A 72,089-nucleotide genomic window follows, 5' to 3' on the forward strand; every position below is an offset into this window, starting at 1 on the left:
ATTTGACAAGTGAATCTCAACATTTCACAACAAATAGTCATATACACGTAATTAGAACTTGACCGTCAGCGGAGTGACTCTAGATGGGAGATATGACTACTGAATGTCAAAGTACCTGCCCAAAAGATGGGAGTATGTGGACACCTCAATCTACGTCTCAACCACCCCTGAATCTGAAAACATGAAGTTGAAAACGTGAGTATAAACTCAGTGAGTGAACATAGGAAGGGAGCAAGCAATTACAAGGAATGATTTAGAAATCATGATGCACTTAAGTTCAAAAACAGTGCAACCTAGTTCAAGTTCTTATTAAAATCCTTCCATCAACCCTGGGTTATTAAGTCATTTCATAATGAAGGAACCATAGTTAGCAAGAAATTAGAAAGAGAGGAAATTTCAAGCAATCATCCAAGCAAGGCAGTATAAACAGAATGTTCTTGTTGCAATAAAATCAATTCACATGTAAATGGGAAATTTTCAAGATTTATCATGCCATATAATCACATATTATAATCATAATCTTTCTTTGCATATACATATGCTTAAGCATATATCAATTAATATACCACCACACCTCATCCAGCTCATGGACATCATCACCGGCATGTACACTGCCCACTCTGCACATGCACGGTTGTAATTATCACGACAGCATCATTATCGGCATGTGCACAAGCCACTCCGCGCATGCACGGTTGCATTTGTCACACAATGTACCATTTATGACATAGTATATATATATATCATTATACAGAAGCATATGAATTCATCACACTATCCATTTCATAACATAAAAACATTTCATAAAGGCTTGTTCCTGTGTAAGTTTTTGAAGAAAAACCAATAAAACGTTTTAGAGGATTCAATCAAACATAAACGTTTATATCCCAAGACATTTTAATGCAAGTTCACTCACCTGGCAATAATGAGATTTTAAGTCGCTATTTGTTCGGAGGTGTCTCTAACTATTTTCACTAGTCGGTCGCTCGTTATTTACTCCGGCATGTCACCACAGTTCTCTAACTTTATCTTTGCACTTCCTAGCAATGATACGAACTCAATATATTTAATTACATACGTATACGGGTAGCACTTCAATCAATTAATCCTTACTCAAATTTATATTTTCATCCTATCATGAAACCATCTTCAATTAACTCACATCTTAATACATTTTTACCAAAATTACTTACATTCATTGCTTACGAAATTCCTTAGATTATATCACCGGCAACTTATTTATGATGTCAAATGCCTACTTCAACCTTTCTAAATAATTTTCGCCCAAATCCATCTTATATTTCCACACATAATCCACATATATGGCAGCTATAATTATTCTCACTTTCACTCGATTATTTCCTAGTTTACACGCATCGTTATCTATCTAACTTTCAATACTTTGTTTCTTAATCCTCCATCCACAATATTCCTTTTTTATTTCTTTCAAACAACATGTCATACAATCTTAACAATTTTCAACTAGCTTAGGCAAATAAATCCTTTCAACAACCATAATTCTTCACAATATTCAACTAACCGTAGATTTTAAAATGTAATGTTAAGCTTACCATTTTCCTTTTCCACTTTGAGTCCTTCATGTACCCATGGGTTTATTGGCTTACATGTTACCAATTTTTCTCCAATCAAGCCAATCTTTGCTGCCACAAGACATTTCTCTAAGTCACTAACTCATTTTCAAAGACTACTCAAGCCAAAAACAAGAATTCTTACTGATCCTTGCTTGAATCACCAAAACCAAGCTTTTTCTTCCTTTCTCTTTTTTTTCTTTCTTCTCCTCCTAGGGTTTTGGTGTGTTGGAAATTAGGGTTAAAGGCTGTAAATTTAATGCTCAAGAAGTTTGGAAAAGAAAGGAAAAGAAAACATGGAAAGGAAAGTGAAAAAAACTTGATTTTATGGTAGATAAAGAGAAAATGGCATGGAAGCTTCAAGAATGGCATGGAGCATGAATGAAGAAGAAGAAAACTCTGCTGGGGGAAAGGATAAGGTTGGTCATGGCCTAAAAAAATAAGAGTAAAAGCTTTTTTTGGAAGCTTTGACCAAACTTCACATAAAATTACCGTTTTGCCCTTTTTTGTTTCCTTCCATTTTAATTTAGTCCTTCCAACACTCATTTAACTCCAATTTCCTTCTATTACCTTCTCCTACACATGCACAAACAAAGTATGAAGTTTGTACTGCAACGCGGTGCCCCATAATATTTAAAATATTTATTTGCCCATGCTATATTTACTTAATAAAGACACGCGGCTCCATTAACGTCATTTTTCTCCAAAAATCCTCTCATTCTTCTTCTCCCCCACTTAGATTGACGATATACTCCTTCTTCATTGAAAATTTTGAAACTAACTAAAATATTAATATTTTAATATTATTTTATTCTAAAAATTTCTTCTGGTCTCCTCTTGTCACCTTGGTACCCAAAATACCTTATTATGACTCAATTGACTTCCGAATCACTTTTTATCTTGCAAATTCTTCTTCAATAAAAATATCATTATTTTATTATTATTTCCTCGTGTGCGGAATATTTTAGCCTAAACTATTCCTTTCATCTTTCATCATTTATAAACATTATAATTAACCTCAATTAGCATCCAATAAACTTTATTAGTCACCACATCAAAGTATTGGGTATTACACTAAGGGGGAGCACACACTTAGGGGGAGAAATCCCCATATTGTGCAGAACTGAAAAAGAATAAAAAGACACTATGCTGTTAATCAAGGAATGTTTTGTCATCATCAAAAAGGGGGAGATTGTTGGCTCCATTAGTTTTTGATGATAATAAAATATTCTCATTCATTTGTGTCTAATATTTTTACTTGAGTGTGTACGACAAGAATTATGTGCTAATGATAAATAAATTATTCCATGGGGCATATAAAAAAGGTATATGAATAAGAAGCCACAACTAATTAACAAAATAGAAGCTCCTTAGTTGAATAATGAAGGATTACTCAGCTAAAATTCAAATCAGAAGTTGGTGGGCTCAAGAGTATTGAGAAACATAAAAGACTTAATCGACCAATAAGCAGGTTAGTCGACTAAGAAGCTACTGCTAGAAATATGGACTTTAAGACAGAACCGACTTAGTCGACCAAGAAGTAAGTTAGTCGACTAAGCGCTCACTGCCAGAAACTGGAAACAAAAAACAAAGACATCTTAGTCGATAAAAACATAAGTTAGTCGACTAAGAACGTTTTGCTAGAAAATTTGAATTGTGCACTAGAAGATAGATTGATGGCCAGAATTGCAACAAAACTGTTTCCAATGGTCAAAAACTGTCTAACTCAGTTCAGAGCTGATTTTCCAAGTAGAAAAGGAACTTCCAACGACTATAAATGCAATTAAGGCTTCCAAGAACAAGAGAGAGCTCAAAAACCAAAAAATACTTCTTGCTTATTTACTGCATTTAACTTTTATCTTTGTAATTGTGGTCTGCACTTCTCTTGGTACCACTTAGATCAACCTTGTGATCATAGGTACACTCTTATCACTTTTCTCCTTGTATTCTTAGAGTGAGCGGGTCACTCTAAGGGATTGATTCAAGCTAGGATTGCTTGATTGAGCATAGGTTCTAACTTAGCCTTGAAAAGTTAGGTGTTAGGTTTTAGTTGATCTCGGTAAAAACTATTGTTAAAGGTTTTGGCTAAGCCTAGTAAAAGCTATTGTAAAAGCTTGGTGAAAGCTTGTGAATTTCACCGTTCTTAGTGGATTGATTGGAAAATCCTTGGTTGAACAATCAAGGTAGTGGATGTAGGTCTTTGACCAAACCACTCTAAGTTCTGGTGTGTTGTCTACTCTATTTTTGTTTTTTTTTTCATTCTTTCTTTTATCTTGCATTTGTTTCCACTTAGAACCAATTTTTGAAAGAGCCAAATTGTGTTATTCACACCCCCTCTAGCACATTTACTTGGGACCAACACGGTCATCAAACTAGTGTGGATAAGAGATATTGTATGTTTATTTATAGATGTTATAATGTGCATGTTTGGAATGATGAATGCCATAAGATTGTGTACATGATGTAAATTCCATATACCATATGAGGTGATTAAGTATGCATGATGAATGCCATGAGATTTTGTTTATGATATATATTCCATGTACTACATGAGATGATTGAGAAAGCATGATGAATGTGAGACCTTGTCAAGCTTGATTAAAAGACGGTATTATACCGAGTGGTACAACTAAGTTAAATCAAGCCTTGAACTAGTTCAAATAGAAATTCTAAGAGGAATTTGAAAATTTTAAAACCCACAGAATGGCTTAGAATAGTGATTCGGAGTTCAAGGTCCAGTTTGGAGACCATCAGGAAAATTGACGGATTTGGGACAAAACGATCATTTTACCATTTGATGATAAAATGGAGATTTTTAGCCAAGATTTGATCACATTTGACCAAGAATAATTATATGAAATATAATTATGATTATTGGAGTATAAAATGATGTTTAGCAGTGAAAAATTGTGATTCTCGGTATTTTTGGAGCACAAGGGCAAAATAGTAATTTTGCCATTAAAGGACTAAACGAGAATTTTTATAAAACGATTTTTGCCCCATTTGGTTAATATTGATCAATATTAGTGTTATTTGAGGTTGAAAAGTAGAAATAATGTGATTCCGGTACATTTCGAAGTATAGGGGCAAAATCGTAATTTTTCCACCTCGGGGGCAAATCGGTAAATTTTTTGCTCCAGCACTTGTCAAGACCAAGGGATTTTAATTGTGGTAGGATTGGATAAATACCAAAATATTTGTGGCAGAAATTAAGAAGAAAATGTCAAAAAGTTAAAAAAATTAGGCCAATAAGCATGTGGCACGTGGCATGCTTGATTATTTTATTATTTTCTATAGAAATCAGCCCATTAAATCCCCAATTCTCTCACCATATTCGGCCTAGGCAACCAGAAACAAGAACAAAGGAGGAACAAAGGGAAAAACAAGAAAACCTAGGTGGAAATTCAAAGAAAAAGTGAAGAAATCAAGGAAACAAGCTAGGTAAGTTAGAATTTCTTTAATTCTCCTTGATACCTAGCTTACCCATGCTTTTGTTCTTGATTTTCATGCTTGAATATTGAGTTATCATGATGAATTCAATTCTGAAAAAAATGGGTATGGAAGAGGAATTGTTGTTGGAATAATTTGATTTTAGACTATGTTAGTGTTTAGAGATAGTTAAGCATGGTTATGAACAAAAACACAAAAGAAATATTCAATTTCTCTAGGGTTCCTTGTTAGTCGAACCATGAGGGCTGAATATCAATGGGGGATTGTTTTTATTTCAAGGAAAATGGCTTGAAAAATGATGAATTAAGGTGAAACGGTTATGTAGAAAAAAAAATTCGATGCTAGTGCACCGAATGACTAAATTTTTCTATAAGGAATTGTGAGGGTTCTAATGTTGAATTTGGATTTATTTAAATGGTATGTGGTAAATTAAGGTATTAGAGGAGAAATGGATTAATTTGGAGGTGATTTAGACACAATCGCCAATTAATCGGGTGATCGATCGAATTTAATCGATACCGCGATTAAGCGGTAATCAGACGTATTTTTGCATTTATATATCAAGCATTATAATTTAAATTAGTTTATATCAATTTAGGGACAATATGGTAAATTCTTCGATTTTGTTATTTGTCAAGGTAGTGAGACGTCCAAAAAAGGCAAAGGAATTGTGCCGGAGGACTATTAGTCCGAGTGCACCCGGAATTCGGATTTTTGACACTTGTGAGTGGATTGCCTTCAAAACTTGTTTTGGGAAATATAATGAAATTGCCACCCATTTGAATGAATTACCAAGCTTTTCATGAAAACAAGTGCCTTGGGAACAAGCTTTTGAAAAATGGTTTTATGTTGTAATATGTGATTGCTATGGATTCATGCGCTATTGTAGTATGATGATATATATATATGTGTGTTGTGCATGATGAATGATATTGTATATAATTATTGTAACTGTGTGTGTGCACGATGTGGGGAATGTACATGCCGGTGATGATGGTGGCGTGAGAGATAGATGATAATAGTGCCCGTGTGCACGATGTGGGGGGATGTACACGATGGCACTGATTGTGCACGATGTGGGGGATGCACATGATGGTGCCGGCTATGTGCACGATGTGGGGGGATGTACATGAGCCGGGAGTGATTATGATGATATTGATGTTTGTCTATGTAATTATGCATATCTCGATTTATGAAATGAAAACTCATGAATGTGATATATGGTTGACATATATGTGAAATTTGACACATTGTCTTTGAGAATTTTCATGAGTTGTATGTTGATTTTGTTAGTTTAGCAGGATGGTTTTTTGTTGAGTGAGGAAAATGTTTCTCTTGTTGCTCTGTTTTTGCTGCAGCGAAAGTCATGCTCGCTATAGCAAGAAACTCTTGGGTTTGAGGACCTTTCACTAGAACTGGTTCTCGCTGCAGCGAGAAACTCTCTAGTTTGAGGACCTTTCACTAGAACTGGTTCTCGCTGTAGCGAAAAACTTTCTGTTTCTGGGTAACAATTTCGCTGCAGCGAAAAACTTTCTGTTTTGTCTCCTATCTTGTCCAATTGCTGCCTTATTTTTCACTTCTTTGCTACCATATCTGAGCATGGACTTCCAACATTTAGGACAAAATGAGTTAAGTTTAAAATGAGGGGTTTTTAATAAGAATGGAACTAAATTGCATTATTTTGAAACAAGTGCATCATGATTTTAAATTCTCCCTTGTTGTTGTTGCTTGTTCCCTTCCTTTTTCACTCACTAGGTTTATACTCACCATTTTCAAATTCATGTTTTCAGATCACGAGGCAGTCGGTAACTAGGACGAGGTGTCCTTGTAGACCTGTGTCCATCTTTTGGTAGGTGTCTCGGCATTTGGTAGCTGTATATTCATTCGAGTCACTCCGCTAGAAGTTGAGTGTTATTTTGTTTTGTATAGACGAACTTAATGTAAATTATTGGAATACATGTTGTAGACATTGTATGTAAATTTTTAAGGAGTAATGCCAGTACGAGTTGGCAATGTATATCACTATTTTGATTCAAAGTTATGAAATATGACTTAGTGATATTAGATGGAATTATAAGTAAGATAAATAATAAGCTTGCTTGGGTTTAGTGGATTACGTCCATTGGACCCTTGCGCCGATCATGGCTTAGAATTTGGGTCGTGACAATGAATGCCATGAGATTATGTGTATGATGTATTTTCCATATAGCTTATAAGATGAATAAGCATGCATGTGATGGACTTTCCACATAATTCTATGAGTATGAGAACTCGATGAGTGTGATTGATTCAATTCTCACGGGATGTAAGTTACGACTTCACTCCTATGATGCATGATAAATGTCCAAGGTGCAATGGGACTGTACATTACTGGCCCAAGGTTGATGGGGGACATACCATTACATTGTATGATTTATGATATTTGAATAAGGCATTTTAATGTTAATAGGATGACTATGATTGTTATGCATTTATGAAATGTTTGTATGCTGAGCTTGTTTGAGTATTGTTTATGGTGTATATATTATGTTGGCATAGGAATAAGTTTGTTGGAATGAATTGAGCATTAAAAGTAGACCTAAGAGGTAAAAGGACTTAAGGAATGGCAAGTATGCTGAATTTTACCTAGAAACTTGAGTTTTGTGTTCAAAGTATAGATACATATGGAGCATGTATCAATACATTCTAAATAGAAAATTTTAGGAGGCTTTTTGTGTGAAATGTATTTATACATTTCACTAATGTATCGATAGATTCTTGAAAGTATCAATACAATCATGAATGTATCGATAAATTCATTGTAGAAAGGTTGTTTGATTGAATTTGATAAAAATTTCAAAGATAAAAAGGCTTCTAAAGGTTATGCAAACTTGATTTCATGTAAATGCTATTTAAATGCATTCAAATACCATGTTTGATGAACATTATGATTAAATTGCTTATAAATGGCATGAGATTGTAAGTGCATGTTTACGAAATACTCTTATCCCTTGGCTTATCCCTTTCCTATATCCACTCATAGAGTCTTCGTGACTCACACGTTATTTTTCCCTAATTATTTCATTGTCGATCAATGATAACATTGTGATAGTAGCCAATGTCACACAACAAGTATTCGGTCTTCATGCTTTGGTAGGTGTCTGACAGCCACTTATGCCTAGAAGGTAGGTCATATTCCACTGAAGAGTCAGTCTTATGTTTATATATATGGTTTTTATTGTGTTTTTGGATTACAAACATATTCTGTTAATGTAATCGATGTTTGGGCACTTTACATTATGAATGTTATGTTTAAATGTAAATAATGGCTCAAGAGCCCACATGAACACTCAAGGGTGTTAAGACATGTAAAGGATATGGTGCATTGAGAATGTGGAACTCAAGTGATATGTGAATGTTGCACATACACTAATATGTTGATAAGTTCCATATATATGTAACATTGCGCATGATAGTATGCATGAGTTAAATTGTATACTTATGATGATTATGTATGTTTTCTAAATGATAACTGTTTAATTGATGAATGTTAAAGAGGCTTGCTTGGGCCTAGCAAGCTATACCCATCTAGGTTTTTATGTCGGTCATGATCCCTCTGGGAATTAGGAAGTGACAGTTTTTAAAGGTGAAGAAAATCCCCAAAGAGTTATGAAGTTCATTATGAAAAAAATGATATTTTTAAACCTTCAAACTCTACATTTCCAACTACAAGAATCGACTTTTTGAATGTAAAGAATCGGTTCTCAAAGTGTACAGAAAGCAAAATTTTTTCTTTTATTACAAGAGCAATTGATTCTTTGAAAAGAACATGTTGATTGTAGAAGATATAGAAGCCAATGAACATAGCAAGAATCAATGCCTCAAGTTGCACATGTTGATTCTAGAAAGAGGTAGAGATGGGGCTAAGGAAAATGCGCAAGTTGGGCCATCAAGAATCAATACTTGGAAGACAACATGCCGATTCTAGAAGCTTTAGAGAGAAAAGTCAGAAACTTAGAGAAAGCAAGAGATAGGGAATGGATAAGAATGGAGTGCCTAAAATCAAATTTGAATTTTCAACTTGGTGCCAAATTTTCAATAAGAATCTACACTAAGAGCACAACATGTTGATTTTGACAAAGGATAGAAAAGTGCATATTCGAAGGATGACTCAAAGAATCGACACTGATTGAAGAACATGGTGATTCTTAGGAAAAACAAAAAAGTGTAGATTTTCTAGAAATATTAAGAATGGAGACCTCAAGTAGAACATGTCTATTCTACGTACATAACAAAAATGAGATAATTGGCAGGGATTACATAAATTCTTTTTAAATTTTACTCCAACAGGCAAGAAACTTCCACGCCTATAAATACCCATTTGAGAGACATTAAAAAGAAAGGAAAAAAGGAAGAGAAAAAGAGGAAATAAGAGAAAGATAATTCCTTTTTGAGTAAAGAGTGTTGAAACTAATAAAAGGATAAAGTTTCTTCCTTCTTAAAGAGAGTGAGAAGAAAAACCACAAAGTTTATTCCTTTCTCACGTCTACAACTTTCTGAGTAGAGATATTATTTCATTAGTCTTTATTTCTTAAAAACTTCTCAATGTTTTCTGCCTAATAACTCTTCTACCTTGTTAGAGGTCAAACAACTAAAATCTTTGTAATCCACTATTGTATTTGGTTATACCTCCACAAAAAAGGTGGTATCGATTATACCTCCATTAAAAGAGGTAAAGGGGTTATGCTTTAACCTTGAAAAGGCAGAGGCTTTGTGAAAGGTTGTACTTTAAGCTTGTAAAGGTAGAAACTTTGTGAAAGGTCGTGCTTTATCCTTGAAAAGGTCGTGACTTTTTGAGGTTGTGCTTGTTCCTCTCGAAAAAGCAATGTTTGTGTGAAGGTTTTGCCTGCTCCTTCAAAAGTAGTTTATTAGTGGATTCAAACTTTTTGTACTATCAAGGGAAAAGACGTATGGTTACAAAATTGTTTAAAAAGCCATGCATCCATGGAAAACATCTTACAAGCTTTCAAACAATGCATTTTCAGCAAAGAAATCAAGAGCAAATATGCCTTGAATTCTTTACTTGAATATAAGCACAAGGCAATGAGAAAGTAATTGGAGAGAAGCATCAAAAAGCTAAGGGAACTTGTAGACACAAGACAAAAGTCCATCCTCGTGAAGCTCAAGTTGATTTGAAGGCTGAAATAGTGCAAAACTTGAAGATCATAAAGCCCTAGTCTACTACAAAGGAAGCATAGTCGACGCTATTTCAGAAAGAGCAAGAAAATCAAGTTCAAATCAACCATAGTCGCCTATAAAAAAGATATAGTTGACCTTGATAAGCCAGGGGCCAAAAGAAATCAACTTTAAAAAGCCATATTTGAATTTAAGAGAGGCATAGTCCACTATAGAAGGCTAGACTTGAAGATTACATGCTTTTTGGAAGTGAATTGACTAGAGAACATACTCGACTATGGAATCTCTAATTGAGAAAATTTGAAGAACATGGTCGACCCTTAGAGCATTGTAATCAATCATCAAGCTTTAGCAACGGCTAGATTTCATTCAAACTTGTGTCTAATGGCTCTAAATCATGCTTTAGAAATAAATAGACGTATCTGAGGCATTTTGAGGGCAGAGAAAACCTAGGATAAAGTTTCAAACCCTATAAAGACTACTTACAAGCTTATCTTTACTTTAACATATTTTTAGTCTTCCATCAAGCTTTCAAAACTGAATCCTTGTTGTATTCAAGCTGAAATTTCTTTTCTCACCACAAACAAGATTAAAATCTTAGCATCCAACCTTTGTAAAGGCATTTCCTTGCTAAAATTTTTACTTCATGGTAAAGGTTCTAGCTTAACCTTGAAAAGTTATCTTGTAAAGGTTATTGTTTCCTATCAAAAAGCAAGAATCCTTTGTGGATTGTGTGGGTTAATGCTTGATCCCGTAAAAAGCAAGAATCCCTTTGTAGATTGTAAGAATTACCACTTGATCCCGTGGAAAAGTAAGAATCTTATTGTGAATTGTGTAAGGTTATCGCTTCCTGTTACAAAGCAACTATCCTTGATAGTGGATTGAAATTCCTTGGTAGCCAAGGGAATGGATGTAGGCATCAAAAAGCCAAACCACTATAAATTGATTGTGTGTCTTTTTAGTTTTCACATTATTATTTATTGTTTATACTTGCCTTAGGAAAATAGATTCATATCAATTTATTGTTTTTCTCTTAAAAAATATTTTTCATTATCCTTTATATCTAGCATTTATTTCAAGAAAAATATTTTTTCTTGACTCATTAATTTTTATACTAGATGATTTAGTAGAAAATTCATTTTTGATATTAGAAAATATTTTGGGGTGAAAAGGTTTTAATTTTTACACTTGGATTTTCAAAGAAATTTTAATATATCAATTCACCCCATTTTGATATATTACATATTGAGACTTCTACACAAACACCCTTTTTTCATGCTAGAAAGGTTTGAAGATTCCTCAGTACCTTTCTTTCTCTTCCTTATGTCTTCCATTGTCGAGTCTTGAGGCGTTTTGGCCATTGATGTTGGTTTATAGGGTTTTGATTTAGGGATCTAAAATTTTGAAGAATTTGGATGGGTTGAGGAGTAGCTTTTCAAGCATGAATGTGACCTAATGGTTTTAGTTTTAGGTATCTTAAAGATGAACTGTTTTTAATCATGGAATTGTGAAAAAAATAAAAATAGTTTAAAATTGTGTGGCTCTAATTAGTCAAAATGTCCCCTTAAAATTTGACTAATGACACAGAACCATTTTAATCGATTAAAAGGAGTTTTAATTGATTAAAATGTTACTGACTTTAAATGCAATTTGAAACAGAACTGTTTTATCGATTAAAGTAAACTTTGATCAATTAAAACATTACTGACTTCATGCACTTCTTTCACACAGAACCATTTTAATCAATTAAAATAAACAACATTCTATAAGCAATTAAAAAGACTTGTTAATCAATTAAAATGAACAACATTTTATTCTAGAACTATTTTAATAAATGAAAATGTGATTTTAATAAGTTAAAAACTTACTCTTGGTACTTAAAACCACCTTTAATTGATCAAAACAAGAAATTAAAGCATAATGACCCGCACAATTTCATCAAAAACATATTGAAATGAGTTCAATCCAAGTTCATTCACATCAAGCATCCCTATTTCTTTTTTTATTTTATAGAATTGGTCTTTACTCAAGGTTTTGTGAAAATATCAGCCAATTGATGAAAGGTATCAACAAATTCAATTTTAACATTTCGTTTAAGCACATGATCTCTCAAAAAATGATGCCTAATCTCAATATGCTTGTTTCTAGAATGTTGAAACAAGATTCTTTGAGATGTTATGGCTTTCGTATTGTCACAAAATATAGGAACATTATGCATAGACATGCCAAGTCATTCAATTGTTGCCTAATCCATAAAATTTGTGTACAGGAACTACCTATTGAAATATATTCATCCTTAGTAGTTGAAAGAGCAACTGAATTTTGTTTCTTGCAAGACCAAGACACAAGCATGTTTCCAAGGAATTAACAAGTACCACTAGTACTCTTTCGATCTACTTTACTGCTAGCAAAATCAGCATCGGAATAGACAAGAAGATCAGAAGATGACTTTTTTTTATTACCATAAACATCAATCTTGGGTATCTAAGAAGTATCTAAAGATCCCTTTACAATGGTTAAGTGTTATTCCTTAAGACATGATTGAAATCCTGCACATAAGCACACATTAAACAAAATATCAAGCCTACTAGCTATTAAATAAAGAAGTAAACCAATCATACATCTATAGAGTATCCACATATTTTCCTTTTTCATTTATATCAAGCTTTGTTGAACAACTTATAGGTGTTCCAATTAACTTCATATTCATCATACCAAACTTTTTCAACATCTCTTTAGTGTATTTAGCTTGATTGATAAAGACCCCATCCTTACATTGCTTAATTTGTAGACAAAGGAAGAAATGTAATTCTCCCATCATACTGATTTCAAACTCACTTTGCATTTCCTTAGCAAAATTCTCACACAACTTTTCATTAGTAGCACCGAAGACTATATCATCCACATAAATTTGAACAACAAGTAAATCATTTTCATTTTTTTGAATAAAAAATGTAGTGGCTACACTCCCCCTAAAAATTCCTTTTTAATCAAAAGTTTTGAAAGCCTTTCATTTCAATCTCTAGGAGCTTGTTTCAATCCATATGAAGCTTTGTGGAAGTTCCAAACATGATCAATCTTTTCAAAATCTTCAAAACCAGGGGGGTTGTTCAACATATACTTTTTATTGCATAAAACCATTTAGAAATGCACTTTTAACATCCATTTGGAACAATTTGAAATTCATGTAACATGCATATGCAAGCAAGAGTCTAATTGCTTTTAATCAATACCTTCCTATAAATTGTAACGTCGAGCAATTAACCTTGCTTTGTTCCTTACCACATTACCCAACTTATCCATTTTCTTTCTAAATACCCACTTAATATCAATAATAAGATGGTTAGTTCACCCTGAAACTAAGGTCCAAACCTTGTTCCTTTCAAATTGGCCAAGTTCTTCTTGTATGGAAATCACCGAACTGTTGGGATGAACCTTGTAGCCAATTGGGATTGGTTAAGGCTTGATTCCAATCATGCAACAATATCATTCATGTTGAATGATTAGAGCTTTTCCTTCACCAATAAGACATAAATTATAATCAGTTATAAGTCTAACTAGATGAAGTCAATGAGATTAATATACCTTCCAAGGGAACTGAATGGGTTGTAGTTATGAGATCCTTTTGCATCAAAGTATAATCTCAAAATGTTCCTGGTCAATGTATCATTGAGATTGGACATCAATGATGCTTAGTGATTGCTATATTCTATGTTCCTTACTTTGGAAGTAAGCAATCAATCTCATAGATTGAAGTATAAAGATACATGGAATTATAATATAGGTGCTTGCCTAGGAGAGCAAGTTCACTAAACATGACCCACCATGAGAAGCGCATTTGGTAATACACTCTAGTGTCTATGCAACACTTCTCATGCATCAGTCGTGTAAATACTTCCTAGGCTTGAGACACTAGGATGTCTTATTTGTGGAGTGTTGTGCTTTAATTTCATCATTACGGGTGTTTAACCAAGGATGCCAAAATAGGATGCTTTTTGGTATAATATAAAGCATGTGAAGGTCAATGAGTGGTCAAGATAGGAATCATCACCTTAAGTGTTTTAGAGGAAATATCCTATCAGTTCTTGGTTAACATTAGCTTATTAAAGACTTTGGCCAAGTCGACATGGAGATTATGAAAAGGTTTCACAAGTCTCTATAAAGCTAATGCTATAACTGCGAGAACAAATATAAAGGTCAATAAGAGTAGACATTGTACCAAGCTTTTATCATCTCCAAGATATATGATGAGAGAATGACTTACACTGATAGACTGTACACTAAAAGGTTGTTAAAGAACCCTTTGACTTTTCTAACAATTGGATGGCCATGATGCATTACTAGATGCCAATCTTTGTCTATGGAATTGATTGAAATTTATATCAATCAATTAAGTCATTAATCAATCCCATTGCCAACATGTTAGGAACCTAATGGGTCACACACAATGATTGCATTTGAATTAAATTGAGAGAGTGCTTATTTAAGTTAGACTTAAATCATATGCTAGGTAATTAACTTCTATAAACTTAATTAAAAGAGTTTAATTAAGTTTTAGGCATAATTACAAATAGTTATAATTATAAGGCCTTGATAGCAAAATATAAAGGAAATTAATTTTAATTTTAATTTTCAAGGACTTAATTAAAAGAGCTTAATTAAGTAATGGACCCAATATTGTAATGTGTTATAATATTGAAGGCTTAATTAAAAAATTAAAGTTATTTTAACCTAACTATATAAGTAACCTTTTAACTATTTTCCTCATGAGAGTTTTTCACAATTGAAGAAAACTTAGTTTTTGCCAGAAAAAGAAAAAAAATGTTTTCTTTCTTTGCTGCCACTTCCTTTGTGTGGAAAAGAAAATTGCTTTTGAAGCAATTTTCAAGAGAGGTTTGGCTAATATTGTGGAAAAGAAGAAAAAGACAATTGTTTCCTCTTTTCTAGCGTAAAGTATAGTTAAAAACTCCCTCGTTTGTTGAAGGTTCATGTGCAATCGTGTGTAATACCATAGGAGGCCAAGCACTTGATTGGCTAGCGTTTTTGCTCTTTATGGTGTTCGCGAGATTGCTCTGGAAATGCCATTTTGATTACGAAATTACTTGGAAAGGTAACTTTCTGAATAATAATTAATTTTGTTCTTTTATGTGTTAAATATCACCAAGGTGATCCATGGGTGGAGGCATGCTTTGATTATTTAGTTTTAAAGTTTTAATTTTCTTTCCGCTGTATAGTTTGAGCATGTCATCCATAGCTGTCACGACCCAAATTCCAGGCCATGACCGGCGCATGGGCCCAATGGACATAGTCCACTAAGCCCAAGCAAGCCTACCGAATTATTCTACTCCTCATTCCATCAAATATTGCTAAGTCACGAATCATAACTTTAAATCAAAATAGTAATAGACATTTCCAACTCGTATTGGCATTACTCATTTAAAATATACATACATCTTCTACAGCATGTGTCTTAATAATTTACATCAAGTTTGTCTATACATCTAAAAAAGAAGACTTGATTTCTAGCGGAGAGACTCGGACGAATGTACAGCTACTGAATGCCGAGACACCTACCAAAAGATGTGTACAAGTCTATAAGGATACCTCGTTCTAGTTACCGGCTGCCTCGTGATCTGAAAACATGAAGTTGAAAATGGTGAGTATAAACCCAGTGAGTGAACAAGAAAGGGAACAAGCATATTGTAAGGAATACTTAATGAAATCATGATGCATTCTTTTTCAAAACAATGCAATTTGTTTCTATTCTTACTAAAAACCCCTCATCAAGCCCTTAATTGATTGATCATTTGAAAATCATGAATCCATACACAATGAACCATTTGAAGAATGAAAGCTTCAATGATACGTAAGCAAGTCAAATATGACAACGAATCTTTGCTGCAGCGGAAAGGCATTCTCGTTGCAGCGTAGCTGCAGCGAGAATGAGTTTTCGTTGCAGCAACGTTGGGATTAAGTTATTAGCTGAATGAGGGTTTCTCAACTGGCCGAGGATTTTTCACTAAACCTTCTTCCTTTAAACTTAACTCATTTAATCCTTAATGTAGGAAGTCCATGCTCTGATATGGTAGTAAAGAAGTGAAAGATAGGAGACCAAAATAGAAGGTTTTTTGCTGTAGCGAGATACTTTCTCGCTGCAGCAAAATTGTAACCCAAAAACAGAAGGTTTCTCTCTGCAGCGAAACTCTTTCTTGCTGTAGCGAAATTCAGCTGATGAAATAGAGAGTTTTTCGCTGCAGCGAGATTCTTTTTTCGCTGCAGCGAGAGGCTACGGTGACTATCTCGCTGTAGCGAGAACCAGTTCTGGTGAAGGTTCTCAAACCCGAGAGTTTCTCGCTGCAGCGAGAATGAATTTCCCTGCAGCGAAAACATAGCAACAAGAGAAAAGTTTCCCCTCACCCAACAAAAATGCCATCTTGCTAAACCAACAAAATCAACATACAGCACATGAAAATTCCCAAAGTGCAATGTATCAAATTTCTCATATATGTCAATCATATATCACATTCATAAGTTTTCATTTCATAAGTCTAGATATGCATAATTACATAGATAAACATCAACATCATCATAAACACACCCGGCTCATGTACATCCCCCCACATCGTGCACATAGCCGGCACCATCGTGTGCATCCCCCCACATTGTGCACAATCAGTGCCATCGTGTACATCCCCCCACATCGTGCATACGGGCACTATCATCATCCATCTCTTACGCCATCATAATCATTGGCATGTGCATCCCCCCACATTGTGCACAATCAGTGCCATCGTGTACATCCCCCCACATCGTGCATACGGGCACTATCATCATCCATCTCTTACGCCATCATAATCACTGGCATGTGCATCCCCCCACATCGTGCACACACACGGTTACAGTCATTATACACAATATCATTCATCATGCACAACAGACACATTTATATATCATTATAATACAATAGTGCATGAATCTATAGCGATCACATATCACTACATAAAACCATTTTGCAAAAGCTTGTTCGCAAGGCATTTGTCTTTATGAAAAACTTGATAATTCATTCAAACGGATGGCAAATACATTATATTTCCCAAAACAAGTTTTGAAGGCAGTCCACTCACCAATTGATTGTAGAGCCTTTAGATGACTCCAATTCCCCTAATTGTCCAAATGAGATTATGGGGCTTCCTTAGAACCTAGGATCACATTAACATAAGTAATAGGTTAATTTACACACTATGAACCTTAAAAGCTATCTCTTAACTAGCTTCCAATTGCCACATTAAATGGTTATCTATGTTCACTATCTTAATCACTAAAAAGTAATGAACATAGTCAACAACAAAATAGCTCATAAATCTCAATTACTAGCCATTTTCTGCAGCTAAAAATTGAGCTTAGTTAATCACTTACCCTAGGACTCCTTTGTAGTCAAATTCTCTCCTAATAGCTTCCAAATAAATGGTGTAATTCCCTCTTTCTCTCTTTAAAATGTCCAACTAATGAGAGAAAGTATGAAAACCAGATTTTTGAAGGGTTTTAAAGTGAGAGGATGAAAGAGCATAAGGGTTTATGGAAAAGTACACCAAAAGCATGAAAATTGGAGCTAGAGAGAAAAAGTTATGGAAGCTTGAAGAAAACTCCCATGGAAGAATTGAAGAAACGTGAGAGAGGAGAAGGGAAGAAGAAGATAGCTACTGGAAATTTCAAGAAGCTGCTGGAATTTCAAGATATTTATAGGCCAATTTTATCCATTCCCTTAAAATTACCAATTTGCCCCTCCACCAATTTACTGATTCTCCTCTAATATTTTATGCAATCTTTTTGCTCTTTTAACACTGGGACAATATCCATAATGGTCTAGACATGTTCGAGTTTATAAAAACTTAAAATTTTAACCTGAGGTGAAACATGACCATTTTGCCCCTATAGTGAAAATCGTTAAAATTTTGGTTTTGTTTCCATTTTACCCCTAATTTCACCATCCATTTATACCTTAGGCCTACTTAGGCCATAATATTGTTTAAAACTTACTTTGGGAGCTTATTAGAGAAAATGACGAAACTACCCTTGGCTCGTATTATTACATCTATGCTTGGTTACAAGCCTATAGAGGTTGGGGTCTCACAATAGGCAAACCCATCAGTGGTATTAGAGCTCTCCTTGGTTCGATTTTAACATATTTTTATGTCTATTGTTGTTAATGCCTTGTTGGAAAGGAATATTAGGTGTTCTGGTTTTGTTCTACATAGAGTAGTAAGTTTTAAAGTTTTACAATTTGTTATATTTATTTTGACTTCTAGATAGAATTTAATTGTAAATTTTAAAATTTATTTGTCATAATATCAATCTCATTTTAATGTCAAAATATTGTGGACTAAAAAATGCTTGAGATGCACAAATTAATTTAGTAAATAAAGATTGGATTTCAAAACATTATGGTGTGATTTAAATGGCAGAATCCCATTCTATCTAGCCATGGTATTGGTTCATTTTCAGCCATAAAAATGACGTTTGAGTGCTTCATAAAATACAGGAAAATTAAGAGATCAATACACATTAGAAATGTTCGAAGATGGGTGATTATGTGTGGCTAATGGTGGAGGTAAAACTACCAAAATGAGGTTGAAACAACAACTATTTGCACCTGTGACAATCATGGTTTTGTTTGGCTTGGCAACCAAGAAAGGCCTAAATTTGTGCAATTAGTTGCATCAATTGGCCAAGCATTTTTTGACGGAAATGTTCCATAAATTATCCAAATTGTTGCCAAGAATTTTAAGGATTTAAATCCCTAGAATTAGGCCTTCATAAAACTGAGTTAATGGAGTCAAAACCATTACTGCCTCCGCAGCAGCAAGCCACGGTTTTGAATTTTTTTGATATTAAAAAATATTTCCTAAAATCCTGGAAAATTACTATGGAATTGTTTCATAAGTTTTCTATCAATAAAAATTTAATTGGGAATTAAATTTCTGATTTTATGCAACCAAATAGCTTTAAAAGAAAAACAAAAGCGAAATTGCCTCATCAGATAAAGATCATGGTTTTGAATTTTTTTGACAGCCAAAAATGTCTCCTAAAATCTTGAAAAAAATATTATGGGATAGTTCCATGAGTATCTATTAGGATAAATTTTATTAGGAATTAAATTCCTAAGTTTTAGTAACAAAGAATTTCAAAAGGTCTCAAAAACTGATTGTGCCACCTACGGATAAAGATCACAATTTTTTAATTTTTTAAATGGCCAAATAACCTCCTAAAATCCTGAAAGTTTATTTTGGAGTATGTCCATGAGTTAGCAATCAGGATAAATTTTATGGGAATTAAATTACTAAAGATACACCACCATAATGCCACATAAGTAGGACATATGTACTACTGTCTGTAGCAAGACACTGTCTAGGTTATGTTAGTGAATTGGCTAAGGATAATTTATGGAATTATTTACATAATTATGTTGCTTTTTTGAAACATTCAATTTAAGGAATATGATTCTTAAAATTGAGGATGTCAAAGATGATGCATTAACATCCACAAATAAAGAAATGTGATTTCTAAAATTATGGAAGTTAAAATATCTTCATTAGCCGATTAAATATTTATGGAATATGTTCCACAAATATTGATAATTTATTTAATAAATTATGGAATGTGATTCCTTAATTTAAGGTTGTCAAAATTTAAATAATTTAAGACAACATTAATTTAGGAATTAGATTCCTAATAGTAATGGGCGTCTAAATATTTATGGACAAATTTTGTTTTGAATTGACTTCTTACAAGAAGATAATTCTTATTTGACATTAAATTTAAAGATTAAATTGTCTAAGATATTTTCTAATAAGATTAGGTAATAATAGACATTCAATCTTTAATTAAATGAGATTAATAATGGGTTGTGTAAAATGTTTAGGAGCACAAATTAAAATTGTTTTAATTTGTAATTTTTAATAAAAATTTATTTCTAATCCTAACAAGATTAGGAATGGATAAATTACTAATTTTGATTACTAATACTTACCATATATGAAAGAGGTTTCCATACATATAAAATCAAATGGTTACCTGAAAATTTAAAATTGGCAAAATTCAAATGTTGAAAATTGCTAATCTTAAATACCTCATATGATTAACAATTTGAATGAGACATGTCTTTAAATTTTATTCATATTGATGAATATATGTGGATGATTATGGACTTAGACTTAGATCCAATATGATTATGCTATGGTTGAATGTATATTCCTAGTATTTTTTGAAATAGGGCCTGTGTGTCCTGTCTTATCTTTTTATCTCAGTTGGTAAAATTCTTTCTTTATCTTACTCCCCTCAAATGTAACTCGAGGTTTTTGCATTCAAATGTAATTAGAATTAGAATAGATTAGTAATTGAATTTTGAAAAAATTAACAATGTAGATCCAAGGCACCAAGGAGGACAAGGAGATTACAAGCCGATTTTGAAGATTTTTATATGCAATCCTCTAGGTTTGACCAAGCTAGTTTCCTTTGATGGCGGAAGGAAATTAATATAGTTAAAGTCCATAATCATCCAAAGTAGTTTTCTTGTGATAGATTCATTTTATGTAATCTAATAAATGCTATGCAATGCAAAGTAGTATGCATGTGATAGATTTATTTTTTGCGATTTAATAAATGCTATGCATGCAATGATAAGACCTTAATAAAATCGAAGATAAAATCCTTCATTATATATTGAGTCACATGCCATGCATGACCAAGTTGCCTTCCACCATATAGCAAGATAACCTGGCTACTCTTTTAATCGGAGACTTGTTGAGCACACTTAAGGTCACACTTTTACAAAAGCATGTTTGAGCTATTTGTGGGTCTTACTCAACTAGTTTTATAAAATTCGGATGCTTGGAAACTTGATTATTATGGAAACTAGAGGCAAAGGCTAGGCGAAACATATAGATATGTTTAGGTAATGTGTTGTCTCCTAGTTGATGTAGGAGTTGTATAAAGATACAATTGGTAAGCTCAGTTACTAACCTAATCCACCTATCATGGTTTGTTGGGCACACTCAAATCATGACTAGATGGATGGGATCCTAGCCCACTAAGAGAATCCTAGTAGAGATCTCTCGAAGTGATATAGAGGGTTATCATCTTGCAGAAAATAGTGGGAGAGCTATTTAAAATTTTAAAACCTTGTTCTAAATAGTTTATGCATGATATTTACTTATTGCATTATATTATCTATTTAGGCATAATTTATATGCATGGCTAATAATTTGTCACCGCGTAGCATCTTGGATGTAAATAAACTCATTGACCAAATCTTCCTCAATTGGTTTCAGAACCTCAAGATTGTCCTGACATAAGAGAAGAAATCTTATGTCCTTAACACTTCTATTCCGTCAGTCCTTACTAATGATGCTAATGCTCAACGTAAAAAAGATGACGATGAGCAAGTAGCATGCGTGATGCTAGCCAGTATGATCCCTGAGTTCCAAAAGCAGCATGAGCACATGGATGCCCAATCCATGATTCTTCACCTTAAAGAATTGTGCGATAAATAGGGGCACACTAAGAGATATGAGATCTCTAAGGAACTATTTCAATGCAAGATGGCAAAAAGCAGTTCTGTTAGACCCCATGTGCTGAAGATGATTGTATTCATTGAGAGACTCAAACAATTAGGACTAGCGATGAAACACGAGCTAAGTATAGACTTAATTTTACAATTTTTTCCCGATAGCTTCAGTCAGTTCGTGTTGAACTTCCATATGAATCGATTGGAAGCTACTCTTCCCGAACTTCTAAATATGTTGGACATTGTAGAGAGGTCCATTAAGAAAGATAAGGGATCATTACTTCTTGTTTCTTCATCAAAGGCTCATATGAAGCAACAAAGGAAGAAAGCCCAAAAGGCAAAGAAAGTAAAATCCCAAAATGAGAAGCCACTAAAGTTGAAGGGAGGTGCCAAAACAACAATGAGAAGGATATTTTCCATCATTGTGGCAAACTTGGGCATTGGAGAAGGAATTGTAAGGAGTACTTAGCTATTGTGAGCAAGAAAAAAAAGCTTATTAAAGTTTCTAATTCAAGTACCATTGGCTAAATAATTCTACTTTATATATTAAAGGTATATGATACCTCAAAGTTGGTTCTCATATGTTTGACATATTGCAGGGATCAAAGATAAAAATGAGTAAGATCTTGGCCAAGGAGGTGACCACACGGATGCACTAACTAAAGCATTAAATGGACTAACTAAAGCATTAAATACTACATTAGATGGTTACACCTCTATTTATCTCGACATGTTGGATAATTTATTAGGATGTTTTTGAAACATTAATTATGTTATTGCCATGGGAATGGCTGGTGAAACATTTGTCTTTAGTATTTGGATGTAAAAGCTTATATGTTTCAAGTTTGGATTATTATTTGGAATAATTATGCCCATATTTAATTATCCATGCTTCATGTTTATCCTTGCAATGATATTTGATGAATTATGAATATTTTCAATTGATCAAAAGGCTGAATATTGATTCATATAAAATGGAACTTTCTTAAGAACAAAACATAGAGATGAATGTTTAAGAAAGAAAGCAACTTCATACTGCGATATGATTTAGTCCATATCTTTCCAACATATAAGCCCATTATGATATTCCAAACCAATATGATTCCATGCATACGTTGAGATGTATATATATGTGTAACATCATGAAATATTTAAAAAAGTTAAAATATTACTCTCACAAAGGATCTTGGATTTAGTGGGAGCATGATGACACTAAGAAAGGAGTTTCTTTAGTATTACATGGTTATATTGGAATCTAACTCTTAAGAGTTTGCATAGAGATGCATAATCATATTATGAGATGTATTATTCTTATGAGATGAATCTACTAAATATGCTTTTAGTATAAGTTATACACTTTGTTTTATTAAATGGATCCAAAAGGTTGGATTTAATAGAATGTACAAATGTACTTATCTCATACACATGAGGAGGTTAATAGAAGTGAATACAATTATTTAGTGATACAATTACATGAGATGCAATGTGTATACAAAGAAAGTGCCTAAATTTAAAAAGGGGAAGATGGCATAATGAAAAGTGAAAAATGCATACGATACATACAACATAGTTTAGTTGGAATGTTCCAAAGAAAGAAAGAGGATTATGTACATGTATATAATTAAAGTCATATACATCTTATTAAAAAGGGCTCTAATAGGAAAATATTTAGATTGTTAGTCCATGGAACTAATAAAGGGTTCTGAACATTGTTAATGTAACAATGGAGCCATACTAGTAGAACCTGGGTCTCATTGGATCTATATATAATAATATGACATGATGTGATGCATGGACATCATGAAGATATATAAACACGACTAACCACATTGAAGGGCATAAGTGAGTCTACATGGAGACATGATTGCTAGATGGATTGAATCCATATACGATGCGGTAGTAATTGGCTTTGTGCTAGTCGGAGATGTTAGGATGAGCCGTGTAGCCAATTGCGATTGGTTAAGGCTTGATTACAATCATGCAACAATATCATTCATGTTGAATGATTAGAGGTTTTCCTTCATTAATAAGACATCAATTATAATGAGTTATAAGTCTAATTGGATGAATTCCATGTGATTAATATGCCTTACAAAGGAATTGTAATAGGTTACAGTTATGAGATCTTTACACATCAAAGCGTAATCTTAAAATGCTCCCGGTCAATGTATCATTGAGACTAAACATCAATGATGCTTAGAGACTGATATATTCTATGTTCCTTACTTTGGAAGTAAGCAATTGATCTCATAGATTGAAGTATAGAGACACTGGGAACTAGAATATAAGTGCTTGCCTATGAGAGCAAGTTCACTGAACATGACCCGCCATGAGAAGTACATTTGGTAATGCACTCCAATGACTATGCAACACTTCTCATGTGCCAGTCATGTAAATACTCCTTAGACTTGAGACACGAGTTTGTCTTATATGTGGAGTGTTATGCCTTAATTTCATCTCTACAAGTGCCAAACTAAGGAAGCTAAAACATGATGCTTTATGGTATAGTATGAAGCATGTAAAGGCAAATGAGTGGTCAAGATAGGAATCATCACCTCAAGTGTTTTAGAGGAAATAGCCTATTAGTTCTTGGTTAAGATTAGCTAATTGAAGTCCTTGGCCAAGGCAACATGGAGATTATGAAAAGGTTTCATAAATCTCTATAAAACTAAAGTTAAAACTACAGGAATAAATATAAAGGTCAATAAGAGTAGACATTGCACCAAGCTCTTGTCATCTCTAAGAAATATGATGAGAGAATGAATTATACTGATAGACTGTACATTAAAAGTCTGTCAAAGAACCCTTTGACTCTTCTAACAATTAAGTGGCCATGATGTATTGCTAGATGGCAATCTTGCTCTATAGAATTGATTATAAATTAATTGATTAAAATTTATATTAATTAATTAAGTCATTAATCAATTCCATTGCCAACATGTTAAAAATCAAATGGTCACACACAATGATTGCATTTGAATTAAATTGGGAGAGTGATGATTTAAGTTGGACTTAAATCACATGCTAGGTAATTAACTTTTATAAACTTAATTAAAAAAGTTTAATTAAGTTTTAGGCATAATTATAAATAGTTATAATTATAAGGCCTTGATTGCAAAATATAAAGGAAATTAATTTTGATTTTAATTTCCAAAAATTTAATTAAAAGAGTTTAATTAATTAATGGGCCCAATATGATAATGTATTATATTATTGAGGGTTAATTGCAAAATTGAAGTTATTTTAACCTAACTATATAAGTCACCTTTTAACTATTTTCCTCATGAGAGTTTTTCACAATTGAAAAAAACCTAGTTTTTGTAAAAACAAAAATGTTTTCTCTCTTTTCCACCACTCCTTTTGTGTGAAAGAGAAAATTGCTTTTGAAGTAATTTCCAAGAGAGGTTCGACTAGGATTGTTAAAAAGAAGAAAAAGGCAATTGTTGTTCTCTTTGCTATCACTTAGTATAGTTAAAAACTCCTTACTTTTTTGAAGATTTGTGTGCAACTGTCTGTACTACTATTAGAGGCCAAACACTTGATTGGCAATGGTTTTTGCTCCTTCTGGTGCTCACGGAATTGCTTTGGGAAGTGCCATTATGATTACCAAATTACTTAGCAAGGTATCTTTCTGAATAATAATTAATTTTGTTCTTTTATGTGTTAAATATCACCAAGGTGATCCATGAGTGGAGGCTGTTTTGGTTGTTTAGTTCTAAAGTTTTAATTTTCTTTCCGTTGCGTATTTTAAGCATGTCATCCATAGCCAAACGCATCACTAAATCTCTTCATTTTCAGCTTCATTAAACTTTTTAGGTTTTACTTGTGATATAAATGCTACATATTCTCAAGCTTCCCTCAGTCCTTTTCTAGTTTTAACACCATCCGAAGGATCTTCAATGATACTTTCAGCTCATACTCTGTTTTTGTTTTCACTACAATCTTTTAAAATATTCTCACTACTCTTCTCTAAAGAGTGAATTTTCACTTGAAAACTAATTCACTCCCCATTTTAGTTACTTTGCTTTGAGCCCATTTCATCTAACAAATGGTATCAAAGTAGGTTCTCAAGTTTGCAAGTTTAACAACCTTTGAGAGATCCTAAGGCTAAGCTTATCGCATCAAAGATAGCATCTTCAGGTTTTATCAAGAAAAGCCAATCCATGATGAGATCATCCCTATTTAAAGTTGAGAACTATCCATTTTGAAAGATCAAGTTTGAAAATTTCATTCAATCTATGGATTTAGATTTATGCGGTAATATTGTTGAAGGACCTCATATTCCTAGTAAATTTGTGGATGATAAAAGAGTTATAAAAATAAGAGCTGGATGGGATGACAAAGACAAAAAGTTGATTTTACTAAATCAAAAAGCTGTTACTATTATCTTATGTGCTCTTAGTGAGAATGAGTTTAATAGGGTAGCAATGTGCACTTGAGCAAAAGAAATTTGGGACACATTAGAAAATTGCTATAAAAGCACAAGTCAAGTGAAAAGTCGAAGGTCAATATCTTGACTATTGATTATGAACTTTCAAAATGAAAGATGGAAATACTATAAAAGAAATGTATGTTATTAAGACTATACAAAGACTGAAAGCTTTAGGGAGAGAGCTTCCAAATGAACAATTGGTGAAGAAAGTCCTTCATTGTTTACCTAAGTCTTAAAGACCTAAGGTAACAACCATAGAAGAAGCTGATAATTATATTTCATAGAGTTATTTGGTGTCATTTTGTTCTTAAAAGCTAGCATAGTTCTTGAGTTTAGGCTAGAATTAAGTTACTTTTGGTGACTTTTCTAATTAGTTTATTTTTAGTGATTTATTTTATTTTATGCTATTTCTATGTTTATTTGCTTTATTTTAGTTATTACTTATTAGTTTTAATGTTTTTGTAGGATTCTATGGAATAAGGCTTCAATTTGGTAAAGAAAAATGTCTAAAGGCCTAAAGATTTGTTCATACATGTTGTAGTATTTCAAGCATAACTTCCACTCTAGATGTCAAAATGATGAGATTCCTAAGCCAATGGGAAGCTAAGAGATAGGGCTACAACTTTCATGAAGACCACTTTGCCCAATTTTGCTTTGAAGTTAGAGAAAATTTCATTGGAATTGATAGAGTGTAATAGACTATGCATGAAGACTTGAACTAGGCCAGCACCACAGCATCGAAGGTTAATGTCGTGACATCGAAAGCTCAACTCTAAAAATGTTAGTCTAGACGGAAAAAAGGTTATGGTTTGGTGCATGGTTTAATGGGTTTTAACACTTTTTTTAAGCCCTTATGAGAAGATAATTAGGTTAGGTTAAGATAGTAATATTTAAATAGAGTTTTAAGAGAAGTTGGACACACATCAAGAGATTTGAGAAGAAAGCATGAAAGTGGAAGATTGAAGATCAATGTTGGCAATCTTTGGTTTCTTGTTTCTTATGTTTTTTTTATTCTCATAACTTTGGATGAAAAAAAGCTTTAGATGTTTTTATTTATTATTGCAATTATGAGTAGTTAATTTCTTTTCTCTAGGATTGGATTTGAACTCATATGCAGTTTAATTTTTTTAATCTCTTTCTAATTTATTTTTAATGGAATTGGATTGTTTATTTCAATTTGTTTTTAATGCTTTTAGTTTATTAGCTACCAATTAAATTGACTTGGAAACTTAAACATTGTAAAACCCAACCCTATAAATACATGTCATGACATACATGCACTGAGTAGCATGTTATTATGCTAGGAAAGCACATAAGAAAAGACGAAACCCGATATCGTACCTAACGGTACACTTGAGTTGATTTAACCTCGAACTAGTTTAAATAGGAATTATAGGATGAAATTTAATATTTTATAGTCCATGAATGACTAAAAATGATTGTTCGGAGTTCGAGGGTTTATTTGGGGTAAAATTAGAAATTTTGATATTTAAGGGCAAAATCGTCATTTTGCCACCTAAGATAATAATTTGATCATGGAGTGAAATTTTTGACCAAGATTAACTATTTGGAGTATAATTTAATGATAGGAAGTGAAAAAGTTTAATTCTGGTGATTTTTGGAGTGTAGGGGCAAAATCGTAATTTTGCCACCCACGGACAAAATTTGAGATTTTGAGAGAATTTAGATCAAATTTGACAAATTGGAGAATGGTATGAGTATAAGGGGTGAAAAATATGTCTATGGGCAATTTTTCAATTTTTGGGGCAAAAATGTAATTTTTGACTTTTACGGGGGCAAAAGTGTAAATTGCAAAAATTACTCCACCGAGACTTTGGATGAGTCTGAGAATTTTATCTAAGCTATGAATATATGAGACAAGTGTATGGTGAAAATTTGGAAACAAATGGATGAAATTTTAAAAATGGGCCAATGGGAAAGTGACACATGGCATTTTTTTAATGAAATAATATTATTTTAATGAAAAGTCAGCCATTTAAACCCAAATTTTGAGTGCTGGCCGGCCATAAGGAAGAAAAACAGAGGAAATAGAGAGGAAAGGAAGAAGAAAAGAAAAACCAAAGAGAAACAAGAAAATTCAAAGAGAAATTCGCGGTTTTCGACCGTTTACGCTTCTAACGGTAAGATTTTTCGATTTTAGCTTGATTCCTACCTTTCCTATGCCTTTATTTCCATTTAGCATGCTTGAGGAGAGAGATCAAAAAGTGATATCAAGGGCTGGACGAAATTCTAGGAGAGAGAAATTGAAATTTTTAGGTTTTGATTTTTAGTTAAATTGATGGTTTTAGTTAGTTAAATGTGTTTAGAAATTAAATTGGGCAATAAATCATTAAATTTTCACAATACCCACTCTTGGCTGGATGCTCAATGCTGTACAATGATGATGAATTGATTTTATTCTAAGGGAAATGAAGAGAAAAGGATGAAAAACGATTAAACGTGATAGAAAAACAAAGTAGAAAATTTACCGAGTTAATGTCCCATTTTTGGCCGAATTTTCCAAGGAAGGGAGTGAGCTGAATTTTGTTGTTTTTAGAAGGTTATTGGCTGATATTTAATGGTTAGAAATGTTGGAGAGAGAATGGGATGATTTAGAGCTAAAATGGAGCGCGTTAGCAATTTATCGGGCAAAGTGCCAAAAATAGGTTAATACCGCATTTAAGTCGTTTTAGGCTATTGCATTTCATACCATGCATTAGTATAGGATTTAAGTTAATTATATAGTGATTTAGCATCAATGTGATGAATTGTGTAAATTTTTGTAATGTGTCTAGGAGGAGAGCCTTCCAGAAAAGGCAAAGAAGTCGTACCCGACGAGTAGTGATCGGGGCGCTTAGAAAGCTTTTAGTTTGTACAAACGGTGAGTAAACTTATTATTATTGTAAATTATCTAGAGTTTATTTTAAATGCCCTTTATGTATTTTATGAAATGAGAACGAGATTAAAACGAGATTTTTGATGTTTTAGGAATAAATGTGACAAATAAAAATATATTGTATTGATTATGAAATTGAGTAATTGGAGGCTACAAATTGACTTGAAAAATATATATTTTCCTAGGAATGGCTTATGCGAAATGAGTATATGTGGCTATATTTTGTGAATGCATTGGGAAATTTATGTAAGTTGTTTTACTATGCAGGCTGGATAAATAAATAAAAGCCACGTTATACTGTCGAAATTTTATTAAAATTGGTGGGTTAGTCACTGCAGTGACGGGTTTCCGTGGACTGCCTATTAGAGGGGCACGGTAAACCCAGTTATATAGTTACTCCGATTGTAGAGGCGAGGAGGGTAACTCCTGGGGTAGTATTAGAGTTCACTTCACGTCGAACCCCCACGTGAATGTGTAACTCGGCCAACGCCAAGGAACGGCTGGTTTTAAAAATAAAAATGTGTTTCACGTGTGAATATTTTAACACCCTTGGCGGACTCGGTTAGATACCTCGGCCAAGGTATCCCCGAGGATTAGTTTTGGCTTGAGCCTTATTTTAATAAAAGACATAAGCCTTAACAATTGTTTTGGTAAATTACAAATATTTTGTGGTTTAAGAAATAAATTGAAAACCTTATGAAATGGGTTGAAATTTGTTGTTTAAACTTGCCTCCATTTTACTCGCCTTTAGATATTTATGATAATGTCTGTTTACTCATTGGGATTGCAAAATCTCACCCAACTCCTTTCCACCCATTTCAGGTTCAGTATAGACTGTAGATAGCTGATCTCATCGAGGACTACTATTGGATCTGCATTTTCCAAACCGTAGGTTCACAGTCCTCTTTACTTTTGTTTATTCGGGGGCCCCCTGGTTATTGTAAATTAAATTAAATATTTTGGCTTACTGTATTTCAGTATGTATAAATTTATTTAGCTTTTACGCTATAAAAATTATTCACGTATAACTTTATAAATATTGTTTTATAAGAAAATAGAATATTTCCCTTAATATTTCTTTTATTTTCTTATTTTATTCAAATAATCGTAATTTCGTTTTAAATGAAGATTTTAGACTTTTAAACTCATTTTGAATATGAATTATGTATTTTGTACTTGTATATTACGTTTTAGCCAGTTTTGAAATTTTTGAGAAAAAAATGACCAAAATACCCCTATGTGGCGAAAATTTTATTTTGATTGTTTTTGATCTAAAATAGTATATATTCTCTAAAGACTCGATATCTAACAATGATTGCTCACAAGAAAGGAAAGAAACTGATATGTAAGCCTTGCGGGGTTCCGGTTGGCATTCCGGATAATGAGTGTCAATCGGGACGTCGCGGCGATTGTCATGGGCCTGAGGGAGGTTCCGGGTCGTGACAAACATAACTTGGAAAAGGGAGTTTAGCGTAGGCTAAGATTGGAATAGCATATGATCATATTTATATGCTTGGATGAATAAATTGATTTATGTATAGGATAGAAATATACCTATATGCTGTATGTAGTCAAGATTAGAGCTTGAATTTAATGAGTCTGTTTTAATTTCAATTCACATTGGAATATAGTGTTTTGGTTAAAATAGATATTTTTATAAGAACCTAGGAAGAGCCTTATAAATAATTGAGGATTTTAGGCTAGCAATTCAACCAATTGAAATAAGTTAAGAGAGAGAGGTAAGATTTGGATGAAGTGTGAGGGATATTATAATCTTAGGCTTATTTAAACTTATTTGTCTCTATTTATTATTGTTGTGATTCTTAGTTTAATTTATTGTGATTTAGTTTTATTTAATTTTTAGTTTAATTAATTATTTGATTTTGACTATTTGAGAAGACTAAATTGTTATAATTTCAGTACTTAACAAAATTTTAAATGAATTCTTTGTGGGATCGACACTCTACTTGCCATTACATTATCTGTTCGATACGTATACTTACATCAGTAGAAATTTAGACAACAAGTTTTTGGCGTCATTGCTAGGAATTGGTTTCTAGAATTTTTTGTAATATTAATACGAAGTAAAGTTAGTTTTACTTCAAACTTTATTTTTCATGTTTTCAGGTATCTTTGTTTGTTGCATGCAAAGGAAAAGAAACTCGAATATTTTTCCTTTCGATCTAGAGATAGAAAGAACTTTTAGAAAACTTTGAAAGGAAAATTTTGCAAGTTACATCTCTAAATTAAATAATGGTTGAAGATATAGCAATGTTAATAATGGCAATAATGCCGTTAATTAGATTCCTAAAGATAACAAGTCCTTGCGAGATTATGTTGTTCCTCTCTTACAAGGCTTGCATCAAAGCATCAGAAGACCTTTCATTAAGACGAACAATTTTAAAATCAAGCTTGCTTACATTCAGATGATTTCGTCTTCAGTTCAATTTGGTGGATTACCTAGTGATGATCCTAACTCTCATCTAGTGAATTTCCTAGAAATTTATAACATTCTCATGTACAATGGGGTAGATGATGATGCTATCAAATTGAGACTTTTCCATTTTAATTAAGGGATAAGGTAAAGATTTGGCTAAGGTCACTTTCAGGGGGCTTTATCACCACGTGGGATGACTTGGCTTAAGAATTTTTGGCTAAATTCTTTCCACTAGCTAATATTGCAAAGATGAGGAATGATATAATTGCTTTTACACAATTTGATGGTGAATCCTTGTATGAAGCTTAAGAGATTTAAGGATTTACTTAGAAGATGTCTGCACCATGGGCTTCCAAAATGGTTGCAAGTTCAAACATTCTACAATGGGTTGATGAGTTCAATAAGAGCTGCAATTGATGTTGCAACTAGTGGGGCATTAATGAGCTGATGAGGCTTACAATTTGTTGGAAGAAATGGCATCTAATAATTACCAATGGCCATAAGAAAAATCTGGTCTTAGAAGAGCTATTGGTATATATGGCACTACTAGAAATCTTGGCAACTATGGTGGGAAAATTTTTTGTCACTATTTTCTATCATAGATAATGACTTATAGTGATAGAATTGTGACAGTTTTGTGAAAGAATTAATGATAATTTGTTTCTAGGACTTTGTGACAAATTTAGTGATGGATTTGTGACAGAATTGTGATGGTATTATAATTTTGTCACTAAATCCGTTACAATTCATCTAGGCAGGAAAATTTTTTGTTGATGCCAAAATTAGTGACAAAATCTTACAATAGAAATTGTTACAATATTAGAATTCCTTGTTTAGTGACAAAATTAGTGAAAAAGTTTAATTTGGGTAGCTCGAGTGAATAACACATGACCAATTTAAGTATAGTTACAAATTAATGTGATAGAATAATCTATCACAAGGATTAGTTCAATTTAATATTATATTTTTGCGACAAAAATAGTAATGGATTTGTGACATAATTTAAAGGGAAAAATAGGTGCCTTGCTAAATTAAAAATAAAATTGGTCATCATAAATCTGTCACTGAAAATCTCTCACAAAGGTTATTTTCAATTTTATTTATATAGTTAAACAAAAACTTACATACTTTCATCTATCACAAACACTGCCGTTTTGAGACCTCCCAAACCCTAGTATTTAAACCTTATTTCCTCTTTCTCTTGCATAATTTTTCTCAAGCTTTTCTCTCTCTACCCACAACACCTTTCTTTCTGGAAACCTAACCCAAAAACCCTAACCTCTATTGTTCTCTCCCCAACTATAACTGCTACCGTTAAACTACCACAACCTCTATTTCCCACTAGCAAACTTCCTTTTTTTCTCTCTTTTCTTTTATCATGAAATGTCACGTCCAAAGAAGAACCAAAAAACAAAGAACCAACTCTTTTCTCCGTCTTTCCATCTCATCAAACCCTAAATACTTAGCTAGCGTTGTCTTTCCTTTTGTAATTTCTTGTATTTTTTTGAAAAATTTAATTTGCTTCACAAATCCAAGATCAGAGCTTAAAAGGATTTGAGTTTTGACCCCTAAAACTACATTTTTTTTTAGGATGAGAAATTATTAAAACAGGGTAATTTAGAAATGGATGCTAATTCATGGAGTTCTCATCTTTCTTCAGCTTCTTGAAAACTCTATTATATAGAGTTGTTTTGACACATTTTGGGAGATTAAGTAGCTAGATGTTTGAGATTTTAGGTTCTGATTTTCGCGTTTTAGGTATTTTTCTAGTTTAAGTTTGATTACATGTTGAGTAGTTAATTTAAGTTATTTTAGTTTAATTTTATGTTATTTTGTTTTAAATTACTTAAAGAGTAGTTATTGTTGGTTTCTCTTATTGCTTTTGTAGGAAATTTGATGAAAATCCATTCAAGTATGATGATGGCTTTATTCGCATATGTTGCGGTAATTTAACCATATCTCTCTCTACAGAAGTCCAGATAAGGTGTTTCTTGAACCACCAGAATTCTAAGAGGAAGCGCTACAATGTTTATGTTTTTTACTTTGTCCAGTTCTGATCGGATCAAGGTAAAAATATTTGTTTAATTCAAAACATTATAGTAGTATGCATGGACTGAACATGTTGCAGTATTTGGAGCATATCTTTCACTCCAAAAGTCCAATTGATATGATTCTTAAGCCATTGGAAAGTTAACAGATAGGGATAAAATTTTATGCTAATCACTTCACCTAGTTCAGATCCTACCGAGGTGAAAATCATGTTGGAAGATACTGGACTATTGTAGTTTTTCAAAAGGTAGCATGTGGAGGAAGGACGCTGCCTTGAGTTACTCAAGACTACAGCGCTAAGGAAGCCAAGGCCGTAGCACTGAGGAGAGTAAGGTTGCAGCGTTGGTGAAAGAAAGGGTACCACACAAGTTTTGGAGGCTAGAGTGTCGTGGCACAACTGTAGCGAAAGGGGTAGCGTTGCAGCGTCAATAAATTAAGGCCACGGTGACTGATGATTTTCTAAAAATAAAAATTTGACGAAATTTTGGAAATTAGGTTATTTAGAGCCTATTTAAGGGATCTTTTTTAGAGGTTTTAGAGGGGAGGTAGCAAACAACTATTTTGGAGAAAAGGAGCCAAGAACAAAGCAAGAAAACAAAAGAATTTGAGAGAGAATTAAGATTGCAAAGCCTTAACAATTAGTTTCTTTCTTTATTTTTGTGTTTCTCTTTTTTTTTTTTGACTTGGATTTATGGCTAAATTTCTTTGGATATTGTTTTTATTAGATATTATGAGCTAAACTATTTTCTAAGATTGTTGTGGATTTCAACATGTAGTCTGAATATTAGTTTCTTTCTTATTTATTATGAACAGGTATAGTTTTGCTTATTCAAATATGTTCTTAATGCTTTCGATGTATGGCCAATAGTTAACTAATTTGTGAATCTAATTGAGACTCGACAAAGAGATTTTAGATTAGACTAAGGTTTTAATAGTGTATGTTCATGTCACTTAGGTGATCTAATTCGTGATTCGAGTAGACATACGCCAATTGCCATGCATAGCCAAATTAGAACACTAGCTTAATGAACCTTATTTAATTAATTCCTATAGACATATAGTGACTCCATCAAGTTAAGTGTCACGACCCGGAACTCCCCTCGAGCCCGTGACAACCGTCGTGGTGCCTCGATGGGCACTCATCTCTCGGAATGCCAATTGAAACCCCACAAGGCTTAATATCAGTTTCTCATTTCCTCCGGTGAGTAACCATTGCCAAATTTTATGTTCTAAAGGATTTTGAGCTATTTCCAACTTAAAACTGATAAAATAAAAATTTTTGTCTCATAGGGGTATTTTGGTCATTTTTCACTGAAATTTTCGAAACTAGTTAATAAACAAGTACCAATCGCATAATTCACAATTAAAAATAAGTTTAGGCATCTAAAACTTTTATTCAAAATGAAATTATAATTATTTGAATATAATAAGAAGATAAAACGAAATATTCAATAAAATATTTTATTCTCTTATAAACAGAAATTTTGGAGTTATGCGTAAATACTTTTTGTAACGTAAAAACAAAATAAATTCATTCATACTGTAGCACAACAAACTATTAAATTTACAATATCAAGTGGGCCTGTAATAACTAGAAGTAAAGAAGCTATGAACCTATAGTTTGAAAGATGCAATCCAATGGAAATCCCCGATGCAACGAACTATCTACAGACTACTCTGATCCTGAAATGGGTGGAAATGAGGGTGGTGAGATTATAAAATCCTAGTGAGTAAACAAACACCATTTAAATCAACTAAAGCCGAGTAAAAGGAGACAATTAAAATATCCCATCATTTTAAGTATTTCACAATTTGAAAATTCATCCCAACCCATGCAAACGGTTGTATTTCATTTAATTTCTCATTAGGGCTTACGACTTTCATAAGCAGTTAGCTCATGCCATCAAATATACTCGATGACACCTTGATCAGAGGCGTACACTCGAGCTTGCCAAGGCTGTTAAAATTTTGTATACTCATAAAACATATTTTTAATTTAAAAAACATAACCATTCCTTGGCGTTAGCGGAGTTCATCATCACGAGGTGGTTCGGCGTGACGTGAACTCTATCCATACCTCAGGAGATACCTTACGCACCTCTCCGATCGAGGTACATATATATATATATATATTCGGATTCCGTGCCCCTCTAATAGGCTGGTCCACAGAATCCGCCTACTGCGGCAAGCTAAACCCACCATACAATAAAATTTAATAACATGATATGGTAATTATTGTAATTCACAGCCTTTCAAGGCTAAATACATATTTCATACATTTCAACACAAATATCAATTCAACCATTCATGCAAATATTGTCGTAAGCCATTTGATTTCAAATCATTAATTTACAATGTAACAAGTGGTCTCCAATTACTTTATTTTTCAAAATCATTATTCGATTTCAAGACAATTTATAAAATCCTTTCATGTAAATACATATTGTTTGTAAAACACAAAGATTTACCATTTAAACTCCTTTTCATAAAATTTCACCAAAATCAATTAAAAACATACTTTAGATAATAAAAATGATGGTAAGGTTACTCACAAATGTCTAGAGTGGGGATTTTCAAAATACTCAGACTACTGGTCCTCGGATGCAATTCCCTTGCCTTTATCGGAGGACTCACCACCTTGACACAGTACAAAATCGAGAAATTCACCACATTGGTACTAAATTGAAATTAAACTAATTTACACTACTAATGCATGATATGGAATGCAAAAGGTCTAAATTTTGCCTAAACACCGTATTGACCTATTTCGGTCTTTTACCCGATAAATTGAAATACGCATCCAATTTAACTCCAATTGATCCTATTTCCTTTTCTAATGCTTCAAATCACCAATGCCCATCCAAATAACCCAAAAATCAGCAAAGCCACATTCATATTCCTTCTTGGAAAAATTCAGCCAAAATGGTGCATCATTGTCACAATTTTTCCTACTTGATTTTCTTTCCATAATTCATTAATTTCCATATCAAAAACCATGATTTCATAATCAAATAACCTAAAATAACATCACATTCTTCCTCGCCATTGACTGGAAAATTCAGCTAAGTCTAGGTAATGGGAAAAATGAATGTTTTTCTACATATTTTGTTTACTAACATGCTAAACTAACACTAAACACCAACATATATAAAAATCAAATCAATCAAACAATTTTCTCTCTCTAGACCCATATGACCAGCCATGAAAACATGCAATTTAATCATGGAAAATAAGGAGAAATGCTTGGGAATAAGAAAATTCAAGCTTAATAGAAAAAATCTTACCTTTTTCACTTAATTTCCTTGGAAATTCACACTTTTTCTTTGATTGTCTCTCTCTAGGGTTTGGTTTTTGTTTTTTTTTCTCTCTTCTTGCTGGTTTGGCTGACCATGAGGTGGAAGATGGGCTGGTTTTTGTGCCCTTTAAAAAGGAAAAATAATAAATTAATAAAGGCATGACACGTGGCATCATGTCATTGGCCCGTTTTTAATTTCTTAACTATTAAGCTTTCTCTCTCCACCACGTAAATTCCTTCAATTATCCATAATAATATTGGATAAAATCCATGTGCCGGACAAGTGTCGGGTGCGTAAAATTACAATTTTGCCCCTGAGGTGGCAAAATTACCATTTTAGCCCTATGCTCCGAAAATACCGAGATTACAATTTTTTTCACTTATCAACCTCAAATTATACTCCAATGAGTCAAATGTGATCAATCTTGATCAAAAACTTCTTCCAATATTCCAATTTTATCCTCAAGTGGTAAAATTACCATTTTACCCCTAGATAGTAAAAATTTCGATTTGACTCCAAATTGATCCTCGAACTCCAAATCACCATATTAAACCATTCTGGGACTTTAATATTCTTAATTTCATCTTAAATTCTCTATTTGATCTAGTTCGAGGCTTAAATCAACTTTGTTGTACCTTTAGGTACAATACTGACTTTTGTCGATTTTTTCAAGACTCTCCTAGCATGCAAACCTGCTATCCACCACAGGTATGTCATGACAAGTATTTTGTAGAGTCAGGCTTGACATCTTTTCCCCCACTTGGATCAACCAGATGATCCTTCTTCATGACTGATTTCAACATCCTGCTAAATATTATTATTTTAATATTATTTTATTAATAAAATATTATTCTATTCTAAAAATTTTATCTTGTCTCCTTGGTTGCCAAAGCTCCTTATTATACCTCAATTAACCTCTGAATCACCCTTTTATCTCTCAAATTCTCCTCTGATAAAATATTATTATTTTATTATTATTTACTCGCGTGCGAAATATTTTATCATAAATTATTTCTTTCATCTTTTATCACTTTTAAACATTTTAAGTGACCTCAATTTGCATCCGATCAACTTTATTAATCATTGTTTCAAAGTATGGGGCATTTCATTAGGTATGTGTGTAAGCATCTCGATAGAGACTTGTACATAGCTTTGGATTCTAGGTCAGTAAAACCATCCATGAATCAGGAATGCAAATAATAGGAGAAGCTAGTGTTAGATGAAGTGTTAAATGAACCCAAAATCCTAGGTTTTAGTCTATTATCTTATCCAAGTAATTTTAATTTCTATTAATTAATTTAATGCTTGTTTTAGTTTTGTTTTAATTAACTTTTTGAAAATTTTAGTGACTTAAATAAGATCACTTTTGTCATAAAATTTAGTACTTAGTAAATATTTAGGAACAAATCTCTATGAGAACAATACTCTACTTCTTCACTATATTACTTGTTTGTGATAACATGCACTTACGTCAAATTTTAACAACACTTCTAAGAGATATCAATAAGCTTTTCAATCATGATCTGGTAAGCTTTAAAATTCCATCTTTTTTTACCTTTTTTTAGGGTTGTTTATGTGGTGGAAAATGAAGGGAAAAGAAGTAACTTGACTTTATTGATTAAAAAAATTAGATTTTTGGGAAGAATTTTTTATATAAAATTTCATTTAATGTTTGGAAATGGGTTGAAAATGCAAATATCTTCATGGGGTTTCAAGAAATAGATGGAAAAGATGATATAAAAGAGGAATTTCCATGCCCTTTTTTTTTAGAGTATTTCAATATCGTCAACTTGTGTTGTCACATTGATGGTGAGCATTTTGTATAGGCTAAAAATAGGTATTGCTTTTTTTTTTCATCTATTTCTTTGTTGCCTTTTTTCCTTTTTATGTGTTATGAGCAAGATGGTTACTTTAGATTGTTCTCTTTGTTTGATTAGTAATAGTAATTGAGAATTGTTTGAAGAAGCATAGCTTAGTTAACCAAGTTGAGCATTAAATTCTGATCAGTCAATTAAAAGGAATTGAAAATATTTAAGCTTTTGCTTCCAAAGTTAGGGTTTAGCTGTTGTTTTAGTTAAATAAGTCTTGTCATAGATGAAATATTGGTCTTTGTTATGAGATTATAAGTTTCGATGAACTAGTTTTGGACTATGAGCTCTAATTCAAGCTTACTTGAAACATTAGCTCTAGTGTTGATTTTGCTTACATGTTTGGTATCCATACGAGTCTGCTTGACAAATTATAGGTTGATCTATTGTATGTAAGTGCGGAGAAAAGGAGTTCTATAGTTTTTGCTTATAGATTGTTTTGCCACATGTTGTGTGAGACACTTTTATTTTAATGAGGAAAAGTGTTTATTGAATTTAAACTCTGTTTGTGATGGTTGTTTTATTTGCAGGTATGTCCGGTCTATGCAATAGGGTGGGAGTTGATATCCTAGCACATATAACCCTACAACATTGAAATATATTATGACGAATTGTCTTTGGATTTCTTCTTTAATTTGTATAGAATAAGTTCTTACTTTTCATGTGCCATATACCTTGAAAATCATTATTATAATAATAATCTGCTAAATTCATAGAATTTGATTCTTGGTCATCTTTCTCCCTACAAAGTTTATCATCTTTGTTCCTTCTATTGATTCTTGTGATGGATGTAATTATTTATGACATATATAATTTATTTGGTCAAATTATTCTATTAATAACATAATATATTAGATTAGAGATAGATTTTTTAATTAGTGATAGAAATCTTTAACAATCAGTGACAAATTTTTTTATTAATGATGGAATCAAGTAATTCACAAACATAAGTTGTAACAAATTTAGTGACAATAGTGTCTAAATAGTGACAAAATTTTATGACGGAATCAATGACAATTATCTTCTGTGATGGAAATTTGTGATAGAAAACAATGATAATATTCTCACATTGTGACAAATACTAGTGACGAAACCATTGACAATATTTTCACATTGTGACAAAATAGATTTCATGATAGAATGTTGTGACTAAATGAGTTACAATATTTTATCACTGTGCCAAAATATTGTGACATATTTAGTGATCATTTTCTTAAATCTATGACAGAAAGAATGACGGGTAGTTGCCCGACTTGACAAAATATTGTGACAAAAATTACACTAATGTGTGATCGTAAATCCGTCACTATATAGTGATGGATTTGAAAAAACTTTGTGACAGAAGTATCATTAAGGCGACTTACAGTGTGGAAAAATATCTATCACAATTTTTGTCACTAATTTCTATTTGTGACAGAGTTTGGACTTTCTGTGATAGTTTCTTCCATCATGGAAACTAGTATTTTTGGTGGTGTGAGATTGACACACTTAATGCCTTAGCTGCACAAGTAGCTGCATTGGCAAAGAAATATGATGCCATGGGAGTTAATGTTGTCCAAAATCGTTCAAGTTCTCTGCTTTAACATTCTCAAGGTAGATATTTATAAGCCTTTTGATTTCTTTGTTGGTCCCATTGATATGTGCTAGAGGGGGGGTGAATAGCACAATTTGGCTCTTGATAAGATGTGGAACTAATTTCCAAAACTTAAGAAAGTAAAAATAGAGTATAAGGTGCACAACAATTTAGAGTAGTTTGGTCCAAGACCTACATCCACTACCTTGATTATGTAACCAAGGATTTTCCCAACGATTCACTAAGAATCCAGTGAAATTCACAAGCTTTCACTAAGCTTTTACAATGGCTTTTCGTAAGCTCAGCTAAAACCTTTACACTAGTTTTTCACGGGCTCAACTAAAACCCAAAGTAGTTTTCCAAGGCTCAACCACAACCTATAACATTCAAGCTTTCTCAAGCATGAACAACCCCTTAAAGTGACTCCCTCACTCTAAGTATAAAAAAAGAGAAGTTAAAGGAAGTACTTATGATCACAAGTTGATCTGATTGGTACAAGATTGAGTGCTAAATATAATGACCAAGAGTAGGCGTTTAAGTGCAGACAAGTGTAGTGAAGCTTTTCTGGTTTTTCTTCTTTCTAAAGCTCAAATCTAATTCAAGTCTTCAACAAACTTATTTCTCATTGTTGGAAAACCCTTTTATACTTGGAGATGCAACTCTGATGGTAGTTTGGCAGTTTATATCCGTTGGAAACAGTTGAGGATGAGTTCTAGCCGTTAATCTGTCTTGTAGTGCTCTGGTTCAAATTGTAGACAAAAAGCTCTTAGTCGACTAACTTGGTTGACTAAGTTGATTCTGTTTCTAGTTTGCAGATTCTGGCAAAAGGCACTTAGTCGACTGACTTGGTTGACTAAGTTGGTTCTGTTTCTCAAACTCTTCACCCCGCCATTTCTCCAATTTGAAATTTGGTCAACCAATGTTCTTCTTTGTTTCACCAATAAGCTTCCTCTTTGTTATTCAGTTACATCTTGTTGATTTTATCCCTCTTTTTCTTTCAAAAATACTCTTTGAAGATTTAAGATATTAATTTCATATATAAATTTCCTGCACACTCAAGTAAAGGAATTAGACACAAATAAATGGGAATGTTTTATTATCATCAAAAACTAATGGAGCCAACAATCTTCCCCTTTTTGATGATGACAAAACACTCCTTGATTAACAGCATAATGTTATTTTAAATTCTTTTTAGTTTTCTGCAGGAATTGAGGATTGCTCCCCCTAAGTATAAGCTCCCCCTTAGTGTATGCATATTTTGCTTATTTTGTTTTAGCCAATTTTATTCTTGTCACATAGAAAATGACATTGTACATTTAGAGTTTAATAATATCTGATGAGAATATGTGCATCAATGTAGAGTGATTTTCAGCAAGTAAGTATTAACAGATTTGTCATTAAATTTTCAGCAATAAGTGTTGTCAAATTTTCATCAAAGTTCAAGCAGCTGTCAATTAGCTTATTTATTTCAAATTTTGTATACATTATTCATGCTTCAATTGATATTCTATATGCTTCATCTATAACTTATTCTCATCAGATATTATATAAACATCATCTATCAACATGTAAATCCATATCAACATATTAGCAGCAGATTTTGTTTATGACAGTCAGCATATCAAAACATCGGCAGACTTTAGTTTATAGCAGTTAAATGTCATAAACATATCAGCATTCATGTTTCACATACATCCACATAAATAACAAAATTAGAATTGAGTGTTTAAGTGCCACCAAGGCACAAATAACAGTTGATTAAAAAGAATTCTGAAAATGCCCCTAGACTAGTTTTGCTTCCTATCTCCTATTTCTCTAATTTCATGAACCTCTGGTTCTGCTTTCTTTCCTTTCCTAGTGTCACAGCCTAATTTTTGGGCCATGACAGGCGCAAGGGCCCAATGGGCTCAGCCCACCAAGCCCAAGCAAGCCTACTTACATGATCTTATACATTAATCCATATTCCTTTAGAATCCAAAATTCGTAATACTAAATTACAATTCTTTTGAAAACAATTCATAAAGCCAAGTCATGCATTCATAATGGCATCATCAACCATTATATACATATATAGAATAACAAATGAACCTTAATGTTTCACATCAAATATCGATATACACATAATTAGACCTCGACCATCAGCGGAGTGACTTTGGGCATGATTGATAACACTTAGTGGCATGTTAAACCTACTGAGCAATGTATAGGGAATAACACCTCGTCCTAGGATCCAATCACCTTTAACTTAGAAAACCTAAAACATGAATTTAAAAAAAAGGTGAGTTCAAACTCAATGAGTGAACATAGGAGGGGAACAAGCAACGTTAAGGGAAGTTTAGAAATCATGATACACATCTTTGAAAACAATGCAATTTAGTTTAGCTCTTATCAAAACCCCTCATGTAAAACCCAAATGAGTAAATCACTTGATAAAAAGGGTCCATGCTCAACAAAAGATTTGAAGAGTGAAAACTTTAATAGCATTCGTGCAATTCAAGTCAAGTAAACGACGAGTCCTCACTGCAATGGAAAGGCATTCTCGCTGCAGCAAGATTCCGACCAGCATTACCCCTCCAAATCTGAGAGTTTCTCACTGTAGCGAGAATGAATCTCGCTGCAGCGAAAAACAAAGCACCATGAAAAAGTTTCCTTTCTTTCAAGAAAAAGTCATCCTGCCAAAATGACAAAAAAATCAACATGAAATGCATAATAATTCCCAAAGTTCAACATGCAAGATTCACATGTGCAACACCATATACCATACTCATGAACTTTCTATAACACACATATCTATATATGTATATATATACATATATATATATATATATGTATATATATATATGTATATATATACATGTATATATATATATGTATATATATATATATATATATATATCCATCACCATACACACCCTCCCATCATCATCAGCTCATATGCACTCCCACTAGCACATGGCTGGGTCAGCATCAGCTTATGCGTACTCTTACTCGCACATAGTCGGGTCAACATCAGTTTATGTGCACTCCCTCTCACACATAGCTAGGTCAGCATCGGCTTATGCACACTCCTACTCACACATAGCCGGGTCAATATCATTACACAACATAGTATAGGAGCACATAAGTCCGTCCTATTACACATTTCACATTTTCACAACATCAAAATATTTTATCAAAGGCTTGTTCCCAAGGCACACATTTTTAAAGACAAGTTGGAATATATCATTCAATGTTTCATACCAATACAATTATGTCTCCGAAAACGATTTTAAAATGCAAGTTCACTCACCTTACAATAGCGGGATATTACATCGCTATTGGATCGGAGGTGTCTCTGATTATTTTCACTAGCCGATCGTTCGATGTTTACTCTGGCACGCCACCACTATACTCTAACCTTATCTTTGCACTTCCTAACAATAATACGAACTCAATATATTTAATTATATATGTATACGGGTAGCACTTTAATCAATTAATCCTTACTCAAATTTATATTTTTCATCCTATCATGAAACCATCTTCAATTAACTCACATTTTAATAAACTTTTACTAACATTTCTTATATCCATTGCTTACGAAATTCCTTAAATTATATCACCGGTAACTTAATTATGATGTCACGTGTCTACTTCAACCTTTCTAAATAATTTCCACTCAAATCCATCTTAAATTTCCACACATAATCCACATATATGGCAGCAACAATCATTCTCACTTTCACTCGATTGTTTCCTACTTTACACGCATTGTTATCTATCTAACTTTCAATACTTTGTTTCTCAATCCTCCATCCACAATATTCCTTTTTCATTTCTTTCAAACAACATGCCATACAATCTTAATAATTTTCAACTAGCTTAGGCAAATAGATCCTTTCAACAACCGTAATTCCTCACAATATTCAACTAACCGTAATCTTTAAAACATAGTGTTAAGCTTATCGTTTTCCTTTTTCACTTTGAGTCCTTTATGTACCCATGGGTTTATTGGCTTACATGTTACCAATTTTTCTCCAATCAAGCCAATCTTTGCTGCCACAAGACATTTCTCTAAGTCACTAACTCAATTTCAAAGACTACTCAAGCCAAAAACAAGAATTCTTACCGTTCCCTACTTGAATCACCAAAACCAAGCTTTTTCTTCCTTTCTCTCTTTTTCTTTCTTCTCCTCCTAGGGTTTAGATGTGCTGGAAATTAGGGTTAAAGGCTCTAAATTTAGTGCTCAAGAAGTTTGGAGAAGAAAGGAAAAGAAAACATGGAAAGGAAAGTGAAGAAAACTTGATTTCATGGTGGATAAAGAGAAAATGGCATGGAAGCTTCAAGAATGGCGTGGAGCATGGAGGAAAAGTGTGAGACCCTGTCAAGCTCGATTAAAAGACGGTATTGTATCGAGTGGTACAACTAAGATAAATCGAGCCTTGAACTAGTTCAAATAGAAATTCTAAGAGGAATTTGAAAATTTTAAAACCAACAAAATGGCTTAGAATAGTGATTTGGAGTTCAAGGTCCAGTTTGGAGTCCATCAGAAAATTGACCAATTAGGGACAAAACGATCATTTTACCATTTGATGATTAAATGGAGATTTTTAGCCAAGATTTGATCACATTTGACCAAGAATAATTATATGAAATATAATTATGATTATTGGAGTATAAAATGATGTTTAGTAGTGAAAAATTGTGATTCCCGGTATTTATGGAGCAGAAGGGCAAAATGGTAATTTTGCCACTAGTGGACTAAACGAAAATTTTTTTAAACAATTTTTGCCCCATTTGGTAAATATTGATCAATATTAGTGTTATTTTAGGTTGAAAAGTAGAAATAATGAGATTCCGGTACATTTCGGAGTATAAGGGCAAAATCGTAATTTTTTTTGTCTCGGGGGCAAATCAGTAAAATTTTTGGCCCAGCACTTGTCAAGACCAAGGGATTTTAATTGTGGTAGGATTGGATAAATACCAGAATATTTGTGGTGGAAAATTAAGAAGAAAAAGTCAAAAAGTTAAAAATTAGGCCAATAAGCATGTGACACATGGCATGCTTGATTATTTTATTATTTTCTATAGAAATCAGCCCATTAAATCCCCAATTCCCTCACCATATTCGGCCTAGACATCCAGCAACCAGAAAAAAGGAAGAACAAAAGGAAAAACAAGAAAACCTAGGTGAAAATTCAAAGAAAAAGTGAAGAAATCAAGGAAACAAGCTAGGTAAGTTAAAATTTCTTTAATTCTCCTTGATACCTAGCTTACCCATGCTTTTGTTCTTGATTTCCATGGTTGAATATTGAGTTATTATGATGAATTCAATTCTGAAAAATGGGTATGGAAGAGGAATTGTTGTTGGAATAATTTGATTTTAGACTATGTTAGTGTTTAGGGATAGTTAAGCATGGTTATGAACAAAAACACAAAAGAAATATTCAATTTCTCTAGGGTTCCTTGTTGGCCGAACCATGAGGGCTGAATATCAATGGGGGATTGTTTTTATTTCTGGGAAAATGGCATGGAAAATGACGAATTAAGGTGAAACGGTTATGTAGAAAAAAATTCGATGCTAGTGCACCAAATGACCAAATTTTTCTATAAGGAATTGTGAGGGTTCTAATGCTGAATTTGGCTTTATTTAAATGTATGTGGTAAATTAAGATATTAGAGGAGAAATGAATTAATTTGGAGGTTATTTGGACACAATCGCCGATTAATCGGGTGATCGGTCGAATTTAGTCAATACCGTGATTAAGCGGTAATCGGGTATATTTGTGCATTTACATATCAAGCATTAGTAGTTTAAATTAATTTATATCAATTTAGGGACAATATAGTAAATTCCTCGACTTTGTTATTTGTCAAGGTGGTGAGACGTCCGGAAAAGGCAAAGGAATTACGCCTGAGGACTATTAGTCAGAGTTTACCCGGAATCTGAATTTTCGACACTTGTGAGTGGACTGCCTATCAAAATTGTTTTGGGAATATGACTGTTTTGAACAAAGTGTTTGAATGATTTTATGAAATTTTTCATGAAAATGAATGCCTTGGGAACAAGCTTTTGAGAAAAGATTTATGTTATGAAATGTGGTTATTATGGATTTCTATGTGGCTGCATTATGTTGATATACATATATGCTTGAATATAATGTTGTGTAATTATGTTGACTCGGCTATGTGCGAGTAGGGAGTGTGCATAAGCCGAGGATGACCCGGTTATGTGCGAGTAGGGAGTGCGCATAACCCGGTGATGACCCGATTATGTGCGAGTAGGGAGTGCGCATAATCCGGTGATGACCTAGCCATGTGCGAGTAGGGAGTGTGCATGAGCTGGTGATGATGATGATGATGGGTTGGTGAGGTGATAATGATGGGTATATACGTATATATATATATCTACAAATGTAAATGTGTGTGATATAGCAAATTGATGGACAATGATTTATGGTTGTAATGTACGTAAAATTTGACACATTATACTTTCAGAATTTTCATGAATGTTAGGTGGATTTTAATTAGTTTAGCAGGATGGCTTTTGTTGAGTGAGGAAAAATGTTTCTCTTGTTGCTTTGTTTTCACTGCATCGAAATTCATGCTCGCTGTAGCGAAAAACTCTGGGGTTTGGAGGGGTTTTAAATAGGAATGAACTAAATTGCATTGTTTGAAACAAGTGCATCATGATTTTAAATTTTTCCTAATTGTTGCTTGTTCCCTTCCTTGTTCACTCACTGGGTTTATACTCACCATTTTCAAATTCATGTTTTCAGATCACGAGGTAGCCGATAATTAGGACGAGGTGTCCTTGTAGATCTGTGTACATCTTCTGGTAGGTGTCTCGGCATTCGGTAGCTGTATATCCATCCGAGTCACTCCGCTGGAGGTCGAGTATTATTTTGTTATGTATAGATGAACTTAATGTAAATTTTAAAGGAGTAATGCCAGTATGAGTTGGCAATGTATATCACTATTTTGACTCAAAGTCATGAAATAGGACTTAGTGATAATAAATAGAATCATAAGTAAGATAAATACTAGGCTTGCCTGGGTTTAGTGGATTACGTCCATTGGACCCATGCGCCGGTCATGACCTGGAATTTGGGTCGTGACAAAAAGAGGAAAAACAATATTGCTAGAGGAGATAAGAACGGTTTTGGACTGAAAAAAAATCAGAGTCAAAGCTTTCTTTAGAAGCTTTGACCAAACTTCACCTAAAATTACTGTTTTGCCCTATTTGTTTATTTCCATTTTAATTTAGTCCTCCCAACACTCATTTAACTCCAAATTCCTTCTATTATCTTCTTCTACACATGTACGAACAAAGTATGAAGTTTGTACTCCAACGCGGTGTCCCCGTAATATTTAAAATATTTATTTACCTACTCTATCTTTACTTAATAAAGACACGCGGCCCCATTAACGTCATTTTTTCTCCAAAATTTTCTCATTCTTCTTCTCGCCCACTTAGATTGACCATATACTCCTCCTTCATGGAAAATTCTAACACTGATAAAATATTAATATTTTAATGTTATTTTATTAATAAAATATTATTTTATTTCAAAAAATTTCTCTTGTCTCCTTTTGTCTCCTTGGTACCCAAAATACCTTATTATGCCTCAATTCACTTTCGAATCACTTTTTATCTTGTAAATTCTTCTCCGATAAAATAATATTATTTTATTATTATTTTTTCGCGTGCGAAATATTTTATCCCAATTGTTCTTTTCATCTTTCATCACTTTTAAACATTATAATTAACCTCAATTGGCATCCAATAAGCTTTATTAGTCACCATATCAAGTACAGGGTATTACACCTAGGTTCTTGATTCCTCTCCCCTAACATTTTTTAGTTTTTAAACATTATTCTTTGGTTCTTGCTCCCCTGGTACCATACTTCTCCCCCTTTTTGTCAGCATCAAAGGAGGGAGATTCTACTCATCGGATGAAGTAGAGGGTGAGGATTCAGTTCCATAGAAAGGGTTAAGAGGAAATGGAGAGGGTTCTCGAAGAGAATATGACTTTCTAGGAAAGGATTCTGGAGAAGATTTGTCTAAAACATGAACTAGATTGTGAGGAGAAGAGGCTGAAACTGGTTTGGACTTCTCTGCCAATCTGAAAGAGTTTCTTCTTTTGAGAAAAGCTATCTTGGTTGCCATAGTCTTCCTTCCTTTGGTTGGTTGTTTTGCTTTATTTGGTGGTGCTGTGGTGGCTTCTAATTTCCTTATTTGTGCCTTTAGTTTGGGAGTTGAAGCAGGTTTCTTTCCTTTTCTTATTTTTGCACCATCTTTCTGAGTTACTATATTGACAGTGTCTTTTTTAGCATGTTCTTCTCTAACCATTTGATGAAAGATGTCCATAATGGAAACTTCCTTTGAATTTGGAAAAGAGAGCTGATGTTTCTCAATTTCTGCACCAGCTACTTCAGTCCCTTGTTCTGAGTCATTTTTGCTTTGAGGTTCAAGAGAGGGTGATTTGGCTGGCTGTTCAACTCCTTGTGGGGAGTCCTCAATTTACAGAACAGGACTGGCAAACTTGTAAGTAGAGCCTTCAACTTGAGTGCCAAAACTTGCAGACTTCTCTGCTGGCTCTACTGAACCTTCAGAGCCTTGCTGTGCTGGTGCAATGCTGGATGTGGCAGAACTGTCTGCAGCCACAAGTTCAAAAGCCATGTTTTCCTTCTCCTTTAGCTTGTTTTCCAATTCAGTAATTTTATCTTCCATTTTTTGTAGCTTCACTCCTTGGTTAGTCAGCTTACCATTAATCCTCCTATGCAAATTAAAAATCATCTCATTCGAAAATCTGGAATGAGCATCTTCAGGTTGAGTAGGTAGACTGTGATCTTTTTTTGGGCTAGTTTTAGAGGTTTTGATAAACTTTTCTCCATCGAGCACATACCCCATCCTAATTAAGCTGCCATAATAAATGGCTTTATCTCTGGTTTTTACCAGGTCCATATCATACCTTTTAGCCCATATTCCTTTCTTCTGCACAAGGGATGTAATCACATTCCCATATGGCAAATTTACCTTATCAAGTTTCTAGGCACTTCTCATTTTCTCAATCATAAATCTCCCCAGATTTAGAGACACTCCATTAAAAGCATGCTCCATCAGCCAAAGATCCTTAAGGCTGATGTAGCTAAGAATTCCACTTCTCCCTTGAATATTTGCTGCAATGAAGTAATGCAGTATCCTAATTTGTGGATTGATTATTAGACCTGAATTACTTTTAGAGGAGTATTTTTCTTTCCTTCCAATGATGATCTCCCACAATGAGGACAGATCATATTTTTCTAAAAGTTCAAATTCACCTACTTCACCCTCTAATTTCAACAGGTTCCCTAAATCTCCAGCAGTCACAACAAGCTCTTTTCCATTTAAATAGACATTCAAGCTATCTTCTACATAGTCATAAGAATCTATTAATTCCTTTTCTTTCAAAGTAATGCCAAAGTAAAATTCTTTAACCAGACTTGGACTATATGACCTATTCTTCAAGGTGTTGTAACCTTTAAGTTTCAGTTCATCAAACTACTCAGAAAGACTGGTCTAGATTTCTACATTTTCCTTAAAACTCTTCCAATCAATAAACTTTTCGCAGGAGATTGGTGCATTTTCTATATTCTTTAATCTATATTCATGCAACTTATTTCTAAATTTCGAAGAAGAAGAGGAATTGATACATTTTTAGAGTGAGGGTTCTGTATCTTTCTTCTTGTCTATTCTCTGCTTGTTTTCTCTTAGTTTCTTGGCTATTTATTTCACTAAGGTAGGCACAATTTTCTGTTTCTTCTTCTGACTTTCTGTTCCAGTTTCTTCCTCCATTGGCCTTTTTCCTTTCTTCTTCTTTGATACCTCTTGACTCTGAGATGTTCTAACCATTTTGGTTCTAGAAATTTTTGAAGATCTGATTTGGTTTTAGAGGCAACTAGGAAGATTTAGGTTTTTGTTTTTAGAGCAACGAGTTGCAGAGGAAAGGGAAAAAGAGGTTGGCAGCAGTTATTGCTCAAAAAACTTCTCATTTTCCTTTAAGAACTGCCATACTTTTATTTCTTTATATTTGCAAATCTCCCTCTAAAATTTTGATTATTTACCTTTGGTAACTCTGCTCTATTCCTCTTTAGACCCAATAAATCAAATTTTTACCACAATTTACTCTTATTTCATTAAATTCACTAAGTCTTATTATTTAAGGATGTCAGGCCACTCTTAGTTGACTAAGAATTCCTTGGTCGACTGAATGTATTCTGTTTTCAATATGAGAGTCAAAGATTTTCTTATAATTCCTTCACATTAACCATCCCTAAATTTCTTCTAAACTCACAAAATCTATCTTCACTCAATGGTTTGGTAAAAATGTCTGCTAATTGATGTAGAGTATTCACAAAATCTATTTTAATGTCATTTTTCACTACATGGTCTCTAATAAAATGGTATCTAATTTCAATGTGCTTTGTCCTAGAATGTTGTACAGGATTTTTTGATATGTTGATTGCACTTGTATTATCACAGTATATCGGTACATTATGCTTAGTTATTCCATAGTCTTTTAATTGTTGCTTGATCTAAAAGATTTGTGCACAACAGCCACCTAATGATACATATTCAGCCTTTACTATAGATAGTACTACTGAGTTTTGCTTCTTGCTGGACCAAGACACAAGCATCCTTCCTAGAAATTGCCATGTTCCACTAGTACTTTTCCTATCAGTTTTGCTCTCAACAAAGTCAGCATCTGAATATCCAACTAAGCTAAGAGTTGAGCCTCTAGGGTACCATATTCCTAGTTTTTGAGTGTCTATGAGGTATCTAAAAATTCTCTTAACAGCTATTAGGTGTGATTCTTTAGGCTATGACTGGAATCTAGTACACAAGCACACACTAAACTGAATATCTGGTTTACTTGCTGTTAAGTAAAGAAGAGAGCCGATTATACCTCTATAAAGCTTTTGATTTACATCTTTTCCTTTTTCATCTATGTCAAGTTTGGTAGATGTACTCATTGGTGTGGAAATTGATTTCAGCTTCAGCATATCAAATTTCTTGAGCATATCATGAGAATATCTTTCTTGGTTGATGAAGATTCCTTCCTCACTTTGTTTGATTTGAAGACCAAGGAAGTACTTCAACTCTCCCATCATGCTCATCTCAAATTCACCCTACATTTCCTTTGCAAAGTGCTTGCATAAACTTCATTAGTTGCACCAAATATAATATCGTCCGCATATATTTGCAAAACAATTAAATCATTTAGATATCTTTTTATGAACAATGTAGTATCGTTGCTATCAAGCCTTACTCTATGATATACTTGTCATGTCATTCATGTGCTTGATAGAATGTATGCATAAGTGAATGCATCGAAAAATTGTTAAAAGTCGGTATTATACCTAGTGGTACAATTAGGTTGATTAAAGCTTCGAACTAGTCCAAATAGAGATTTTAAGATGCATTTAAGAGTTATTGAACCTTAAAATGTCTTAATATGGTGATTTGGAGTTTGAGGATTGATTTGGAGTTTAATCGGGAATTTTCATAAATTAGGGGTAAAATGGTCATTTTGCCACCCAAAGGCAAAATTGGAATGTTGGACTAGATTTTTGACCAAGTTGAACTATTTGGAGCATAATTTGAAATTGTGGAGTGAAAATTTTCAATTTCGACATTTTTCAAGTATAAGGGTAAAACGGTCATTTCACGTGTCCATGAGGACGTAATTGAATTTTACACTACCATGACACTTGTCAAGCCCATGAATTTCACCTATTATCACTTTATACTTTGGATAAGTATGGGATTACATGTGGTGGTGAGAAATTGCTTAATGGTTAAGTATTAAGCATGCACCAATTCCATGGTGACACGTGGCAAATTTTAATCCTTTTATAATTTCCTTTAAAAACCAGCACACACTCCTCCCAAATCACTCTCTCTTGGCTGGCCAAAGCAAAGAACAAAGAGAAAAGAATAGAAACAAAACCTAGAAAGGAAAATTCAATAGAAATTTGTGGAATTCCAAAGGACAAAGCAATCAAATGTAAGATTTTTCAATTTTAGCTTAAGATCAACCTTTCCTATGCTCTCTTTTTCATTTTTCATAGTTCAAACTCAAGATTTCATGAAGGAAAGTTTACGGGCCGAACCTAGGGGGAGAGGTTTTGATCACGGGTTTTGTTAGATTTCATAATATCCTAGTGTTTTAGTCATTTTGTGATGTTTGGAAGGAAAAATAAGCAAGAAAATCACATGTTCTTCAACCACCCTTATTTGGCCGAATTTTCTATATCGTATGTTGATGATGGATTTGGTTGTGTTTCATGTTATTTAGCTAGGAATTGATGAATTATGGTGTTGGATATTGAAACCGGTTATTGAAAAATATAGTTTCTTTAGAAAATGGCTTGATGGAAAATGAGAAAATTATAGTAAATGGACTTGGATTTGATTCCTAATGATATATATATGGATTTACGAGACTATGTAGACATTGATTAGTATGTTAGTTCGGAATCGGAATGAATTTCAAAAAATGGTGAAGTTAGTCAAAAATCAAGTTTATTGTAATGTTTTGGTGTATTAGATTATTGGAAGTGTAATGAATATATCTGAAGTTGAATCGGATGTTTTGGTTAATTCAACAGTATATAGCTCGAGTTAGGTCGAATACAAGTTCAGTCCAATCATAATTGAACCCACGTAAAACACCATCTTTAAGTGATTATTTGAACAATTCTCATTCCATTTCATGCATTCATATAGAGATTGAAATAGTCTTATGACGGTTTGACACAAATATATTGAATTACGTGTCGTGTATTATATATAGGTGGTGAGCCCTCTAATAAGGGTAAAGATATCGTACCCGAGGATTAAGAATAGGAGTACTCCAAACTCCTGCTATTGTGAGTAATCAAACTTTCATCTTAACTATCTAAGGTAAGTTTAGAGTTCACTTCACGCCGAACCACCATGTAAGGGTGAAACTCAGCCAATGCCAAGGAATCGCTGTAAAGCTTGACCTTATCAAATACCTGTCATGACATACATTGATGGATAGTATGTTTGCATGCTAAGAGAGTTCTGAAAAATTTACGAAAGTCGGTATTGTACCTAGAAGTACAACAAAGTTGATTTAAGCCTGGAACTAGATCAAATAGAGATTTTAGGGTCAAATTGAAAATTTTACAATCCAGGAATGATTTAAAATGGTGACTTGGAGTTCGAGGATCAATTTAGAGTCGAACCAGAAATTTCACTATCTAGGGGTAAAATGATAATTTTGCCACTTGAGAACAAAATGGTAAATTTTTTTGAAAGATTTTAATCACATTGGACTTATTGGAGTATGATTTGAGGTTGAGAAGTGAAAAATTGTAATCCCGGTATTTTTCGAAACATAGAGATAAAACGGTAATTTTGCCTCCTTAGTGGCAAAATTGTAATTTTACACCACTAACACTTGTCATGCTCATAGAATTCACCCATTGACTTTTTATGTTATGAATAATTGAAGGAATTTAAGTGGTGGAGAGAGAAAGCTTAATAGTTAAGAAATTACAAATGGACCAAAAATGTGGTGACATGTATCAAGTTTATATCCATTATTTATTTAGCTTTAAAATAAGCATAAAATCAACCTATTTTCTTTCATATGGCCGGCCAAACCAAGACCAAAGAAGAACAAAAGAAGAAAAGGAAGAGAATAAACCCTAAGTGGAAAAATTCAAGGGAAAAGTGTGAAAATTCAAGGAAACAAGTGAAAAAGAAGGTAAAATTTTTCAATTAAGTTTGAGATCTGTCACGACCCAAATTTTGGGCCATGACCGACGCATGGGTCCAATGGACGTAATCCACTAAACCTAAGCAAGCCTATTATTTATCTTACTTATAATTCCATCTATTATCACTAAGTCATATTTCTTAACTTTGAATCAAAATAGTGATATACATTGCCAACTCGTACTGGCATTTCTCATTTAAAATTTACATTAAGTTCATCTATACATAACAAAATAATACTCGACTTCCAAAGGAGGGACTCGGATGAATATACAGCTACCGAATGTCGAGACACCTACCAAAAGATGGACACAAGTCTACAAGGACACCTCGTCCTAATTAGTGGCTGCCTCGTGATCTGAAAACATGAATTTGAAAATAGTGAGTATAAACCCAGTGAGTGAACAAGGAAGGGAACAAGCAACAATTAGGGAGAATTTAAAATCATGATGCATTTGTTTCAAAACAATGCAATTTAGTTCATTCCTATTTAAAACCCCTCCAAACCCGAGAGTTTCTCGCTGCAGCGAGCATGAATTTCGCTGCAGCGAAAACGGAGTAACAAGAGAAACATTTTTCCTCACTTAACAAAAAGCCATCCTGCTAAACTAATAAAATCAACATAAAATTCATGAAAATTCTCAAAGTACAATGTGTCAAATTTCACGTACATTACAACCATAAATCATTGTCCATCAATTTGCTATAACACACACATTTACATATGTGTATATATATATATATATATATATATATATATACACGTATATACCCATCATCATCATCTCACCAACCCATCATCATCATCACCAGCTCATGCGCACTCCCTACTCATACATGGCTGGGTCATCACCGAGTTATGCGCACTCCCTACTCGCACATAACCGGGTCATCCTCGGCTTATGTGCACTCCATACTCGAACATAGTCGAGTCAACATAATTACACAACATTATATTCAAGCATATATGTATATCAACATAATGCAGCCACATAGAAATCCATAATAACCACATTTCATAACATAAACCTTTTCTCAAAATCTTGTTCCCAAGGCATTCATTTTCATGAACAATTGCATAAAACCATTCAAACACTTTGTTCAAAACAGTCATATTCCCAAAACAATTTTGATAGGTAGTCCACTCACAGGTGTCGAAAATTCGAATTTCGGGTGCACTCGGACTAATAGTCCTCAAGCGTAATTCCTTTGCCTTTGTCGGACTTCTCACTACCTTGACAAATAACAAAGTCGAGAAATTTACTATATTGTCCCTAAATTGATATAAACTAATTTAAATTACTAATGCTTGATATGTAAATGCAAAAATACGTTCGATTACCGCTTAATCGCGATATCGATTAAATTCGACCGATCACCCGATTAATTGGCGATTGTGTCCAAATCACCTCTAAATTAATTCATTTTTCCTCTAATACCTTAATTAACCACATACCATTTAAATGAAGCCAAATTCAGCATTAGAACCCTCACAGTTCCTTATAGAAAAATTCAGTCATTTGGTGCACTAGCACCGAAATTTTTTTCTACATAACCGTTTCACTTTAATTCATCATTTTCCAAGCCATTTTTCTTGAAATAAAAACAATCCCCCATTGATATTCAGCCCTCATGGTTCGACCAACAAGGAACCCTAGAGAAATTGAATATTTCTTTTGTGTTTTTGTTCATAACCATGCTTAACTATCCCTAAACACTAACATAGTCTAAAATCAAATTATTCCAAAAACAATTCCTCTTCCATGCCCATTTTTCAGAATTGAATTCATCATGAGAACTCAATATTCAACCACGAAAATCAAGAACAAAAGCATGGTTAAGCTAGGTATCAAGGAGAATTAAAGAAATTTTAACTTACCTAGCTTGTTTCCTTGATTTCTTCACTTTTTCTTTGAATTTCCACCTAGGTTTTCTTGTTTTTCCCTTTGTTCTTCCTTTTTTCTTGTTGCTGGTTGTCTAGGCTGAATATGGTGAGATAATTGGGGATTTAATGGGCTGATTTCTATAGAAAATAATAAAATAATCAAGCACGCCACGTGTCACATGCTTGTTGGCCCAATTTTTAACTTTTTGACTTTTCTTCTTAATTTTCCACCACAATAATTTTGGTATTTATCCAATCCTACCAAATTTTAAAATCCCTTGGTCTTGACAAGTGCTGGGGCAAAAAATTTACCGATTTGCCCCCGAGGCAGAAAAATTACGATTTTACCCCTATACTCCGAAATGTACCGGAATCATATTATATCTACTTTTCAACCTCAAATAACACTAATATTGATCAATATTAACCAAATGGGGCAAAAAATCATTTTTTTAAAATTCTCGTTTAGTCCTCTAGTGGCAAAATTACCATTTTGCCCTTATACTCCAAAAATACCAAGAATCATTATTGTTCACTACTAAACATCATTCTATACTCCAATAATCATAATTATATTTCATATAATTATTCTTGGTCAAATGTGATCAAATTTTGACTAAAAATCTCCATTTAATCATCAAATGGTAAAATGACCGTTTTGTCCCTAATCGGTCAATTTTCCTGATGGACTTCAAACTGGATCTTGAACTCTGAATCACTATTCTAAGCCATTCTGTGGGTTTCAAAATTTTCAATTTTCTCTTAGAATTTCTATTTGAACTAGGTCAAGGCTCGATTTAACTTAGTTGTACCACTCGGTACAATATCGTCTTTTAATCGAGCTTGGCAAGGTCTCACAAAATCTTTCTTTCCCATGCATTTATCCTTATCTTCCATGGTTAAATTTCATGTTTTCATGGTGAATTCATGGCTAGCCAAATGGGTATGGAGAGAGAATGATGTTGGATTCATTTGATTTCAAGTTATGTTAGTGTTTTTAGTTAGTTTATCATGTCTAGAAGCAAAACAACAAGAAAAGAATCCATTTTTCCCACGAATCTTCCTTGATGTGTGTGGGTGATGGATTGTTATTATTTCAAGAAAAATGGCTTAGAAAATGATGAATAATGTTGAGAAAATTAAGTAGGAAAAATCACAGTGTTAATGCACCATTATTGACTGAGAATTTTAAGAAAAAAAGTGAAGATGGTTTTACCAAATTTTAGGTTATTTGACTTGTGTTTGGTGAATTAAGGTATTGGAAAAGAAATGGAGCAATTTGGAGCTAAATGGGATGCATTGGCCAATTAATCGGGTGATAAGACAAATTAGGCCAATACTGGGGATTAGATGGTTACCAGTGCATTTTACATTCCATATCATGCTTAGTAGTCTAAATTAGTTTAATTTCGATTTAGTACCAAAGTAGTAAGTTTCTCGATTTTGTACTAAGTAAAGGTGGTGAGTCCTCCGATAAAGGAAAGGAAATTGCATCCGAGGACTAGTAGTCAGAATACTTCGAAAATTCGCATTCTAGACATTGTGAGTAACCTTACTATCGTCTTCATTATCTAAAGTGGTTTTTATCTGATTTTATGATTTTATGGAAAATGGGTTTAAAAGGTAAACCTTTATGTTTATAAACAAAATGTGTTTAAATGAAAAGATTTTATAAATTGTCTTGAAATTGAATGATGATTTTGAAAATAGAATAATTGGAGACCCCTGATGTGTTGTAAATTTATGATTTGAATTGACGGCTTATGTTAATGTGTTGGCATGACTGGCTGGGTTGTGTTTTTGGTGAACTGTACGAATTATTCTGTTTTACATTTACAGGTTGGATAGTATTATATTAGTCATGTCATGCTGTGAAAATTTTTTTGTATGGTGGATTTAACCTGCTGCAAGGGGCGAGTTTTCTGTGGACCAGCCTATTAGAAGGGCACAGAATCCTGATATATTTTACCTCGGTTGGAGAGGCGAGTAGGGTAACTCCCAAGTTATAACTTTAGAGTTCACTTCACGCTAAACTACCACATGAGGGGGAACCCAGCGAACGCCAAGGAATAGTTGTGTTTTCTAAATAAAAACATGATTTATGCGTACATGACTTTTAATAGCCTTGGTGGACTCGGTTTGGGATAGCCCTCGGCGAAGGTATCCCTGATAACTGAGTATGATAATAATTTTGGCATGAGCCAACGTTTTTAAGAAAGTTATAAGTCATGTTGATTATTCGATTTATATGAATTGATTTTATTTGATTGAAACAAACTGAAAGGTGATGAATTACAGTATGTTAAACTATTCTATCTATCTCCATTTACTCGACTTTAGATATTTTAGATGGTATTTGTTTACTCACTGGGATTATATAATCTCACCACCCTCCTTTCCACCCATTTCAGACTCAATATAGGTTGTAGATAGCTGATATCATCAAAGGCTACAGTTGGCTTTACTTCCTCAAAAAAAAATTGTAGGTTTGCAACCTTCGTTCATTTTTATCATTTGGGGGTCCACTTGTTACTGTAAATTAAATTAAATACTCTGGCTTACTGTATTACAGTATATATGAATTTATTTTGCTTTTACACTACAAAAATTATTTATGCAGTGCTCCAAAAATATTATTTTATGAGAAAATTGAATATTTTATTCTATATCTTTATTATATTCAAATAGTTATAATTTCATTTTAAATGAAAGTTTTAGACGTTTAAATTTATTTTTGATTATGAATTATGTGTTTTACACTTGCATACCACATTTTTAGCTAGTTTCGAAATTTTTGAGGAAAAATGACCAAAATGCCCCTGTGAGACAAAAATTATTTTTTATTGATTTCAGTTGGAAATAGCTTAAAATCTTTTAGAACATGATATTTTGCAACGGTTACTCATAGGGGAAATGAGAAACTGATATTAAAGCCTTACGGGGTTCCAATTGACATTCTGGGTAATGAGTGTCGATCAGGACACCGCGACGGTTGTCACGGGCTCGAGGGGAGTATCGGGCATGACAATTCAGTTGGTATCAGAGCTTTTGGGTTTAAAGTTGTTTTAAAGTTATTTTAAAAATTTACAGTGTCAGTGTGGCCCCGAGTTAAGTTAGGTTAGGTTGAATAGAATACATGCATCAGTATATAGAGCTTGAGGTTGCCTAAACTCGCTTTGTTCCTTCTTATAGATTATTATGCCTCCTTGACGCGAACACCCACCTCTCACTAGATCGGTTGTGAGGGGAAGAGATCGTTCCTAACATTGTTAGCTAGATCTTATAGAGGGGGAATCGACTGCGTCTACTATTCGGGCAGCACCTGCTGCTGAATAAACTGAGATTCCTTCACATCTTTCACCTCCTCCGCTACCTACTAGTATTCCTGCCATGACTCCTGAGGCAGTTCAAGCATTGGCAGCTTTCTTTACTGCTATTGTTGGCCAGGCTCAGGTTGGTCAGACTCTTCCTACAGTTCCTCCAACTGCTACTTCAGTACCACCACCTCCACCTCCTGTCCCACCACTAATGCTGGGTGTTCTGATTCTAAGAAGCATAAAGAGGCTAGGCAACATAGTTGTGTTTCTTTTATTGGTGAATCGGACGCAATCGTAGCTAAAGAGGTGGTGTAAATGGCTTTAAGAGCTGAGAAGCTTGCGAATGAAAATAGGAGTCTGCGAGCTGAGTTAGCAAAAAAGAGAAATCTGAGTGTATCTTTTAGTCAGCCACCAAAAAGGGACAAAGACTCCTCTATTTCAGAAAGTACTACTATCGTTTTAATAACATCTTTCTGACCTCTATTGTCACAGACACAGCAGAGGCCTCCAAGATTTAACAGATCTACGATGACTATTTCTGGGAAGAGTTTCGGAGGTTCTCATAGATGCAAAAATTGTAGGAGATATCATTTCGGGCCATGTAGAAGGCTTGTACGATGTTTTTATTGTGATCAACCGGGTCACATTAAGAGAGATTGCCCATAGTTAGGACAGGCTACGGTAGCTACTCCATCTCCATCAGCTCGTACGGATATGCAGAGGAGAGATTCCTCTGGATTGCAATCGAGACAGGGATGATTTTGACATACCACCAAGGGTAGATTAAATTTGTTGAAATTAATGTTCTAATAGTGTGCATATGATAGAAAGCTAGTTTGTAAGTTGTAGTTTTCTTGATCATGAAATATATAAAGATTATCAATATATGGACATACACTTGGAGTTGTAATTTACAAGTTTGGAGTATTTAAGATATGATTAAATGGAATTAGCATTAGTTAAGGTACGAAAATCTTTTAATTAATTTTTGTGGAGTATACGTGATAGTAGAATGGAGGAATATAGTGCCGTGATACTATATGGTGAAGTCACTATACAATATGGAAAGAGTATTCTCAAGTGGAATTTATTGACTGATGATAACTGATGTGCAATCTGAGATACATGTAGATATGAATAAATTTGGGGATTTTTGCTTAAGCAAACTCGTACTAAATGTTATGGTAAAGATACAAGAATGTTATTGGCAAAATAAATATGTTAAATCAATGTTCTGATCGCGTAATTGTGATAGAAAGTTAGTCTTGCTAATTGTGGTATAGACTTAGAGGGAAGCCACACGATTGTGAATAATTGAGGTAGTAGCTTTAAAGGTATAAGAGTTGCTGGGATAAAGTAAATTCAAACAGTTGCAACGCCACAGTACTGACTATCAAATGCTGTCGCGTTAAGAACCCCTAATGGCTAGAAAGCATGAGCAAATTGAGAGTGGCATGAAGATGAAACTCATGAGTTGAAGAATGGTCATTGGTTTTGATTCTAAGCTTTGTTGTTTGGAATTTTAAGTGCATTGGGGAGGTATTAAGATAAAGATGATGAGTGAAATTGCAAAGTTTCTTTATTGCCTTATATATTGGCATGTAAGAGAAAGAAAAGTTAGAAAGTTTTTGAGATGGCTACATAAAAATAAATTAACATGTGGAGTGTTAAGATGAATAATATGATGACTGACGTCATAAGGAAGACAAGAGATTAAGTCTTGTTAAAGACTAATGAGGAAGTGAGCGAAAGGTTAGATGAATGTATGAGATACTGATAAGTGATGTCAATACCAAGTGAGGAAAATGTAAATAAAGATTTCAATAATGATATAGCAAATGAGTTGATATAGAATATTGTTATGAGAATATATTGATCTTGTCTTGACCTTGTTGAAAGGAAAGGATTAGTAACAACACAAGTAAACTAGGTGACATGCTAGAAACCCTTGGAGATAAATTGAAGCATGAGTAGTTGGGCATGCCTTTATGGAAATGATATATTTGGTGTATAAAAGAGCAAATAAGTGATTAAGTGTTTCAAGAATGTTTAAACGCTTTTGAGAAAGAATTATAAGTTATACATGATGAGCATAAGATGTGTGACTTTGGAACTTGTTGAGGAGCCTAACGGCTAAGTCATAAGTTAAATGATCATATGATGTGAGACATAAGTCTAAGATAGATAATCCCAAGGAAATACTCAAGAAGAGTTTTGCTACGAATTTTGTGGAAGCTAGCATTAAGTTATGTGGCTGTAAAGAGGAAGCTGTAAGTTGGAAGTGAAATTCGTATTGATATTGAAAAGTACTTAGAAGAACCTTATTTCAAGTCTTACAGTTTTAAGTACAAACTGCAGATTGGTCTAGGGAGAATGATATCACATTAGTATGGAAAAACAGAACAAAGGATGAATGAAGATAATTTGGATAATGAAGCTTGATAATGAAAATTTCCTAAGGTAGTATGGAAATTGGAATTTGAAAATGCTTAAGGCATGCATGATTCAAATCAGTCTAAGTTTTTAAGCGACATTTAGCAAGTGAGATGTGATTAATGACATTGTGATGTGAGGATATAGCATGATGAAACTCAAGCATATGATTGGAAATGATATAAATAATATGTCAGTTTTGATATATAAAGATTTGGGGAAAGGTTTATAGCTTATAGGTGAATATGTGCAATCGAATTCATGTAATCAAAGGTGTGAAAATCTGCCTTGATTGGCATAAGCCCATAACTCAAAATGATTAATTATGGGTTTAATCTTCCAAGGAAAAAAGGGACTGAAGGAAGTTGATATCAGAAAGATCTTAGTAAACGATACTTTGATTTTAAAGTGTACGTGAGGGGAGATAAATGTTTATTTTCATTTCCATATTGATAAACTAATGAGGCCATGAGATCTAGCATCTGAATGTAAATTTGAGGAATCACAAGTTGAATATGTTTGTATGTGACATATCACTAACTAGTTGGTTATGACCTAGGAATTTTAAGGATTAATTAAGTCCATAAGGATACATCCAAAAGTATGTTTATTTATTTAAATGTATGGTGGTAATAGTCGAGATCTACTTAATAAGTACTTGATCATAAAAAAATACGAAAGTTTCTTTTTGAGAATATGGTTACTAATGGTTACCAAATTTAGATTATCTATGATGTTAAATATATATATGGATAAATAAAAGGTGTTTGATCCTTATGTATTATGAAATGCTTGAATAGAATTTGTAGGGAGGTATGTAAAACGGAATAGAAGTTGGTTGACCATTTAGACCCATAATTAATGGTGAAAGAAATGCTTGAATGTGGGAAGGTTTGATAAAAGGTCAAGGTAGATAAATTATGGATAGTTAAGTAAACATGCATGATTGATGATTTAAGGATGATTTGACTTAGATGCAACCTATACGTATTCTAGATCGAAAGGATCGTGTGTTGAGGAATAAAAACATCCCAATGGTTAAAGGCGTTCCTTTCGGAGGAAGAAAAAGGTCTTGGGTTCGAAGCTTGGCTAGAAGGTCCTGTAGGGCCTGTCGTGCCACCTTTAGGCGTGGTGAATACGAGTAGTCAAGTGATGGGGACCTAGACGTAACAATACCTTGGAGTGGGCCTTCGAGGGGGATGCCACAAAATGCTCGAATGGAAGAGATGATGTGGAAAAGTCTAGCACCAGAAAAGAGACCAATATCCACATCTTTTCTTGGAATCCAGTAATTGAAATTTTGAGGTCAAAATTTTATTTTAAGGGGGGTAGTGCTATAAAGCCTGACCTTATAAAATACTTGTCATGACATACATGTGATGGATAGTATGTTTGCATGCTAAGAGAGTTTCGAAAAATTTACAAAAGTCGATATTGTACCTAGAGGTACAACAAAGTTGATTTAAGCCTCGAACTAGATCAAATAAAGATTTTAGGGTGAAATTGAAAATTTTACAGTCCAGGAATGATTTAAAATGGTGATTTGGAGTTTGAGGATCAATTTGGAGTCAAACAGAAAATTTCACTATCTAGTGGCAAAATGGTAATTTTTTCCACTTGAGGACAAAATGGGAAATTTTTTTAAAAGCTTTTGATCACATTTGACTTATTGGAGTATGATTTAAGGTTGAGAAGTGAAAAATTAAAATCTCGGTATTTTTCGAAACATAGGGGTAAAATGGTAATTTTGCCACCCTAGTGGCAAAATTGTAATTTTACACCACCAACACTTGTCATGCTCATAGAATTCACCCATTGACTTTTTATGTTATGGATAATTGAAAGAATTTAACTGGTGGAGAGAGAAAGCTTAATAGTTAAGAAATTACAAATGGACCAATAATGTGGTGACATGTGTCAAGTTTATATTCATTATTTATTTAGCTTTAAAATAAGCATAAAATCAGCCTATTTTCTTTCATATGGCCGGCCAAACCAAGACCAAAGAAGAACAAAAGAAGAAAAGGAAGAGAACAAACCCTAGGTGGAAAAATTCAAGGAAAATATGTGAAAATTCAAGGAAACAAGTGAAAAAAAAGGTAAAATTTTCCGATTAAGCTTGAGATCTTTCTTTCCCATGCATTTCTCCTTATTTTCCATGGATAAATTTCATGTTTTCATGGTGAATTCATGGCTAGCCAAATGGGTATGGAGAGAGAATGATGGTGGATTGATTTGATTTCAAGTTATGTTAGAGTTTTTAGTTAGTTTATCATGTCTAGAAGCAAAACAATAAGAAAAGAATCCATTTTCCCCATGGATCTTCATTGGCCGAATCTTCCTTGATGTGTGTGGGTGATGGATTGCTATTATTTCAAGAGAAATGGCTTAGAAAATGATGAATAATGGTGAGAAAATTAAGTAGAAAAAATCACGATGTTAATGCACCATTATTGACCAAAAATTTTAAGAATAAAAGTGAAGATGGTTTTGCCAAATTTTAGGTTATTTGACTTGTGTTTGGTGAATTAAGGAATTGGAAAAGAAATGGATCAATTTGGAGCTAAATGGGATGCATTGGCCAATTAATCGGGTGATAAGAAAAATTAGGCCAATACCGAGGATTAGATGGTTACTAGTGCATTTTGCATTCCATATCATGCATTAGTAGTCTAAATTAGTTTAATTTCGATTTAGTACCAAAGTAGTAAGTTTCTCGATTTTGTACTATGTCAAGGTGGTGAGTCTCCTGATAAAGGCAAGAAAATTGCATTCGAGGACCAGTAGTCAAAATACTTCAAAAATTCGCACTCTAGACATTGTGATTAACCTTACTATCATCTTAATTATCTAAAGTGGTTTTTATCCAATTTTATGATTTTATGGAAAAAGGGTTTAAATGGTAAAATTTTATGTTTATAAACAAAATGTGTTTAAATAAAAAGATTTTATAAATTGTCTTGAAATTAAATGATGATTTTGAAAATAGAGCAATTGGAGACCCTTGATGTGTTGTAAATTTATGATTTGAATTGATGGCTTATGTTAATGTGTTGGCATGACTGGTTGGGTTGTGTTTTTGGTGAACTATACAAATTATTCTGTTTTACATTTATAGGCTAGATAGTATTATATTAGTCATGTCATGCTGTCAAAATTTTGTTGTATGGTGGATTTAACCTACTGTAGGGGGCGGGTTTTCTGTGGACAAGCTATTAGAGGGGCACGGAATACTGATATATTTTACCTCGGTTGGAGAGGCGAGTAGGGTAACTCCCGAGGTATAACTTTAGAGTTCACTTCATGCTAAACCACCACGTGAGGGGGAACTCAGCCAACGCCAAGAAACAGTTGTGTTTTCTAAATAAAAACATGATTTATGCGTAATAACTTTTAATAGCCTAAGCGAACTCAGTTTAGGATAGCTCTCGGCCAAGGTATCCCTGATAACTGAGTATGATAATGATTTTGGCATGAGCCAAAGTTTTTAAGAAAGTTATAAGCCATGTTGATTACTCGATTTATATGAATTGATTTTATTTGATTGAAACAAACTGAAAGGTGATGAATTACAATATGTTAAACTTTTTTATCTGTCTCTATTTACTCGACTTTAGATATTTTAGATGGTATTTGTTTACTCACTGGGATTATATAATCTCACCACCCTCCTTTCCACCCATTTCAGGTTCAGTATAGGCTGTAGATAGCTGATATCATCAAAGGCTACAGTTGGCTTTACTTCCTCAAAAAAAACTGTAGGTTTGCAGCCTTCGTTCATTTTTGTCATTTGGGGGTCCACTTGTTACTGTAAATTAAATTAAATACTCTAGCTTACTGTTTTACAGTATATATGAATTTATTTTGCTTTTACGCTATAAAAATTATTTACGCAGTGTTCTAAAAATGTTGTTTTATGAGAAAATTGAATATTTTATTCTATATCTTTATTATATTCAAATAGTTATAATTTCATTTTAAATGAAAGTTTTAGACGTTTAAATTTATTTTTGATTATGAATTATGTGTTTTATACTTGCATACCACATTTTTAGCTGGTTTCGAAACTTTTGAGAAAAAATGACCAAAATGCCCTTGTCAGACAAAAATAATTTTTTATTGATTTCAGTTGGAAATATCTTAAAATCTTTTAGAACATGAGATTTGGCAACGATTACTTATAGGGGAAATGAGAAACTGATATTAAAGCGTTGCGAGGGTTCCAGTTGACATTCCGGATAATGAGTGTCGATCGGGACACCGCGATGGTTGTCACGGGCTCGAAGAGAGTACCGAGTCGTGACAATGGCTGTGCTTTTAAATGTAAAAAAAATGAGTCTTATACTCATATGTTATTTTAACAGCCTTGGCGGACTCGGTTGGATGCCTCGACGCAAGGTGTCACCGAGTACAAGTTTTTGGCATGAGCCAATTTTTACGAGAATCATAAGCCTTGTTGATTTTTATGAAATGAAATTGATTTATATCAAATGAAATGAGATTTGATGTTATGAATCATATTATGATGAGATATTTTAAATTGTCTCCATTTACTCGACTTTAGATGTTTTAGATGAAATTTGCTTACTCATTGAGTTTATAAAAATTCACCCCTTCTTTTCACCCATTTTAGGCTCAGGGCAATCTGTAGACTGCTGATTATGTCGAGGGTTTGCTTTTGGGTTTACACCCTTAGAAATTGCAAGTCTATAGTCTTGTACATATTTTTGGTTATATCGGGGCCCACATGTCATTGTAGAATATTTTGTATATCTGGCTGCATGTGCCATTATATGTATGAATTTATTTTGCTTTTACGCTATAAAAATTATTTACGCAGAGTTCTATAAATATTGTTTTATAAGAAAATAGAATATTTTATTTAATATTTTTATTTACTTTGAATAGCTATAATTTCACTTTAAATTGATGAATTAGACAACGAAACTTATTTTTAGACATAAAATGGATGCTTATTACTCGTATATCATATTTTTACCAAGGTTCAAAAATTTTGGGTAAAATGACCAAAATACCCCTGGGTAGTAAAAATTACTTTTTGATTGTTTTTGATTTGAAATTAGTCTATATTTCTTTAAAATATGGTATTTAATAATTGTTGCTCACAAGAGAGAAGTAAAACTGATGCGAAAGCCTTGTGAGGTTTTGGTTGGCATTTCAGGTAATGAATGTCAATCGAGACATCGCGACGGTTGTCACGAGCTCGATGGGAATTTCGGGTCATGACAGATGCTGCCTCTATCATATCCTTTTTCAACTAGAAATTTTGAAAGCCTCTCATACCAAGCTCTACGAGCTTGTTTCAATCCATACAATGCTTTGTGAAGCTTAAAGACATGATCAGATTTTTCAAAATCTTTAAAACCCAGTGGTTGTTCTACAAAAACTTCCTCTTGAATTAATCCATTCAAGAATGCACTTTTTACATCCATTTGGTACAACTTAAAATTCATGAAGCATGCAAAAGCTAGCAACAACCTTATGGCTTCAATCCTAGCTACGGGAGCAAAGGTTTCATCATAATCTATTCCTTCTTCTTGGTTGTATCCTTTTGCCACCAGCCTAGCTTTGTTTCTAACTACATTTCTTTGCTCATTTACTTTATTCCTAAATACCCATTTAGTACCAACAATAGGATGATTTGAAGGTCTAGGTACCAATGACCATACATGATTCCTAGTGAATTGATCAAGTTCTTCTTGCATGGCCATTATCCAACTTTCTTCCTTTTCAGCTTCTTCAAAGTTTTTAGGTTCAATTTGAGATATAAAGGCTGAAAACTCACAAGTTTCTCTAGTTGCATTCCTAGTTCTAACTCATTATGAAATGTCACCTATTATTTGGTTTTGTGGGTGATCTCTTACAAATCTCTAACTCCCTGGTAGATAATCATGCTGATTTTATGCTCTTTGCATGTCAAGCCTTACTTTATTATATGCTTGTCATGTCATTCATGTACTTGATAGCATATCTACATACTGAGATGCCTCGGAGAATCGTTAAAAGTTAATATTGTACCTAGTGGTACAATTAAGTCGATTACAACCTCGAACTAGCTTGAATAGAGATTTTAGGATGTATTTAAGAGTTATTGAACCTTAGAATGTCTTAATATGATGATTCAGAGTTCGAGGATTAATTTGGAGTCAAATTAGGAATTTTCATAACATAGGGGCAAAATGGTCATTTTGCCACCCGAGGGTAAAATTGGAATGTTGGATGAAATTTTTGACCAAGTTTGACTAATTGGAGCATGATTTGAATTTGAGAAATGAAAAGTTTTAATTCTGACATTTTTTCAAACATAAGGGCAAAACAGTCATTTTACGTGTCCACGAGGACGTAATTAGAATTTTTGAAATTTTACACCACCATAACACTTATCAAGCCCATGAATTTCACCTATTATTATTTTATACTTTGGATAATTAAGAGATTACATGTGGTGGTGTGAAAATGCTTAATTGTTAAGTTTTAACCGTGGACCAATCATGTGGTGACACATGTCTAGCTTTAATATTTTTATAATTTCCTTTATAAACTCAACATAAACTCTCCCATTTCACTCTTCATGGCCGGCCAAAGCAAAGAACAAAGAGAAAAGAATAGAAACAAACCCTAGAGAGGAAAATTCAAGAGAAATTTGTTGAATGTCAAAGAACAAAGCAATCAAAGGTAAGATTTTTCAATTTTAGCTTAAGATTTACCTTTCCCATGCTTTCTTTTTCATTGTCTATGGATGAAACGCAAGTTTCCATGAGGGAATACTTGCTGGCCGAACATAGGGAGAGAGGTTTTGATTATGGATTTTGCTAGATTTTCATGATATCTTAGTGTTTTTAGTTGTTTGATGATGTTTGGCATGAAAACCAAGCAAGAAAATCACATGCCCTTCAACAACCCTCTTTGGCCAAATGTTATAGGTGACATGTTGATGATGCATTTTCTTGTATTTCATGTTATTTAGCTCGTAATTGATGATTTATGGTATCGGATATCGAAAATGGTTATCAAAAAGTATAGTTCCTTTAGCAAACGACTTGAACAATAATGAGAAAATCATAGTGAATGGACTTGGATTTGATTCTTAATGATATAGATGGATTTATTGGACTGTGTTAACACTGATTAGCACGTTAGTTCGGAATCAAAATGAATTTTTGTTATGATAAATTAAGTTACAATCAAGCTCATTGAGGTACTTTGGTGTATTTGGAATATTGGAAGTTTAATGAATATATTTGAAGTTGAATCGGATGTTTTGGTTAATTCAACAGTGTATAGTTCGAGTTAGGTCGAATACAATTTAGTCCGATCATAATTGAACCTCCGTAGAACACCGTCTTTAAGTGATTATTTAAACAATTCTCATTCAATTTCATGCATTCATATAGAGCTTGAAATAGTTTTACAATAGTTTGGCACAAATATATTGAATTACATGTCGTGTATTATGTATAGGTGGTGAGCCCTCTGATAAGGGTAAAGATATCGTACTCGAGGACCAAGAATAGGAGTACTCCAAACTCCCGTTACTATGAGTAATCAAATGTTCACCTTAACTATCTAAAGTAGTTTATACTCGTTTTTATGATTTTAAAGAATAATGAACTTAAACCACAGATTTTTATGTTTTATAAGTTAAATGTTGGTTAAATGAATGAGATTTATAAATTGTTTTGTAATTCAATGACGATTTTGGAAATTGAGTAGGTGGAGACTATATACTTGTGTTATCTATATATATATATATATATATATATATATAGTTTGAATTAATGGCTTATGATAATGTGATGGCACGAATGGTTGGATTTGTGGTTTGTGGATTATATAAATTGTTTTGTTTTACCTTGACAGGCTGGGTAATATTATATTAGCCATGTTATGCTGTCAAAATTTTTATTGATTTGGTGGGTTATTTGATTAGCTTATTGCAGTGGGCGGGTTTTCGTGGACCAGCCTATTAGAGGGGCACAGTAAACCCCATTGTATTTTACCTTAGTACGAGAGGCACGGAGGGTATCTCCTAAGGTAAGTTTAGAGTTCACTTCATGCCGAACCACCACGTGAGGATGAAACTTAACCAACGCCAAGGAATGGCTATATTTTAAAAGTAAAAAAATGTTTTATGGGTATATGTCATTTTAACATCCTTGGCGGACTCGGTTGGATGCCTGGGCCAAGGTGTTACCGAGTATGAGTTTTGACACAAGCCAAGTTTTTAAGAGAATCATAAGCCTTGTTGATTATTTTGATGAAATGTAATTGTTTTATATGAATTGAAATGAGTTTTAAATGTTATGAATCATATTATGATGGGATGATTTAATTGTCTCCATTTACTCGGTTTTAGATGTTATAGATGAACTTTGCTTACTCACTGGGTTTATAAAAACTCACCCTTTCTTTTTACCCATTTCAGGCTCAGGACAGTTTGTAGATAGTCGATTTTGTCGAGCGTTGCTTTTGGATTTGCATCCTTAGAAATCAAAGGTCTACAGTCTTGTATATTTTCGATTATATTGGGGTCGACATGTCATTGTAGAATATTTTTGTGTATATTTTCGATTATATTGGGGTCGACATGTCATTGTAGAATATTTTTGTATACCTGGTTTAGTGTGCTATTATATATATGAATTTATTTTGCTCTTTTGCTACAAAAATTATTTATGCAGGATTCTAGAAATATTGTTTTATAAGAAAATGGAATATTTTATTTAGTTTGATTAGCCATAATTTCATTTTAAATGGATGATTTAAATTACTAAAATTATTTTAGATAAGAAATGTATATTTTTCGATCGTATGCTGTATTTTCACCAAGTTTCAAAATTTTTGAGTAAAAATGACCAAAATACCCCTGTGTGGCAAAAATTACTTTTTGTTTGTTTTGATTTAAAAGTAGTTTATATTCCCTTAAAACATGATATTTAGTAACTGTTGCTCACAAGAGAGATGTAAAATTGATGCAAGAGCCTTTCGAGGTTTCGGTTGACATATCAAGTAATGAATGTCTATCGAGACATTGCGGCGGTTGTCACGAGCTCGAAATGAGTACCAGGTTGTGACATTGCAGATTTTCTAGAAATGGAGTTTCATTTTCTCTTCTAGATGAGCTTTCTTCATTATTTTTATTGTTCTCAAAGCTCATTTCCTCGATTTGTTTTTCTAGGATTTCAATATCATCATCATCATCATCATGAACTTCTTTTTGTGAAGCAATTGACTCATCAAAAACTACATGGACTAATTCTTCAACAGTTAAGGTCCTTTTGTTAAAAACTCTATAGGCCTTTAAGTTTAATGCATATCCTAAAAATATTGCTTCATCACTCTTTGCATCAAACTTCCTTAGGGGCTGTTTTCCATTGTTCAATACAAAGCATTTATAGCCAAAACTCCTAAGGTGAGAAATATTTGGTTTCCCACCTTTGTAAAGTTCATATGGAGTCTTTGAAATCAAGGGTCTTATTGAGACTCTATTAAAAATATAAGTTGTTGTACTTACTGCCTCAGCCCAAAGATATTTAGGTAGGTTGTTCTCACATAACATGGTCCTACCCATTTCTTTTAATGTTATGTTTTTCCTCTCTACAACTCCATTTTGTTGGGGTGTTCTAGGTGCAGAAAAATTGTGATCCAACCCCTTTTCATTACAAAATTTTTCAAACTCATCATTCTCAAATTCTCCTCCATGGTCACTCCTTATGCTAACTATGGCTAGTCCTTTTTCATTTTCTACTTTCTTACAATAACTTAAGAATGTTTGTAAAGCATCATTCTTATGAGCAAGGAAGTATACCAAAGTATATCTAGAATAGTCATCAACTATTACAAAGGCATAAGATTTACCTCCTAAGCTAGTTGTGCTTATTGGACCAAATAGATCAATGTGCAACAATTCAAGAGGTCTCGATGTTGACACTATTTTCTTAGTCTTAAAGGATGTTCTAACTTGTTTTCCTCGTTTGCAAGCATCACATTGTGAGACCTTGACCTCTAAGACCCGTAACTAGAAGTAGACGCAATAGCACGGACAAGGGGTAATTTCCATCATTTCTCTTGGTGAGCCCTAAAAGTAGTTTTCTAATGTTATTAAGGTCTAAGTAGGCTTAAGGAATAGTTTGGGATAAAATATTTCGCATGCGATAAAATAATAATAAAATAATAATTTTTTTTCAGAGAAGAATTTGCGGGATAAAAAGTGATTCGAAAGTCAATTGAGGCATAATAAGGTATTTTGGGTGCCAAGGAGACAAGAGGAAATTTTTGAAATAAAATAATATTAAAATATTAATATTTTATTCAGTGTCAAAAATTTTCAAGAA

At 33.3% G+C, this 72,089-nt stretch overlaps 1 non-coding gene across 1 annotated transcript; it reads right to left on the reverse strand.

Annotated features, from left to right (window-relative positions):
* Nucleotides 1-31,788: 31,788 nt before the first annotated feature.
* Nucleotides 31,789-31,893, reverse strand: LOC148760197 (small nucleolar RNA R71). Its single transcript, XR_016023326.1, has one exon. It is a non-coding gene; the product is annotated as a small nucleolar RNA R71 (small nucleolar RNA).
* Between the last annotated feature and the right edge of the window lie 40,196 nt (nucleotides 31,894-72,089).

This window comes from Theobroma cacao, unplaced genomic scaffold, assembly GCF_053813885.1.
Source record: "Theobroma cacao isolate CCN51 unplaced genomic scaffold, ASM5381388v1 tig012, whole genome shotgun sequence".
Taxonomy (NCBI): domain Eukaryota; kingdom Viridiplantae; phylum Streptophyta; class Magnoliopsida; order Malvales; family Malvaceae; genus Theobroma; species Theobroma cacao.